Below are 72089 nucleotides of genomic sequence, written 5' to 3'. Positions count from 1 at the left end.
GTATGAGGAGTATTTTGATATGTAATCAAAAAATTAACCAATTTGTGATCCAATGACAACTGTCGTTTCCTTGGATTTGGATCTAACATTTGTTTTATGAGAGCACGTTTTACAATTTGTTCAGTGCGCTCTGCTGCACCATTCGAAGCAGGATGGTATGGTGGAACCTTGGTATGTTTCACACCATTTTTGCTCGTGAATTGTGCAAATTCTTCTGAACAAAATTGTGGTCCATTATCCGAAACAATTTCTTCAGTGAGGCCAAATGAAGAAAATCATTTTCGTAAAATGTCCAATGTTTTACTTGTTGTTATTTTCCATATTGGGAACACCGCAACCCATTTCGAATGGCTATCAATCTCAATGAACAATTGTTGTCCTTCTAACTCAGCAAAATCAATATGTAGCCTTTGCCACACCCTGGGAGGCCATTCCCATGGCTGTAATGGTACTGGTTGTGGTTGCTTGCTTACCGATTGACATGTCGTACACTGACTCACGATGTACTCTATATCTTTATCAAGAGCTGGCCACCATAAATAACTGCGTGCAAAACTCTTGGTCAAGCACATTCCCAGGTGCTGGTCATGGAGGCCTCCTAATAATTTGGACCTGAATTTATTGGTATAACCACTCGTTCACCCCACATGATACAATCTTTATCAACTGATAATTCATTCCGACGAATGAAGAATGGATGTGTATCTTTGTCTGTTACCTGGTTTGGCCATCCACTTACAATATATTCATACACCTTTGACATCACTGGGTCACGTTTGGTTGCTCTACCAATCTCTTCAGCTGTGACTGGCAGTTCATCAATGTATGAAAATTAAAACACTTCTTCCCTATTGGGTGTAACTTGTGATGGGGAAGGCAATCGAGACATTGCATCAGCATTACTGTGATCAGCTGATCATCTATATTCAATATCATGTATATGCTGACAAAATCAAAGCCCATCTCTGCATTTGGGCTGCAGCTAATGTTGGAACTGGGGACTTTGGATGGAGGATTGCTGTTCGGGGCTTATGGTCCGTAACGATGGTAAACTTATGACCATACAAGTATTTGTGAAACTTCTTGACCCCAAAAATTAATGCCAAAGCTTCCCTTTCAATTTGCGCATAATTACTCTCACTGGCACTGAGAGTGCGTGAAGCAATAGCAATTGGTCTCTCCTTCCCATTACTTAATACATGAGAGATTATTGCCCCAACTCCATACGGAGAGGCATCACATGCTAGCTTAATCTCCTTAGATATGTCATAGTGAACTAACATGGTGCTCTCTACCAATTTGCTTTTACACTCCTTGAATGCTGTATCGCATTCTTTTGACCACTTCCAATGGATCTGTTTTTTCAAAAGTTCATTCAGTGGATGTAATACTGTAGCCAAATTTGGTAGGAATTTCCCATAATAGTTGAAAAGACCCAAGAATGAACGAAGTTCAGTGACATTCCTGGGAGTGGGTGCATTTCTAATTGCATCCAATTTTTCCATAGTTGGATGTAAACCATCTTTGTCTACTCTGTACCCTAAGTACTCCACTGAGTTTTTAAATAACTCACACTTACAAGCAGACACTTGTACTCTGTGCTTCTCTAGCCATTTGAGGACTTCATTCAATATGTTATTATGAATTTGCCTATTTTGTGCTGAAATTAGTATGTCATCCAAATAACATACTACCCCTTCAATACCTTGCAAAATCTGGTTCATCACCCCTTGGAATATGGCAGGGGCGGAAGGCACTCCAAACGTAGCCTATTAAATTGATATAGGCCTAGATGAGTATTTATAGTCAAACATGACTTGGACTCCTCAGCTAGTTCAAGCTGTAAGTAGGCATTCGTAAGATCCAGTTTTGAGAAGATCTGACCACCTGTCAGTGCTGTGAACAAATCTTCTATATTCAACAATGTGTTGGGGACATGACCCTCCAGAACCTGGTTTATGGTTACTTTATAATCACCACACAATCTTACCTTACCATCGGACTTAGGTACAACAACAATGGGTGTAGCCCAATTACATCGATCTATCTTACAAATAATGTTCTCAGTCTCTAGTCTTTTGAGTTCTTGCTCAACTTTCTCCTTGAGTGCATATGGTACGGAACGTGGCTTGTAGTTAACCGATCTAGCATCCTTCTGTACCCTGACAGTCGCCTTGAAGCCTTGGATCGGACTGCCCGTTTCACAGAACACCTTCGGATACTTCTTGATAACCTCATCCGTTGTTGAAAATCTCGCTTCCATACAGAAAATCTTACTCCAATCCAGCTTCAGTGAGCTCAACCAATTTCTTCCTTGTAAGGCAGACTTGTCTCCTTTCACTACTATTAGAGGCAAGTTCTAAAAATTGATCTTTATATTTCACTGGTACGGTGATACGACCTACCACAAGAATTTTCTCTCCCGAGTAGCCTCGCAGCTCTATCTTGGATTTCTCCAGTTGGAAATCATGCAATTTGTCGAGGTACAGCGACTCCGTTACTACACTCACGGATGCACCCATGTCAATTTCCATTGGTATCTTGAATCCCGCAACATCTATGTGGATTTTGATGCTTTCTGAATCGCTGTCCGTTAACCTCGTGCTCCTGATGACGTGTAACTCTAACATCTCCTCGTCCTGTTGTTGTTCTTCCATGCTATGTACTCTCTTGGGATTTCTACTCATAGCTTTGAACGCTGGACTCCTAACTTTGAAAGCTGGTTTACCCTTCAGTCGGCATGCCTTCGCAAGATGTCCAGTCTTCCTGCAGAAGAAACACTCTGCCTTCACGTATGGACAACTTTGAGCAATGTGTTGTCCCAGGCACCTATAGCACGACTTCGACGCTCTGTTAGAATTTCCAGTTTCTGAGACTTTGGGCCCCTACTGCCTTTTACTTTGAACCTGCAGGTGATTTACCTCGGTTGACTGATGACTGTAATTATTGTTTAATTCTCGGGAATATTGTTCGACCATGCCCATCGACCTCGCTGTCTGACAAGCAATCTCAAAAGTCAAGTCATCCGTCGTCATTAACTTCCTTCTGATCGCATCATTTTTCACCCCACAAACAAAACAATCCCATAATGCTCGGTTTTGAAAGTTTCCAAAATTACAGTGCATCAATAGCTTTTTTAATGCAACGATTTAATCACCGATACATTCATCAGTCTTTTGATTCCGAATCCAGAAACAATAGCTTTCAGCAATTTCTAACGGTTTGGGGTTATAGTGCTGCTCCAGCTTCATTAAAATCTCTTTAAGCATTGTGTCCTTTGGCTCATTAGGCACAAGCAGATTGACAAGGGTTCCGCATAATGCCGGACCCACCTCCGATAAGAAGATCGCTTTCTTATGTTCCAACACAGCCCGGTTCTGGACTGCATTGTCTGGATCTTCGATTATGTTATTTGCAGTGAAATATATTTACGCTTTAAAACGTTCCCGGTCGTGTCTATATTCCCACAAATGTCCCAATACACCTGCCATTTTAATCTCTAGCTGTTCACGCCGTGTGCTGTATTTTACCTCGGATTTTTGCAGCTTTTTCCAAAGACAGAAACTTCCAAAGTCTCCCTGTTGGCTGGCTGAATCTTTCACCAACAAAATTTAAGCTTTAAATCATCCGAAAAATCCCATCTCAGTCGCCAAATGTGATATATTCACAGAGCACAGCACACACAGCTCCTAACATGGCAAGCCTCTGGAAATCTGCCTGGTTCTGTTTATTATTAACTATGCAGTTGCAGTACACAATACGTCCACATCCACAGTGTGGCGCTACGAATATTACAAGCTTACAGACATTACATAATGGTACCCTTTAAAAGTGAAGGCAAACTTGAAGTGTCCAGCACAGTAAATGTGGTTGCGGTTGCTGGAATACTCCCCATCAGATCAACTACGGCAGTGACAGTGGGCACGGAGGCTGGGATGTTTTTGTTGAGCAGCCGAGCAGTGGCTCTCCGTGACTGGTCCGGTTTCCTAACCGGCCAAAGTGGCGAGTTCACGTGGGTGGCTATGGGCCTCAACACTTCCTGGGCTACCAGGGATCCCAGTGCCATCTCCAAGTCAGCCTCTGCCTCTCTGGGGAAACTACTGCTTCTGTGGCCGTGACATGGGGTCCCCCTGTACTCGGACTTCCACCCCCGTCACCCTACCACTGACGTGCTTGTGTGTGGTGAACGATGCGAGGTTGTCCCGCACGTAAGCCTGGTACTTGGCCGGGGTAGTATTGACCAATTGCTCTCGGTCGTAACTCCCCTTCGGCTTCATGGTACACATGTTGCCTTTTCCTTCCCCTTTCCTTGGGATCACTGCAACTTCTTTCTGCTTATCGGCACCCACTGCTCCCCAAAGGCAGTGATTCCTCAAATCCACTACAATCCTGTGGGCTAACATAAAGTCAGCCCCAAGGACTCCTGACCCGGCTGTTCCCACTTTATTAGGACACACTCCCACCTATGGCTAACAGCCTGGACATCGCCCCCACCTGCTTGTTCCCGGTGAACCCCACCAGACTGAATGGAACCTTGCTGGACCAGAGTGTATCGGTCGGGTTATTCGCATGGATAACCGTGCTCGAAGCCCCGGTGTCCACCAAGTACTTCTCCTCTACCTTCTCCACTCCCATCCTCACGCATGGTCTGCTGCACTCATCGTACGTGAGTGAACACAGTTACTCAGGCTGGGTGCGTGCTAGTCAGGGTGGTGGGATTATCGGAGCGGTCGGGATTTCCCTGCTCACACCAGCGCCTACCCTTCCCTGCTCTGGCACAAAAACTGTCCGAAAGGCGGCCACCAGAACATCAAATTGTTCCGCGGTCAGTCCCTTCGCCTCGACAGGTTTTGTTTCGGGACTGGAGTATTGCCTTTGCCCTGCCCCCTCCTCGGGGCCGGGCAGTCTCTCCTCCAGTGTCCCGTCTTCCCACACCCGAAACACGTCCTAACCCTCTCTGAGCTACCTCCTTCCTGATGCCATTCCCTTTTACTACCCTCACTGGCCTTTAACTCGTGAACCTTCCATTTAACTGGTTTGACCTCCTCCTCCACGCCAGCCTTAAATGTCAGTCTCATGTGACGGAGCACGTCGGCCTCCGTGTTCCGGAGATTCTCAGGGTCAAACCAGTTCTCGGACTTTACCCTTATCCGGGGCAAACTCTTTGACACTCGGGTTCTGAGCCAATGGTTCCTTGGCTTCCCCTGCAACTGCGCTTGGTCCAGCACTCCATTACAGGCTTTATTATAGACCGGCTGGAGACGGTCCACAAAAGCCTGAGGTGCTTCCCCAGCTAGTTTCAGTATCCTTTCCATCCTGGAGAATGGACTACCTTGGGTGTGATCCATGGCTCTTAGGATTTCCTCCTTTAAGCCCTCTATGTTTCCCAGCTCCCTCTTGCTTTCGGCAGATATGGCCTGATACATCTTCCCCTCCGGGGAAAATAATAGCATCTTGTGAACCTTCGCTTCATTACACCAATTAATCCCTCCCACATGTTCCACCTCCGTGAAGTGAACCGATAGGTCTGCTTCGTTGGTAAACTTGGGCACCCCTGAAATCATATTTTGCAGCTGTGGGATTGTGAATGGGACTACAAAATCGCTTTGCAGCGCCCCCTGACCGTGGCTGTCTACGGGCGAACCGTACATCTGCTGCCGTATGGGCCACATCGGTCCCTTTGGCGCTTCAAGCAGTGGTCAGACGTCCCTACCCTGCCCCCAATCCTCGCTATCTTCTCCTTCCACTTCCCAGTCCACCCGGGCTCCCCCCGGGGCCATTAGGCAGACCATTCCTTTGGTCCTGGATAGAGCGTGGGTCAAGCTTTGGATTTTCTCTTGGCAGGGCCCGTGATTCCCACTCTCAAACCCTCTACTGCTGTTGATTCTGGATTCTTTTCCCTCAATCTGTTTCAGCGAATACACTTACCAAAGCAGCTTATAACCAAGCAGTCTTTATTAATTGTTTCACCGGCTGGGACTTATCAGAACGAAGGAACGCTCTCCCTCAGAGTGCGCCCACTTCCCTCGGACAAGCCCCGTTACAATGTAGGGTCGCAACGGTTATACACTTCCAGTACGTGATACAATTGAGAGACATTCAGTTCACCCTATCCTTTGTGATCCCTCCTTCCCTTTGTCCACTCATTAGCCGATACCTGGCCTTCCTTGCCCAATTAAATAAGGGCAAGTGGTTACAGCAACTGTTTTTCACAAAGAACTTTCTCACACATTGCACAAAGAACTTTCTCACACATTGCTTGTAAACGTTACAATTTTACTGGCGTGACTAGTAACTTAGACCTTGAGCAAGTCTGTTAATTGTGCTGATGTTGTAATATTTGCAGTCTGACATTCTTTTAGTTATTCTTCCATGATTTCTTTGTTCACTTCACTGTCTCTATGGCTTATACATTTTCAGACATTCACATTCCCCCCTTTTATCATTCCATGATAACCCTGGTGACTATTCCAGGAGTATCGCATTCATCCGTTCGCACTCTCTTTCCTGATCCTCCTTGTCGAGTAGGTCTTTAATTTGCTGGATCATAACCCGGGAGCCCCTGGCCACAAGAGGGTTTGCTAACCTTGCCATCATGACTTTACAACAAAGGTTAAAGCAACCAATAATCAAGCAACAGTAATTATTACTACGATGAGAATAATCACCCCATGCATTAGATACGATCCCCAGGATCCACCTAACAACCAATCAAACCAGCCTACTCCTCCTACAGGGGTGGATAACTGCTTTACCTCCCTTCTTATGTGATCAGCGAGATTGGTTATGTTTTCTGAATTATCGGGGATGTAAGTGCAACATTCAGATCCTATCAGGGCACACGGTCCCCCTTTCTCAGCTAACAGATAATCGAGGACCATTCGGTTTTGTAATGCCACGGTCCGTATCGCTACCATTTCGGCCGTGATGTCCTCCAGAGCTTCATCTGTATACTTAGCTATCTGTTCCAATACCCTCTCTAGGTTCTGTACTTCATCCATGGTGCGTGCTATCCCGAATGGGAACATCATGATCTCAAAGAACCTCTCTACGGGGGTGAGGGCTCCCCTGTGTCGGCTGGAGGCATGTACTTCCGCCAGAGTACGTGTTTGCCGCACAAATGGCACCACATATCCCAAATAGCAGGACCCTGTCCATCGCCTAGGCAACCAGGGATATGCCCTATGCCCGCACACAAAATACATGCCGTTATACGCTGCCTTTTTATATATTGTGTTGGGGTCCCAAGACTGGGCCCACAGACCTCCACTTGTGTTATTCGGAAGGTGAGAGAGGATAGTGACTCGTGCACCTGTTGTGATGTTGAGGTTGGGTGGGCAATCGCTATACCCTATGATATGTCCCTGTCTGCTGGTGTCATTTCGGGTTAAACATATGTTCCCGGTTGGCCTCCCGATCCCCGAGGTATTGGTCAGGACTAAGAATGGGGGTTCCTTTTTACGGTCATAGGGTGGTTGATACCATCCCTGGAACGTTTGACGAATGGGGTACCCAGCACTCTCCCACTTGGTGACGTCCCCGTGGTTGTCCACGCGGTAACGGTATTATGATCCTCCTGGCCTCCGTGATCCCTCTCTTGACCCGCCTTTCATCTTTCGTATTTGCGTTGGCCCTCCTCCGCTCATGCTAGTCTGGCTCAGAAGCCACTTGACAGTTTCAGTTAGGGTCAGTGGAACGGGGCGCAAAGGAATTCCCCCTTTGGAATGTGTTGGTATATGTGAACACACCCAGCAACTAGAAAAGTTCCCGTTTTGCGCATAAACATAAGACATATATAGGAACGTGTTTACATGGAGTTCCCTTCATTGTCTTGCCCCCTGTATGTTATAAGCTGCCAACGCCATTATACTAAAAAGAATCCACCACCCCATAGCTATGGGTTAAGTGAATATCATCCAACGTCCTCTGGGCCCGTCAGGTTCCAAGAGTCCCAAGGACCTGGTTTGTCCAACGGGGAATTGGAGGTACACAACCTTCAGCAGCTCGTCTTTGCTCGCCCGAATGTTCCACTTATTCAGCTATGGGATAGAGGAAGTCTGTAACATAAATATAGAGGATAGTTAAGGAGTGATAAGCTTGCAATGATGCAGGTGAACCCAGGCACTTCTCCCTTCAACCTTAGCTGCAGTGGGGCTGGTGAGTAACACCTGAAAAGGCCCCTCCCATCGTGGCTCTAATCCTTTTCGAATCCATTTCTTAATCAGGACATACCTCCCTGGTGCCACGAGAGACGATTCGGGCGAAACTGGGAGGTCGATGTGAGCATCTCGAACCTGGTTGTGGGCTATTCGCAGAGCCTGAGTCAGGGAAAGAACATACGTGGTTATTTCCTCAGTCATGTGGTGGAACTGGACAGTGGAGGGGACATTCTGATTCCATGGGGTCCTAAGGGGCCTACCATAAATGACCTCAGCAGGGGTCAGTCTAGCCTTACCAGTGGGAGTAGTTCGGATCTGGAATAGGGCTATGGGAAGGAGTTTAAGCCAATTGAGTCCGGTTGATGCTACCAGTTTTGCAAGCTTGGTTTTACGAGTTGATTAGCATGTTCAACTAATCCCACAGCTTGGGGTCGGTAGGCACAATGCAGCTGCTGGTTAATGCGCATCTGGGAACAGAATTCTTTGTTAACTTGGCCAATAAAGTGAGGGCCATTATCGGAACTCAGTCGAGCTGGGATACCATATCTAGGAATAATTTCCCTCATTGACACTTTAACAACAGTTTGAGCCTTATTGTCCAGGGTCGGGTAAGCTTTGATCCATTTGCTAAACACATCCACTATTACTAACACATATTTGTAACACTGAACTCTTTGCAACTCAATGTAGTCCAACTGCAAGGTCTCAAAGGGACCTTCTGGTAGGGGCGTCTTACCCCAATCACAGGGGACTCCCTTCCCTGGATTATGCTGTTGGCAAACAAGGCAGCGACTACTGATGTTCTGGGCCAGAGCCTGGAGTCTAGGGTGCCACCAAGTGGCCAAAAGCGTGTCACTTGTTGTCCTTGCTCCACAATGAGTAGCAAAGTGCATACATTCAATAACCCATAAGGCCAACTCGTCAGACATGCAAGTCTGTTCCGCGGGAGTGGTCCAGAGTTTAGAGACATTGTCATAAGTACATCCATAATTTTTCCACAACAGTTTATCTTTTTCAGGAGCATCCTGCTGTGCTTTAATGACATCTTGGATGGTTGGCATTGGTTTTTCCGAGGCGAACTTATCCTTTGTAGAATTTTTAGTTTAACTCATCATTCTGGGCACTACCATCTGTTGTCCCTCGTGGCACTATATCAACCGGGGATTTTCCGCTAGTGTGGGCAGTACATTTGACAATGGCAATGCGCTTGGGGAGCATGAGCGCCTGCAACAAGTCAGATACTAGCTGCTTATGGGATATCTCATTCCCATTTGAGGTTAGGAATCCCCTATTTTTCCATAATTGTCCGAAATCATGGGCTACCCCAAAGGCATACCCAGAGTCGGTATAGATATTGACCTTGAGGTCTTTAGCCAAGATACAGGCTCGGGTGAGGGCGAATAGTTCAGCTTGTTGGGCGGAATAGACGGTAATACAGTCAGGGTCCTCCATTGGTACATCAACTAAATCCTCCCTGACCGAGGTGGCTTCTTGAATTAAAGATAAACAGTCATGACTCGGTTCTTCCTCATCTTGGGGTGGCTCGGTAAGAAAACAGGCCGGATTAATGGCAGTACAGTGCCGAAAGGTCAGCCTAGGGTTATTTAGTAGGTGGATCTCATATCTACTCTGCCTGGCCATGGTAAGATGTTGAGTCTGCAGTTGACCCAAGAGGGCAGCTACAGAGTGAGAGGTGTATACAACAATATCCTGCTGGAGGGTAAGGTTGGCGGCAGATTGAAGGCTATTGTAGATGGCAGTTAATATTTGAGTACATACAGGGTGCCCCAAGGCAACGGGGTCTGTAGGCAACAGGCCTATGCTTATCCCCGTGTTTCTGAGTTAAGACAGCGGTAGCACAATCTTTCAAGATCGTACAATACAGTTGAAAGGGCCGGTCATAGAGGGGCTGGCCCAAAGCTGGAGCTTGCAGCAGGGCTGTCTTTAGTTCCTTAAAGGCTTGGACATATGCGGTTTCTATTTCAAAGCTGCCTTCCTTGGTGGTGTACGGTGTGAGTTGCTTGGTCATCAGAGCAGCATTCGGGATCCAGGATCTACAGTAATTGATCATCCCCAACCACTGCCGCATTTGTTTAGCCGTGCTAGGGACTGGAAACTGGCAAATTGTTTCGACTCGGCTAGCCTCCAAAGCTCGGTGGGTGCCTGATAAAATGATCCCAAGAAATTTGACTTGAGACTGGCCAATTTTGACCTTTGATGGGGAAACTATGTATCCCAGGGAGGACAAGTAATTCAGTAACTGATTAGCATCCTCCCTGTTACTTGGTTCATCTGCGCTGGCTACCAGTAAATCGTCCACATACTGAATTAAAGTGGATCCCTTAGTCAGCGTGAGGTACTGTAACTGTTTCTGCAGGCACCTTGAGAATAAGGTCGGGGAGTGGATGAACCCTTGGGGAACTCTAGTCCATGTATATTGCTGTCCCTGGTAAGTGAAGGCGAACAGGTATTGACTCGTCTGGGCTAGCGGCAAGGCGAAGAAGGCGTGTTGGAGGTCTATTATTGCGAAGATCTTGGCGTTTGCTGGGATTAACAACAGTATCTGTGCTGGGTTGGGAACCAGAGCGTGTAGGGGCTGGACGATAGCATTGATGGCTCGAAGGTCCTGGACCAAACGGAACTGATTTGTTTTGCCTGGCTTAGGGACTGCCAGTATTGGTGTATTACACGGGGACTGACATTGAACCAAAATCCCCTGTTCCACTAGTCCTTTGATCAATCGGTGGATACTTGGTATTGCCTGTGCTTTTAGTGGGTACTGACGGATGGAGTGCCAGTCCACATTGTCCTGTACTAGGATCTCAATCGGATCAATTGGAGTATAGCCCACTTGGGAGGGGTCCTCTGCCCATATATGAGAATCCACATAATCGGGTGTATTGATACCGATGTGGTGGCATAGTACCGTCAGAACCTTCTCGGGATCCCTGTGAAATTGGACCGTCCGGCCATGTCCCACAATCTGCAAATCCGGGCTGGTAGGGTCAGCCTCATCTATAGCTTGGCGCACCATAATTCCCAAATCTCTGGCATGGTGGGGAGGTAAAACTTCGCGAGTGACGTGGGGTGCTACCGTTGGGGGCTGCCGCCACAACTTTCTATTCATTTCCACAAAATCTGTTTTCCCCTCCGGTCCAGATACTCTGGCTCTTAGGAGGAATTCCCACTCCTCTCCACGTGATCCTGGTAGAGATTCTGGAGATCCTGATTCTTACCACGAGGATCATAGGCTAGGGTCACATGATAGGGCGCTTGGGGCAAATCCAGGGACCACCATTGAGGGGTCCGGGTAGTGTAGCACTGCCGTTTAAAGGTTCCTTGCTTTACAACGATCCCATCATCCCCGCATTCCAGATGCAACTGAAATTTACAGAGGAGATCCCCAGCCATCAAGTTACAGTCCAAACTGGTGGTAATAACAAACCGATGTTCTACAGATTCTTCCTTGTAATTTACTTTAACTGGTTCTGACACTGCGAATGTTGAGACTTGTCCCAGGAACCCTGACAGTCCCTGTGTCTCGGTGGAGGCGGGGAGTTTAAGCTTCGATTGCACAGAGGACATGGAAGCTCCCGTATCTATTAAGAAGGGTTGCCACTCATTTTGAATTTTTAGCGATATCATTGGTTCCTCATCCGAGGAAGGTCCTCGTACAGTCAAGCTGCGTAGTCAGTATTGATATTCGGGTGACAGATGGGCAAAGGGGTTGTTCTGGGAGAAGTTAGTATAAGATCCCCGTCCTCTCTCCCCTTGCCCCCCTCCTTTTCCTCCTCTTCCTTTTTCGTGCCGAGGGGAGGGGCATTCCCTGCTCCAATGTCCTTCCTGTCCACAATTAAAGCATCGTTCGCTCCTTCCCCAGCCCTGGCCGCCTTCCATACCCGATTGAGGGCCAGAAGGGGGTCCATAGTTTGCGGGGCCGGGACCGTTGGGGTGTTGGGTATTCCCATATCCTTGGTTATCCACCCATCCCCTTACACAGTGCTGTGGTTCCATTTGATATCCCCTTGGGGCAGGTTTCGCTCTTTCCCCTCGAGGAGGCTCTTCCTTTCTAGTCACGTATTCAGTCTTGACCCGGGTTGGGGCGCACCTCCCCCCTCTCCTTTCTTTTCCTGCCAATAATATTTCACTGCTTTCTCCATCTGGTCCTAACTGTTATCTGCCCAATTCATATTATTGGTCCAGATAGCGTGAGCAATCGAATGGGATAGGCACTGAAGTAGAATAGCGCAGAATTGAGGTGAATTATCCCCCGCTCGGAAGGCATTATCTCCAGATTGACCTCCGTATATTTCAATGAATCTTTCCATGAATTCATCGGCATTTTCGTCTCGCTTGGGTTTAATTTCTAATACTGCGGCCATACTGATGGGCTTCTGAAGGGTCGTGCTGAGGGCGGTGAAAACAGCGTTGAGGCGGTCCTGGGCGTTATTAGGGTGTGCAGCCAACAATGCGTCATGGGTTGCATATCTTAAGTGAACTAGAAATCGGGAGTGCTCAGTTGGGCTCAAGGACTGCTGTACCAGGGCCCACAGGTCCCTTGATTCTGCATTAGAAACTGCAATGGTAGTCCAGAGATAATCTATAAACTTGACAGGTTCCCTTTTTCGATCTGGCATGGTGGCCAGAATGGCCACAATTTCGCTCGGTTTCCAAGGCACATAGACATCTATGGTGGGGTGGTCTGCAGCTTGTTGTGCGTCAGGGTTTGGCATTGGTTGAACCGGGAGCTGCCGCCGGGGCTTAGGGGTGAGGGTGTCAATCTCGGAAGACGTTTCTGGGTCAGAGGGGGGCTTAGAGCCGTCTGACTGTACAGCACCTCCGCGTCCCGATCGGAAGGGTTTGTTTTGCCTTTCGCAACTGGCATTCTGACTAGCGGATTCACGGGACTGCTTATTCCTTTGAGATATAGATCTGCCCTTCCGGGTGTGAGATCTGGTCCTCTCGGCTACATGGCTCCTGAACTGGGTATTTGAGTCGCTATCAGAGGATGAGGGGTCCGTCTGGGCTTGTTGGTTCGTTGGTGTGGGGTTATGATTATCCTTACCTCCTACCGCCGGAGTGTAAGATGGAGGTTGGGAAGGGGACTGTGGTAAGGGGCTTGGGACTGCGGGAGGCGCCGTTGGGCGCCGAGTCAGTGACCATTCATCAATTTCATCATCAGCCTCGGTCAACGCAAAGCCAACCATTTGACTACGTAGTCAGTCAATACCTTTCTCATAGGTCCCAGTGGATCTCTTAGTACGTTTTTTTTGTGCGCATTCTTTTTTTAAGACGTCTACGGTTTTAACATGTCCTCCTTCTGTCAATGAGAGTCCTAATTCATTGGTGCTTTCCTGCCAACTTGACAGAAGTGATGCATCTTTTAATTTTTGACAATAATGTCGCCACATGGCAATTAAATTCTTGTCCCTTTTCCCTCGTCCCCTTCTCCAAATCAATCCCTGTGCCTTTTTTGCTACCTCCACGCTAGGGGCCATTGGTCATCTCCTAATAATTTGTTCAGGGCTCCAGATAACAGTCTAAATTGTTCAGCTCTTTCAGGGAATTCTTCACATAACTTTTGTAGTGGACTACCCGCATCCGTAGTTTTATCTAACTGATTACCCGTTCTCACGTCGCCCCGCGTATTGTAACTTTTGTAATTAGTCCTGATTGTCCCCGTGTCGCCCCGCAGTGGTTTAGGTTACCTTATCCAGAGCCTAGGCGGACCAAGTGATATACAAGATCGACGCCACACCTGGCATAAGTACAATTTTAAATTTACACAGTCCCGCGTCGCCCTGCGGTTTTTTCCCTCCGCGTCGCCGCGCGGTTCGCGTCGCCGCGAGATTTAATCTCGCCCTATCTAACCTAGCCCTATCCTCCACGTCACCACGCGGATCGCGCCGCCCCGCGATTTGATCTAGCTCTATCTAACCGAGCCCTATCCTCCACGTCGCCGCGCAGATCGCGTCGCCCCGCGATTTATTCTAGCCCTATCTAACCTAGCCCTATCCTCCGCATCGCCGCGCGGATCGCGTCGCCCCACGATTTGAATCCAATCAGTGCCTAGATGGGCCAAGTGATATACAAGGTCGACATCACACCTGACTTGGACACTTATTTCCTATCCTCCGCGTCGCCGCGCGGTACACGTCGCCGCGCGATTGGCTATATCTCCGCGTCGCCGCGCGGTTTCCCTGTTCATGTCGCCGTGCGATTAGCCTTACTTAATTTGTTCTAGGTTCCAGATTTCCCTATCCTTTCGCGTCGCCGCGCGGTTTAAATCCAATCAGTGCCTAGACGGGCCAAGTGATATACAAGGTCGATGTCACACCTGACTTGGACACTTATTTCCTAAGTTTAGACGGTATTCGCCAGATTGACCTGGATCTTGTTCAGACACTACCTGAGAACCAGCGAGTGGCCAAACTTTCCTCAGACTTTTGAAACTGAAGGAAACTGCAGTGGTATTTTAAAATATACTCACTCCAGTGGCCACTTTCCTCCCATCTCGTCCAAGGCTAGTCTGGCTCTTAATTCGCAAGTTTTCGGCAGTCGTCCGTTGAGATCCCACTTCTGACACCAAATGTTGATTCTGGATTCTTTTTCCTTCAATCTGTTTCAGCGAATACACTGAGGCTTCTAACCAAGCAGTCTTTATTAATTGTTTCACCGGCCGGGACTTATCAGAACGAAAGAACGCTCTCCCTCAGAGTGCGCCCACTTCCCTCGGACAAGCCCCGTTACAATGTAGGGTCGCAACGGTTATATACTTCCTGTACGTGATACAATCGAGAGACATTCAGTTCACCCTATCCTTTGTGATCCATCCTTCCCTTTGTCCACTCATTAGCCGATACCTGGCCTTCCTTGCCCAATTAAATAAGGGCAAGTGGTTACAGCAACTGTTTTTCACAAAGAACTTTCTCACACATTGCACAAAGAACTTTCTCACACATTGCTTGTAAACGTTACAATTTTACTGGCGTGACTAGTAACTTAGACCTTGAGCAAGTCTGTTAATTGTGCTGATGTTGTAATATTTGCAGTCTGACATTCTTTTAGTTATTCTTCCATGATTTCTTTGTTCACTTCACTGTCTCTATGGCTTATACATTTTCAGACATTCACACTGCGAGCTATCCGAAACGCTGTCTTAATATCCTTCAGTTGCCCCTCCAGCCCGCTTACTTTCCCCGGTAAACGAGTGGTCTCCTCCCATGCAACCTGCTCCTTGAGCTTGGTCTCTGTTACCTGACACTGCAGGTACTCCCTTTTGTTACAGGAGGTTTCCTCCTGAATGTGCCTCTCCTGCTTTTCTTCGCTCAACTCATCTAAAAGCCTCGTTCCTACCTTGTGGCTGGCTCCTCGGACTCTTTGAGCTCTGCCTTAAGTGTCCCAACCTGCTCCCTAAGCAGTTGGACTTGCTTCTGCAGCCACAGGAGCCAAATGGCCTTTTCTTTTGCCTTTCTATGCTCCTTACTCACTGTCCACTCAGCAGCTTTGTCTTCCGGACTCTCAGCCCACAAAAGGTCGAGTACCCACTGCTATGTTACATTAACTTTCCCAAAGATATATAAGGAAATCTTAGCCCTCATTGCCGATCTCTTGGCCTTAATATCTTCCATAACTCTCTGTTCAGCACACCCAGGTCCTGCTGTAGTCACCAGATTCTGTAAGTGGTTTCCGTTTACCAGAATATTTCCTGGACACTTTCTGTTAGCAACAAATGTGGGTGAGCTTCCGCCCTGTGTTGTGATTCCGCCAATGATTGGGCCTTTGCTTGGGCCCGCTGTCATTTTCGACGCTGACGCTACATCATACACAGCATCATTGCCCAACATAAAACCAAGAACAATTGAATGAAAACTAACATGTGAGATATAATTCTAATCCAAGGGTGAATGTTTACATTCATTCCCCAATCCCACAGACTACGGTACCAAGGGATCGTATCTAGGTGTTTCTCATTGTCCTCTGTTAGTCTTGTGAGGTTCCTTTTGATGAGATGATATCATTTGATACTGGTAGCAAGTGAGTCCTTAAGCTGGTTGAAGTGTTCCGGCAGGTGTGGAATTGGCGGAGCAAAATCACTTGCATATTGGTCCATCTCATCCCGCAAACTGTCCTTTATATTCAGTATAACAGCCTCCCGCGCATGTATACAGACCATTCGAGCGCACCCCACGCTTACTGAGACCCTTGGGGTGAAACAGACATTTGGGTTAATGATGTTACATACAGTTCCACCATACATATATTTCAGGAGGGTCGTTGCCACACAGTATTCTCCCTTCCCTCGATAAGTGGAATGAGTGGCCTCCGTGTCTGCCAGACTTTCAACCAAACACAGTTTTCAGTTTGATTATAGCCACATTGGTCTCGCTCTCCACATCCCACCGGGTGAGGACATATGGATAATCGACCCCTCTGTCTACACCCCTCCAAGGATATTCCCACCATTGCCTTGTTGCGTCTTATGGCATATCCGTCAGTAGGATAGAATTGTAAATATTTGTCCCGTCGGAATACCCCAATGTTATCTACTTCGAACTGGGGGTACGGGCCTCCTGCCTCGTCAGTCAGTACTGGAATGCTGAGAACTAGCCCCACCAGTCCTGAACACTCCCCTACGCAGCCCGCAGCTGCTGGGTATGCCCGGATCATTCGCTTCAGGGTGCAGTTATCCAGGGGACCCGGATGTTGCGCCATCCGGAGCAATTGTGTCGCATGAATCCAATCTGGCACTTCCCCCGAGGAATGAGGGACAGGTCGTGCCTTAGCTGTCTGACCATCCATCCTCCATACTCATGGCACAGGTCCCTACTAACTTCTGTTTCTTCATTCTCGAATTCTCGGTCGATTAAATGGTTTATGATGGCGACGTGGCCTTCCAGGACTGTTATCCCTTTTACTCAGCTCCCCGCTGTCCCTATACCTTCATTTGCCAGATGGATTGCTTCCTTCGCCTGCCTTGCCAGTAACCCCTGCACGACCCCTTTGAAGTGATCTTGGGCCTGTATGACTTGTATGTCTAGGGCGTTTACTACGGATGTACCATTATTTACCCCCGTTAAGACATCATTTACGAGGCTTCGAATCTTCCTATATATCGGCTCGAGGTCCCTGTTGTCTTGGCCCTGTTCTTCTATGATACTCTGTTAATACCATATGTGTTAGTCGAGCATACAGTGCTTTTATCTTTGGGTCGCATTTGGCGTTGAGGCCTAGGCCGGTGAGATTTATCAGTGTAATATTTTATGCAGTACATTCTCATACAAGGTTATCCCATCTGATCTCCACACCAATCCGCTCGGGGGCCCCTTTGTTGTCTGAGGACATTCCAATGAGTCCCAAAGCTGTAATTCGAAGGGCCCATCCCCCCTACAGGTCGCTTTCGACTTCCCTGTCCATTGTTCTTTACACCATATCTTTAGGGAACCGTTTTATTCCCGATCCCACTTTTACCCATATGAACCTTTCCGGGTTTAGCGAGTCTCCCGGCCTAGTTCGATTAGAGACGGTATACCCCCCTTGTGACCTTACTTCCCCCAGATCAGAAATGCAATGTTTTGTTTGTAGGCTTCCTTTGTTGGTGAGGTGTGAATTCCAAGCCCTCATTTTCTTTCAGCTGGTTCTTCCCGTTCGTGCATTTGAGATCGGATATCAGGCGGACTCGTTCCCTTCGCTCTGCCCCGACGAGGCCGATAATTAAGAGTAGTAGAATCATCATTCTTAGTCAGCTATAACCCCAAGTATTAATTTTCATGCTTGTTGTATCACTTGGATACCTGGTCCAGGGTTCTGTCTGCGGCTTCTAAGGATATAGATCAACAATATTAACATAACACACATCCCTATTAACAATATCGTGCTTATCCACTCATGGTAATCTTGAGCGTATTGCTCACTCTCGTCAAATGGTATCATTTCTGGTTTATATTGTCCCTTTCATATAATTTTAACTGAGTCCACTGTTTCCACCTTCCTTTACCTACTCTGGATCCGTCTATGCAAGCGCAGGTGTCACTGTTCATTAGCACCTCATCCAGTCTTTCCTGTCGTGTATTTAGGAGGTCTTAGACGACAGTGAGCGGGACCACCCACTAACTCTGGACAAGCTGACAAAGGCCGTCCGGTCCCTCGCGACGAGTAAAACTCCCGGAAGCGACGGCTTACCGGGCGAGTTGTATTGGGCTCTGTGGGACTGGATGGGCCCAGACCTGCTGGAAGTGTACGGGGGTATGCTTCTGGCCGGTAGTATGTCAGCATCAATGAGGAAAGGCATCATCACCCTCATCTACAAGCAGAAGTGGGAGAGGGAGGAAATCAAAAACTGGCGGCCCATTTCGCTGCTCAATGTGGATTACAAGATCCTGTCAAAGGTCATCGCCAACAGGGTCAAGTCTGCAGGACCAGACCTCCGTTGTCCCGGCAGGAAGATCTCTGATAGCCTCGCGCTACTCAGGGATACGATCGCCTACGTGCGGGACAGGACGGTGGACACCTGTTTAATCAGCTTGGACCAGGAGAAGGCCTTTGACAGGATATCGCACACGTACCTGATGGACGTGCTCTCCAAGATGGGCTTTGGGAGGGTATCCACAATTGGATCCAACTGCTCTACACAGACATCAGTAGCACAGTTCTAATCAATGGGTGGGAAACTGAAAGCTTTCCGATCAGGTCTGGAGTCAGGCAAGGCTGTCCCCTCTCCTCTGTCTTGTTTGTGTGTTGTATCGAACCCTTTACCGAGTCCATCAGAAAGGATGCGATCATTAGAGGGGTGACAATCCCAGGCAGCGGAGGTGCTCAGGTCCAGACCTCCCTGTACATGGACGACGTCACCGTCTTTTGCTCGGATCCGCAGTCGGTCCGCAGATTGTGAGCAATCTGCGACCAGTTTGAACTGGCCTCGGGGACGAAGGTTAATTGCAGCAAAAGCGAGGCCCTGTTCTTTGGAAGGTGGGCTGATCGATCCTTTATTCCCTTCACTGTTAAGTCAGATTACCTGAAGGTGTTGGGAATATGGTTCAAGCAGAAGGGGCAGCGCCAAAAACTGGAAGGAGCGTATCACTAAAGCCAAACATAAACTGGGATGGTGGAAGCTACGCAACCTCTCCTTTGCAGGAAAGAACCTGGTCTTGTGTGGAGTGAACGAGGGAGTGAGCGTGTGTGGGGTGAGCACCTGGGGAGTGAGCGAGGGAGTGAACATGAGTGGAGCGAATGTGTGTGGAATGAGCGTGTGTGGAGTGAGCGAGGGAGTGTGTGTGTGGGGTGAGCGTGTGTCGAGTGAGCGTGTGTCGAGTGAGCGTGTGTGGAGTGAGCGTGTGTGGAGTGAGCGCGTGGGGTGAGCGTGTGTGGAGTGAGCGAGGGAGTGAGCCTGTATGGAGTGAGCGTGTGTCGAGTGAGCGTGTGTGGAGTGAGCGTGTGTGGAGTGAGCGTGTGTGGAGTCAGCGCGTGGGGTGAGCGTGTGTGGAGTGAGCGTGCGTGGAGTGAGCGTGCGTGGAGTGAGCGTGCGTGGAGTGAGCGTGTGTGGAGTGAGCGGTGTGGAGTGAGCGTGTGTGGAGTGAGCGTGTGTGGAGTGAGCGTGTGTGGAGTGAGCGCGTGGGGTGAGCGTGTGTGGAGTGAGCATGTGTGGAGTGAGCGTGTGCGGAGTGACCACGTGGGGTGAGCGTATGTGGAGTGAGCGTGTGTGGAGTGAGCGTGTGTGGAGTGATCTTGTGTGGAGTGAGCGTGTTGGGTGAGCGTGTGTGGAGTGAGCGTGTTGGGTGAGCGTGTGTGGAGTGAGCGTGTGTGGAGTGAGCGTGTGTGGAGTGAGCGCGTGTGGAGTGAGCGTGTGTGGAGTGAGTGTGTTGGGTGAGCGTGTGTGGAGTGAGCGTGTGTGGTGTGAGCGAGGGAGTGAGCCTGGATGGAGTGAGCGTGTGTGGAGTGAGCGTGTGGAGTGAGCGTGTGTGGAGTGAGCGTGTTGGGTGAGCGTGTGTGGAGTGAGCGTGTTGGGTGAGCGTGTGTGGAGTGAGCGTGTGTGGTGTGAGCGAGGGAGTGAGCCTGTATGGAGTGAGCGTGTGTGGAGTGAGCGTGTGTGGAGTGAGCGTGTGTGGAGTGAGCGTGTGTGGAGTGAGCGTGTGAGGAGTGAGCGTGTTGGGTGAGCGAGTGTGGAGTGAGCGTGTTGGGTGAGCGTGTGTGGAGTGAGCGTGTGTGGAGTGAGCGTGTGTGGAGTGAGCGCGTGTGGAGTGAGCGTGTGTGGAGTGAGTGTGTTGGGTGAACGTGTGTGGAGTGAGCGTGTTGGGTGAGCGTGTGTGGAGTGAGCGTGTTGGGTGAGCGTGTGTGGAGTGAGCGTGTGTGGTGTGAGCGAGGGAGTGAGCCTGTGTGGAGTGAGCGTGTGTGGAGTGAGCGTGTGTGGAGTGAGCGTGTGTGGGCTGAGCGTGTGGAGTGAGCGTGCGTGGAGTGAGCGCGTGTGGAGTGAACGTGTGTGGAGTGAGCGCGTGGGGTGTGAGCGAGGGAGTGAGCGTGTGTGGAGTGAGCGCGTGGGGTGAGCGTGTGTGGAGTGAGCGTGTTGGGTGAGCGTGTGTGGAGTGAGCGTGTTGGGTGAGCGTGTGTGGAGTGAGCGTGTGTGGTGTGAGCGAGGGAGTGAGCCTGTATGGAGTGAGCGTGTGTGGAGTGAGTGTGTGGAGTGAGTGTGTGTGGAGTGAGCATGTTTGGAGTGAGCACGTGTGGAGTGAGCACGTTTGGAGTGAGCGTGTGTGGAGTGAGCGTGTGTGGAGTGAGCGCGTGGGGTGAGCGTGTGTGGAGTGAGCGTGTGTGGAGTGAGCGTGTGTGGTGTGAGCGAGGGAGTGAGCCTGTATGGAGTGAGCGTGTGTGGAGTGAGTGTGTGGAGTGAGCGTGTGTGGAGTGAGCACGTTTGGAGTGAGCGCGTGTGGAGTGAGCACGTGTGGAGTTAGCGAGGGAGTGAGCGTGTGTGGAGTGAGCGTGTGTGGAGTGAGCGCGTGGGGTGAGCGTGTGTGGAGTGAGCGTGTGTGGAGTGAGCGTGTGTGGAGTGAGCGCGTGTGGAGTGAGCGCGTGTGGAGTGAGCGTGTGTGGGGTGAGCGTGTGTGGAGTGAGCGCGTGTGGAGTGAGCGTGTGTGGGGTGAGCGTGTGTGGAGTGAGCGTGTGTGGAGTGAGCGTGTGTGGAGTGAGCGTGTTGGGTGAGCGTGTGTGGAGTGAGCGTGTGTGGTGTGAGAGTGTGTGGTGTGAGCGAGGGAGTGAGTGAGCGTGTGTGGAGTGAGCGCGTGGGGTGAGCGTGTGTGGAGTGAGCGTGTTGGGTGAGCGTGTGTGGAGTGAGCGTGTTAGGTGAGCGTGTGTGGAGTGAGCGTGTGTGGAGTGAGCGTGTGTGGAGTGAGCGCGTGGGGTGAGCGTGTGTGGAGTGAGCGTGTGTGGTGTGAGCGAGGGAGTGAGCCTGTATGGAGTGAGCGTGTGTGGAGTGAGTGTGTGGAGTGAGCGTGTGTGGAGTGAGCATGTTTGGAGTGAGCACGTGTGGAGTGAGCACGTTTGGAGTGAGCGTGTGTGGAGTGAGCGTGTGTGGAGTGAGCGCGTGGGGTGAGCGTGTGTGGAGTGAGCGTGTGTGGAGTGAGCGTGTGTGGTGTGAGCGAGGGAGTGAGCCTGTATGGAGTGAGCGTGTGTGGAGTGAGTGTGTGGAGTGAGCGTGTGTGGAGTGAGCACGTTTGGAGTGAGCGCGTGTGGAGTGAGCACGTTTGGAGTGAGCGTGTGTGGAGTGAGCACGTGTGGAGTTAGCGAGGGAGTGAGCGTGTGTGGAGTGAGCGTGTGTGGACTGAGCGCGTGGGGTGAGCGTGTGTGGAGTGAGCGTGTGTGGAGTGAGCGCGTGTGGAGTGAGCGCGTGTGGAGTGAGCGTGTGTGGGGTGAGCGCTGAGCGCGTGTGGAGTGAGCGTGTGTGGAGTGAGCGTGTGTGGAGTGAGCGTGTGTGGAGTGAGCGTGTGTGGAGTGAGCGTGTTGGGTGAGCGTGTGTGGAGTGAGCGTGTGTGGTGTGAGAGTGTGTGGTGTGAGCGAGGGAGTGAGTGAGCGTGTGTGGAGTGAGCGCGTGGGGTGAGCGTGTGTGGAGTGAGCGTGTTGGGTGAGCGTGTTAGGTGAGCGTGTGTGGAGTGAGCGTGTGTGGAGTGAGCGTGTGTGGAGTGAGCGCGTGGGGTGAGCGTGTGTGGAGTGAGCATGTGTGGAGTGAACGTGTTGGGTGAGCGTGTGTGGAGTGAGCGTGTTAGGTGAGCGTGTGTGGAGTGAGCGTGTGTGGTGTGAGCGAGGGAGTGAGCCTGTATGGAGTGAGCGTGTGTGGAGTGAGTGTGTGGAGTGAGCGTGTGTGGAGTGAGCACGTTTGGAGTGAGAGCGTGTGGAGTGAGCACGTTTGGAGTGAGCGTGTGTGGAGTGAGCGCGTGGGGTGAGCGTGTGTGGAGTGAGCGTGTGGGGTGAGCGTGTGTGGAGTGAGCGTGTGTGGTGTGAGCGAGGGAGTGAGTGAGCGTGTGTGGAGTGAGCGTGTGTGGTGTGAGCGAGGGAGTGAGCCTGTATGGAGTGAGCGTGTGTGGAGTGAGTGTGTGGAGTGAGCGTGTGTGGAGTGAGCACATTTGGAGTGAGCGCGTGTGGAGTGAGCACGTTTGGAGTGAGCGTGTGTGGAGTGAGCACGTGTGGAGTTAGCGAGGGAGTGAGCGTGTGTGGAGTGAGCGTGTGTGGAGTGAGCGCGTGGGGTGAGCGTGTGTGGAGTGAGCGTGGGTGGAGTGAGCACCTTTGGAGTGAGCGCGTGTGGAGTGAGCACGTTTGGAGTGAGCGTGTGTGGAGTGAGCGTGTGTGGTGTGAGCGAGGGAGTGAGTGAGCGTGTGTGGAGTGAGCGTGTGTGGTGTGAGCGAGGGAGTGAGCCTGTATGGAGTGAGCGTGTGTGGAGTGAGCGTGTGTGGGGTGAGTGTGTGGAGTGAGTGTGTGTGGAGTGAGCACGTTTGGACTGAGCGCGTGTGGAGTGAGCACGTTTGGAGTGAGCACGTGTGGAGTGAGCGAGGGAGTCTGCGTGTGTGGTGTGAGCGAGGGAGTGAGCATGTGTGGAGTGAGCGTGTGTGGAGTGAGCGTGTGTGGAGTGAGCGCGTGTGGAGTGAGCGTGTGTGGAGTGAGCACGTTTGGAGTGAGCGCGTGTGGAGTGAGCGAGGGAGTCTGCGTGTGTGGTGTGAGCGAGGGAGTGAGCATGTGTGGAGTGAACGTGTGTGGAGTGAGCACAAGCAGAGCCTAGACGCGGGAGGGGCGGCATTTGGGGTGGGCTGCAAAGCCACCCACAGGCGAATAGTTCACCTGCCAAATCTTAATACCCAATGTGAGGCTCGTCGCCTTGACAAGAGGAAACGGTGTCTGGGCGTTACTAGAGAACAGCTTGGAGGAAGAAATTGATTGCTGACTCCTCTGTGATGCCCCTCTTGTGGATATCTGAACGGAATATATGGAATTAAGGACAGTAAAGTAAACGGGATATATGAAAATGTATAAGCCATGGAAGAATAGCTGGGAGAATGTCAGATTGCAAATAGTGCAACATCAGCATAGCTAACAGTCTGTCTCAAGGTTTCAAGTCACTAATCCTGCCAATAATATATAATTGTAACATGAAATACATCTGCAGAATTGCAAGGTCTCAGTAAATAGTCACACCATTAGATTGAAACATTTGGAGGCAATACTTAAGCTTTCAAGAAGAACATCTCATATAGATTGACTAATGAGTGACTGAGTTAGACTGTCAATCCATTTGTATTTTGTTATCTGATTTCAAAACTGTATAACTGTTAACGCTTTACGATGTAACTTCACCTATCCGTAGGGAGTGTGTACGCTCTATCCAGAGAGTATATCTTCTGTCTGATAGGTCTTACTGGCCGGTAATAAAGACTGCTTTGTTCAAAGCACAAGAGGTATTCGACTCAGTAATTTTACTGAACCAGATTGAGGTAAAAGAATCCAGGAATTAACATTTGGTGTCAGAAGTGGGATCTCAACGGACGACTGCCGAAAACTTGCGAATTAAGAGCCAGACTAGCCTTGGACGAGACGAGGGGAAAGTGGCCACTGGAGTGAGTATGATTTCAATACTGCTCCAGTTTCCCCCGGTTTCAAAAGTCTGAGGAAAGTTTAGCCACTCGCTGGTTCTCAGGTAGTGTCTGAACGAGATCCAGGACAATCTGGTGAATACCTTTCAAACTTAGAATAGGGATAGAGATAGGGAAATTGCGCGATGACGCAAACCAAGCGGCGACTTGGAAAGATAGTTAGAGCTAGATAGGGATAGATGATCAATCATGGATCCAAAAAAAAAAAAATTAATAGGAAAGAAAAGAGACTCTTGTGAATGTCTGTTTAAATGAGAAATGCTTCTGTGACTTTTACTGTAAAAAAAAAAGCCGGGGAGTTGTGGTTTGTTTTATCTCAAACAGAATGAAAGTTTGTTTTAACCCTTCGTCGTGTTGTCCTGTATGTGGGAAGTTTAAGAGTGTGAACCTTATTGAATTACGTATATTCGGATGATAAGTTGCGGAGCCAGGAAATGCCCAGAGGATCGATTTGTTAAAAAAATATAAATTACATGGTCCCGGTGGTTAAAAAGTTCAGAAAAACTTGTTGAAAGCAAACATTCAGTGAAGGCACAGCAAAACAACTGAGATGGATTCAAAAGGATTTAAAAAAAATTATATTAAATAACACGACCTTGAGGCTGGAACAATTGAGATAACGAAAAGCAGTCCACAGCCTACGTGCCAGACTTCTCTCTAGTTGTAAAAAAAAAGTAACGTACTAAATAGGTGCTGAAAGAAAAAAAAATGTTCTGAGATTTTAAATTATGAAAAATATAAAATCACTCCTGTCCAGTTGGCAGAAAAACTCCATTAAATTAGGGCTTTCATTGACTGATTGGATTTAAACTGCGCAGTAACGCGAAAGGATAGGGAAATTTGGAGACTAAAAGAAATTAATTGAGGCTCATAAGAAATCAAAATTAGAAAATTAGGCTCACAGGGAATAAAATGGGGATTTAAATAGAGGATAGGTGTTCAACTCAGGTACGACGAAGGGACCTTGAATATCACTTGGCCCGTCTAGGCTCTGATTGAATTTAAAAAAAAAACCCGCAGCAACTCAGAAGGTAGGGCCGACGCGAACGCGCGGCCGAGAGAAGGGCCGAAGCGAACGCGCAGTGACGTAAACGCGCAGTGAAGCGAACGCGCAGTGACGTCAACGCGCAGTGATGTAGACGCGCGGTGACGTAAACGCGCAGTGACGCCGACGCGTAGTGACGCAGAGGCGCAGCAACGCGAATCGCGAAAGTCAGTGCTAATGGCAGTAAGTCTGTAAGTCTTAAAGTGTTTAGAGTTTTAAGTAAAGTTTTAATTGAGATCGCGCGGCGACGCGGACCGTGCGGCGACGCGGGTAAGTGTTAGAAGTCTTTGTCTATTTTGTAGATCGCGCGGCGATGCGGACCGTGCGGCGACGCGGGTAAGTGTTAGAAGTCCTTGTTTACCTTTTAAAGTTAAAGTATCTTAACTCGCGCGGCGACGCGAGCCACGGGTCGACGCGGATTGCGCGGCGACATGAACTGCGAGGCAACGCGGATTGCGCGGCGACGTGAACTGCGAGGCGACGTGGTAGTTTAGTATTGAGATCGCGCGGCGACGTGGACCGTGCGGCGATGCGGGTAAGTGTTAGCATTAGTAAAGTTTGGTTATTTGGAGTTAGTTAAAGTCCGTGTTAGTTCTGTAAAGTCTGTGTCTATTTTTAAGTTTGTTTAAATTGCATGACGACACGAACGCGTAGCGACACAGTAATTAATACGAGGGGCAGTGTGAAAATGGGTAATCAGTTAGATAAAACCACGGATGCGGATAATCCGCTACAAAAGCTATGTGAGGAATTCCCTGAAAGAGCTGAAGACTTTAGAAAATTATCAGGAGCCCTGAACAAATTATTAGGGGATGACCAGTGGCCTCTAAGTGACACTAGAAGCGTAGAGGTAAAAAAAAAGCACAGGGATTAATTTGGAGAAGGGGACGAGGAAAAGGGGATAAAAAATTTAATTGCAACCTGGCGACATTATTGTCAGAAATTAAAAGATGCATCACTTCTATCGAGTTGGCAAACAATGCTATTAAATTAGGACTTGCATTGACAGAGGGAACACATGTTAAAACTGTAGACGTCTTTAAAAAAAAAGAATGAATGTGCGCACGAGAAACTTGCTAAGAGATCCTCTGGGACCTCTGAGAAAGGTATTGATCAACTACAAGTTAAAATGGCTGGCTTTGTGTTAACCGAGGCTGATGATGAAATTGATGAGTGGCCACTGACTCAGCGCTCAACGGCGCCTCCCGCACCCCCTGGCCTCTTGCTCCAGTCCTCTTCCCAACACCCTCCACCTAACACTCCGGTAAAAAGAGTTAGGAACAACCACATATCACCAAAGCAACAAACCCAAACTGACTCCTCATCCTTTGATAGCGATTCGGATCCCCAGTTTACAAGCAATACAGCCGAAAGGACCAGATCTCACACTCGAAAGGGCAGAACTATATCTCAACATCACAAACAGTCCCGTAAATCTTCTAGTCAACCTACCAGTCCAAGTTGTGAAAGACATAGCAAACACCCCCGCCGATCGAGACGCAGAACTGTCAAGCAGTCAGACAGCTCTGAAACATCCACCGGCCTAAAAATGATTTCCAAGATCCCAAAGTCCCGACACCAATTCCCTGTCAGACCAATGCCAAACCCTGATGCACAACAAGCTGCAGACCACCTCTCTATAGATGTCTGTGATCTTCAAACAACTATTTGATTGCTCACGCTATCCGGACAGATGGAAAGGGCAGTTAGATATTATTGGCAGAAAAAGAAAGGGGAGGGGGGAGGTGCGCCCCCAACCCGGGTCAAGACTGAATACGTGACTAGAAAGGAAGAGCCATCTCGGGAGGAAGGATCAATAGAACCGCAGTGTTGCATACAGGATTGGATGGATAAGCAAGGATACGGTTATACTAAACAACCAAACGGCCCGAGCCCTGCTAATAAACCTCCCTATTGTCCCCGGCATGGTATGGGAAGAGGCCGGGACTGGGTAAGAGGAATTGACTGTTTTAATTGTGGGCAGGAAGGACATTGGAATAAAAATTGCCCCTACCGTCAGCATGGAAAAGGAAGAGGAGGATGAGGAGGGGGACAAGGGGGGAGAGGAGGATCTTACACTAACTTCTCCCAGAACAACTCCTTTGGTCAATTGTCCCCCAATTGACTACGCAGCTTGATTGTGCAGGGATCCTCCCCGGACGACGAACCCATTCTGAATGAGTGGCAACCCTTTTTGATAGATACGGGAGCCTTCATGTCTTCTGTACAATCAAAGCTTAAACTCCCTGCCTCTACTGAAACACAGGAACTTTCAGGATTCTTGGTACAAATCTCGACATTCCCAGTGTCAGAACCGGTTAAAATGGGTTACCAGGAAGAATCGGTGGAACATCGAGTTGTTATCACAACCAATCTGGACTGTAACTTGATGGCTAGAGACCTCCTTTGCAAATTCCAGTTGCATTTGGAGTGTGGAGATAATGGGATTATTGTAAAACAGGAAACCCTTAAGCGGCAGTATTATACCACTAGAACCCCTCAGTGGTGGTCTCTGGACCTGCCGCAGGCACCCTATCACGTGACCCTAGCATACGATCCCAGTGGAAAGAATCAGGACCTGCAGAACTTTTATCAGGATCACGAAGGGGAAGTGAAGGGAATTCTATTCAGGGCTAGAGTGACTGGACTGGAAAGAGAGGCAGATTTTGTGGAAGTGGATAAGAATCTGTGGAAACAGCCCCTAACAATGGCACCGCATATTGCTCGTGAAGTATTAGCCCCTCACCATGCTAAGGATTTGGGAGTTATGGTACGCAAGGCCATAGATGAGGCTGACCCTACCAGCCGGGATGTGCAAATAAAACATGGCCGAACAGTCCAATTTCATGGGGACCCCGAGAAGGTCTTAAGGACTCTACAGCATCATACTGGCTCCGGCATACCTGACTATGTGGATCTTCATGTGTGGGCAGAGGACCCCTCCCAAGTGGGTTATACTCCCATTAATTGAGATCCCAGTGCAGGGCAATGTGGACTGGCCCTCTATCCGACAGAACCCACTGAAATCACAGGCAATCCTAAACTGACTTTTCGGCACTGTACTGCAAATAATCCAGCCTGTTTTCTTACTGAGCCACCCCAAGATGAGGAAGAACCCAGTCATGATTGCTTATCTTTAATTTAAGAGGCCATATCAGTCAGGGAAGATTTAGTTGATGGAAGATCCAGACTGTATTCTTACTGAGCCACCCCAAGATGAGGAAGAACCCAGTCATGATTGTTTATGTATGTTGACGGAAGTACTTCTATTAATCAAGAAGATACACGAATCTCAGGATACGCCATAGTAAACCAGGAGAATCAGGTCTTGGAATCTGCTGCTTTGAAACCGCCTATTCTGCTCAACAAGCTGAACAATTCGCCCTCACCCAAGCCTGTATCTTGGCCAAAGATCTCAAAGTCAATATCTATACCGACTCTAGGTATGCCTTTGGGGTGGCCTATGATTTCGGACAATTATGGAAAAATAGGGGATTCCTAACCTCACAGGGGAATGAGATATCTCAAACAGTTAGTATCTGATTTGTTGCAAGCCCTCATGTTCCCCAAACGCATTGCCATTGTCAAATGTACCGCCCATACTACCGGAAATTCTCTGGTTGATATACGGAATCGTTGTCCTGACCAAGAGGCCAAACAGGCCTCTCGTGACCAACAGATGGTAGTGCCCAAAATTATGAGTCAGATTAAAAATCCTTCGAAGGATAAGTTAGCCTCGGAAAAAAACCAATGCCAACCATCCAAGATGTTATAAAAGCACAGGGGGACGCTCCTGAAAAAGATAAACTGTTGTGGAAATATTATGCATGTACTTATGACAATGTTTCTAAACTCTGGACCACTCCCGCGGAACAGACTTGCATGTCTGACGAGTTGGCCTCATGGGTTATAGAATGTCTGCATATTGCTACTCATTGTGGAGCAAGGACCACGAGTGACACACTTTTGGCTACTTGGTGGCACCCTAAACTCCAGGCGCTCACCCAGAACATCAGTAGTCGTTGCCTGGTTGGCCAGCAACATAATCCAGGGAAGGGAGTCCCCTGTGATTGGGGTAAAACGCCCCTACCCGAAGGTCCCTTTGAGACATTTCAGTTGAACTACATTGAGTTGCAAAAAGTTCAGTGTTACAGGTATGTGTTAGTAATAGTAGATGTGTTTAGCAGATGGATTGAAGCCTACCCTAACCTGGACGATAAGACTCAGACTGTTGTTAAGGTGTTAATGAGGGAAATTGTTCCTAGATATGAGATCTCAGCTAGACTGATGACCACCTATGTTCTTTCTCTGACTCAGGCTCTGCGACTAGTTCACAACCAGGTTCAAGATGCTCACCTCGACCTCCCAGTTTTACCCGAATTGTCCCTCGTGGCACCAGGGAAGTATGGATTCGGAAGGGATTAGAGCCACAATGGGAGGGGCCTTTTTAGGTGTCACTCACTACCCCCACTGCAGCCAAGGTTGAGGGGAAAAGTGCCTGGGTTCACCTGCACCACTGCAAGCTCATCACCATTTAAACAAATTTTGCTGGTTAGTCTAATTCCTGTTTCTGTTCCAGATCTCCTCCTCCCTATAGCTGAACAAGGCAGTTGAAGGAGGATCAGTTTGAACTCTTACCTGTCAAACAGCCAAACACACTGACGGAAACCTGAAGGGAAACGTGAAAACAGAACTCTTTTTATCAGCTAAATAATTGGACTATTTATAAGATGAGACTGTGTCTGTATGCTACTGTCTGCATAATAGTGTTGATATATGACAGTTTTGGTGCACGGGAAGGAAGACAAAGGCGAGAGCTCCATGTAAACACCTTTTTGTATATGTCTTACGTTTATGCGGAAAAAGGGCACTTCACTAGATGCTGGGTGTGTTCACATATCCCTATACATTCTAAAGGGGGAATTCCTTTGCGCACCGTTCCCCTGACCCTAACTGAGACTGTTAGATGGATTCAAAGAAACGATATTGGAACAGGTAGCTAACCGCACTGCTGAGGCTCTGGAGGGCATCACAGCTGAAATGGTAGCGATAAGGACCGTAGCATTACAAAACCGAATGGCCCTCGATTACCTGTTAGCTGAGAAAGGGGGAACGTGTGCCCTGATAGGATCTGAATGTTGCACTTACATTCCTGATAGTTCAGAAAACATAACCCACCTTGCCGATCACATAAGGAGGGAGGTGAAAAAGTTATCCACACCAGCAAAAGAACTTAGCAGGTTTGATTGGTTTCTGGGTGGATCTTGGAGATCCTATCTAATACATGGCGCAATTGTTCTCATCATAATAATTACCTGCTGTTTGATTGTTGGTTGCCTTAACCTCTGCTGTAAAGCAATGACAAGGTTAGCAGACCCTCTTGTGGTCAAGGGTTCCCGGGTTATGATCCAACAAACTAGAGAACTACTCAACAATGCAATACTCATAGAATGATCCTAAATGTTATCATAGAATGATAAAAGGGGGGATGTGGATATCTGAACGGAATATATGGAATTAAGGACAGTAAAGTAAACGGGATATATGAAAATGTATAAGCCATGGAAGAATAGCTGGGAGAATGTCAGATTGCAAATAGTGCAACATCAGCATAGCTAACAGTCTGTCTCAAGGTTTCAAGTCACTAATCCTGCCAATAATATATAATTGTAACATGAAATACATCTGCAGAATTGCAAGGTCTCAGTTAATAGTCACACCATTAGATTGAAACATTTGGAGGCAATACTTAAGCTTTCAAGAAGAACATCTCATATAGATTGACTAATGAGTGACTGAGTTAGACTGTCAATCCATTTGTATTTTGTTATCTGATTTCAAAACTGTATAACTGTTAACGCTTTACGATGTAACTTCACCTATCCGTAGGGAGTGTGTACGCTCTATCCAGAGAGTATATCTTCTGTCTGATAGGTCTTACTGGCCGGTAATAAAGACTGCTTTGTTCAAAGCACAAGAGGTATTCGACTCAGTAATTTTACTGAACCAGATTGAGGTAAAAGAATCCAGGAATTAACATTCTCATGTCCGATCTTTTGCAGATGTTGCGCTCGATGTCACCCCCGTGTCCTCGGGGCTCCAGCCCGGGCTCACACCAGCAGAGGGTTCCCCAACATCTGGGGCATGTTTACCTCAGTGACCGAGTAAGTATATAGTGATACACTATGGGGCTCCTTGTAAATACTGACACACTCCCGAGGACCTCCTGTAAATATTGACACCTCCGGGAACCCCCTGTAAATACTGACACATTCCCGGGGACCCCCTGTAAATACTAACACACTCCAGAGCACCCCCTGTAAATACTGACACATTCCCGGGGACTCCCTGTAAATACTGACACACTCCCAGGGACCCCTGTAAATACCTACACACTTCCAGGGACCCCCTGTAAATACTGACACACTCCGGGGGACCCCCTGTGAATACTGACACACTCCCGAGCACCCCCTGTAAATACTGACACACTCCCGAGCACCCCCTGTAATTACTGACATACTCCCAGGGACCTCCTGTAAATAATGACGCACTCCCGGGGACCCCCTATAAATACTGACACACTCCCGGGGACACCCTGTAAATACTGACACACTCCCGGGAACCCAATGGAAATACTGACACACTCCCGGGGACACCCTGTAAATACTGACACACTCCCGGGAACCCAATGGAAATACTGACGCACTCATGGGGACCCACTGTAGATACTAACATACTCCCAGGGACCGCCTGTAAATACTGACACACTCCTGGGGACCTCCTGTAAATACTGACACATTCCCGGGGACCCCGTGTAAATACTGACACACTCCCGCGGACCCCCTGTAAATACTGACACACTCCCAGGGACCCCCTATAAATACTGACACACTCCCAGGGACCCCCTATAAATATTGACACACTCCCAGGGACCCCCTGTAAATACTGACACACTCCCGGGGACCTCGTGTAAACACTGACACACTCCCGAGCACACCCTGTAATTACTGACATACTCCCAGGGACCTCCTGTAAATACTGACACACTCCCAGGGACCCAATGGAAATACTGACACACTCCCAGGGACCCCCTATAAATATTGACACACTCCCGGGAACCCAATGGAAATACTGACGCACTCATGGGGACCCCCTGTAAATACTGACACACTCCCAGGGACCCCCTGTAGATACTAACATACTCCCAGGGACCGCCTGTAAATACTGACACACTCCCGCGGACCCCCTGTAAATACTGACACACCCCCGGGGACCCCCTGTAAATACTGACACACTCCCAGGGACCCCCTATAAATACTGACACACTCCCAGGGACCCCCTATAAATACTGACACACTCCCAGGGACCCCCTATAAATACTGATACACTCCCGGGGACACAATGGAAATACTGACATACTCCCGGGCACTTACTGTAAATACGGACACACTCCCAGGGACCCCCTGTAAATACTGACGCACTCCTGGGGACCCCGTGTAAATACTGACAATCTCCTGGGGTCCCCTGTAAATACGGACACACTCCCAGGGACCTCCTGTAAATACTGACGCATTCCTGGGGACCTCCTGTAAATACTGACGCACTCCTGGGGACCCCGTGTAAATACTGACAATCTCCTGGGGTCCCCTGTAAATACTGGCACACTCCCGGGATGAAGGGATTGTCTTATGAGGAAAGGTTGAGCAGTTGGGCCTGTACACATTGGAATTTCGAAGAATGAGAGGTGATCTTATTGAAATGTATAAGATACTGAGGGAGCCCGACAGGGTAAATGCTGAGAGGATATTTCTCATCGTTGGTGAATCCAGAACTCGGGGACATCGTTTCTGAATAAGAGGCCGCCCATTTATGACGGAGAAAAGGAGGAATTTCTTCTGTCAGAGGGTCGTGAATCTTTGGAATTCTCTGCCGCAGAGAGCTGTGGAGGCTGGGTCATTGAATATATTCAAGGTGGAGATAGACAGATTCTTGCACTGTAGGGGAGTGAAGGGTTAAGGGGAGCGGGCGGGGAAGTGGAGCTGAGTCCATGATCGGATCAGCCATGATCGTATTGAATTACGGAGCAGGCTCGAGGGGCCGTGTGGCCTACTCCTGTTCCTATTTCTTATGTTCTTATGGGGCATAACCTCAAAAATGTGAGCTAGGCCGATCAGGGATGATGTGAGGAAAAACTTCTTCACGCAAAGGGTAGTGTAAATCTGGGATTCTATCCCCACAGAAACCTGTTGAGGCTGGGGGTTAATGACAGATGTCAATACTGAGCCTTTTGTTGGGTAAGGGTACCAAGGGATATGGGACCAAGGCAGGTAGACAGAGTTAAGGTACAGATCAGCCATGATCTCATTGAGTGGGGGAACAGGCTCGAGGGACTGAACCACCTACTCCTGTCCCCATGTCCCTGTGTGAGCCATTTTGAGTGAGATGGATTAGCCAAGGTGAGCAGAATACAATGGGGGAGGGGGCACACTGGGTGCTGGAGATGGACAGATCCCACCCACCGGTTACAGTGACATCCCATCTGACCCCCCAGCCTCTCTCCACCAATCATTGGACAGCGAGTGTTCCTTACCGGGAGAAAAACACCGGCTTTTCCTGATCAGGTGATCTCGCCATTCCTCCAAGATCAATAAGCTTCTTGACACGTGCAGGTTAAGTGTTGGTTGATTTATTGAGCAGTACAGATCATGCAGTAGCACTTAAACACACACTAAATCGATGGGGCTTACAGACACAGCCGATGGTCAGGAGCTCAAAGGGCCTTACAGTTCTGAGCTCAGTATTCAGGCCCTACACACCCTTGCAGTACAAATCCCCATTTCCGTCCACCACTTTATTGCTCCTTTCTAAGCTCCAGTTTCCCCCTTGTCCAAATATCCATCAATGGAAGCTACAACTGTCCTGACCATGTCTGGCTCACATCTGCAGCTTTCCACCGTCACACCACAGAATGGGGACCAACCACTGGGTCATTTCCACAACACGCCTGTTCACTGACGTGGGTCAAGATGCAAACCTTTGGCTTTCCACTTCCTCAGGAATAAATCTCCGTGTCGGGAGAATCTCACTGGACCCGCCCATTACCAGTAACTTCGGTTAATAAAACTGGCACCCTTACCTATTTTACACTGGACTCATGAGCTCGGTTTACTCCATTCCTCCCTCATCTTATCAAAACGGTTAGCTTTTCTCTCATATAATTGCTGTTCTACCAAAGAATATCTTTACTTATAAGTCTATAATGAATTCTGTAAGGACCACAACCAGCTACTTGCCCCCACTCTAGGGAAACCCCAATGACAATGCTGATATCCACCCAGAGGTTCTCCTTTGGCCAGGACTACCTCCCGCCCGCCCGTTATCAGCGCTGACTGACAGCTCCCTGAAGCTCAGGAGCCTCTGCACAATGCTGGCTGGCTGGGTCTTTGCTGAGATTCCCTCACTGAGCAGGAGGTCCCCTCAGCCTGAAACAGGCCCGAGCTGGAGGCTCAGTCTCGGCCCAGTGGTTACTACTTAAACATGGGATGGTATTTCCCACCGCTAACGCTCAAAGCTCCCACACCCTCGCAGTATGAAGAGGAATCAATAGTGATACAAGAATAGCACGCGTCTCGTTGAAGGTTAACCTTTTGTAGAGAGTTTCCTTGGGTTAAACAAGACAACGGTCGGTCAGGCAGAGCCGGAATCGAGGCAGGCTGTCACACACACACACACGGAGACGGCATCACGGGCTCTGGCTGACCCGCTTGCTCCGTCAATTCCCATCCGAGCACTCAACGTCCTCCAGTTTGAAACGGAACTCCTCGTTTGGGCATTGTTCCTTTATCATCTGATTAATCTGCATCACAGACAGGAGAAAGTGTGGGTGTTACAGCAAGGGGGGAGTGCAGGGGGAGAGGGGGATAGAGAGAGAGAGAGAGAGAGAGAGACAGGAGAAAGGGTGAGTGTTACAGTAAGGGTGGAGTGCAGGAGGAGAGAGGGGGATAGAGAGAGAGAGAGAGACAGGAGAAAGGGTGAGTGTAGGGGGAGAGAGAGAGAGAGAGACAGGAGAAAGGGTGAGTGTTACAGCAAGAGGGGAGTGCAGGGGGAGAGGGGGATAGAGACAGGAGAAAGGGTGAGTGCAGGGGGAGAGAGGGGGATAGATAGAGAGAGAGAGAGAGAGAGACAGGAGAAAGGGTGAGTGTTACAGTAAGGGTGGAGTGCAGGAGGAGAGAGGGGGATAGAGAGACAGGAGAAAGGGTGAGAGTAGGGAGAGAGGGGGGGTAGAGAGAGAGAGAGAGAGAGAGAGACAGGAGAAAGGGTGAGTGTTACAGCAAGGGGGGAGTGCAGGGGGAGAGAGGGGGATAGAGACAGGAGAAAGAGTGAGTGCAAGGGGAGAGAGGGGGATAGATAGAGAGAGAGAGAGAGAGAGAGAGACAGGAGAAAGGGTGAGTGTTACAGTAAGGGTGGAGTGCAGGAGGAGAGAGGGGGATAGAGAGAGAGAGAGAGACAGGAGAAAGGGTGAGTGTAGGGGGAGAGAGAGAGAGAGAGACAGGAGAAAGGGTGAGTGCAGGGGGAGAGAGGGGGATAGAGAGAGAGACAGGAGAAAGGGTGAGTGTAGGGGGAGAGAGGGGGATAGAGAGAGAGAGAGGAGAAAGGCTGAGTGCAGGGGGAGAGAGGGGGATAGAGAGACAGGAGAAAGGGTGGGTGTAGGGGAGAGAGGGGGACAGAGAGAGAGAGGAGAAAGGGGGAGTATAAGGGGAGAGAGGGAGATCGAGAGAGCAACAGTATCCGTAATAAGGTGGATGAATTAACTGTGCAAATAGATGTTAACAAATATGATGTGATTGGGATTACAGAGACATGGCTCCAGGATGATCAGGGCTGGGAACTCAACATCCAGGGGTATTCAACGTTCAGGAAGGATAGAATAAAAGGAAAAGCAGGTGGGGTAGCATTGCTGGTTAAAGAGGAGATTAATGCAATAGTTAGGAAGGACATTAGCTTGGATGATGTGGAATCTATATGGGTAGAGCTGCAGAACACCAAAGGGCAAAAGACGTTAGTGGGAGTTGTATACAGACCTCCAAACAGCAGTAGTGATGTTGGGGAGGGCATCAAACAGGAAATTAGGGGTGCATGCAATAAAGGTGCAGCAGTTATCATGGGTGACTTTAATATGCAGATAGATTGGGCTAACCAAACTGGAAGCAATACGGTGGAGGAGGATTTCCTGGAGTGCATAAGGGATGGTTTTCTAGACCAATATGTCGAGAAACCAACTAGTGGGGAGGCCATCTTAGACTGGGTGTTGTGTAATGAGAGAGGATTAATTAGCAATCGCGTTGTGCGAGGCCCTTTGGGGAAGAGTGACCATAATATGGTGGAATTCTACATTAGGATGGAGAATGAAACAGTTAATTCAGAGACCATGGTCCAGAACTTAAAGAAGGGTAACTTTGAAGGTATGAGGCGTGAATTGGCTAGGATAGATTGGCGAATGATACTGAAGGGGTTGACTGTGGATGGGCAATGGCAGACATTTAGAGACCGCATGGATGAACTACAACAATTGTACATCCCTGTCTGGCGTAAAAATAAAAAAGGGAAGGTGGCTCAACCGTGGCTATCAAGGAAAATCAGGGATAGTACTAAAGCCAAGGAAGTGGCATACAAATTGGCCCGAAATAGCAGCGAACCCGGGGACAGGGAGAAATTTAGAACTCAGCAGAGGAGGACAAAGGGTTTGATTCGGGCAGGGAAAATAGAGTACGAGAGGAAGCTTGCAGGGGACATTAAGACGGACTGCAAAAGCATCTATAGATATGTAAAGAGAAAAAGGTTAGTAAAGACAAACGTAGGTCCCCTGCAGTCAGAATCAGGGGAAGTCATAACGGGGAACAAAGAAATGGCAGACCAATTGAACAAGTACTTTGGTTCGGTATTCACGAAGGAGGACATAAACAACCTTCCGGATATAAAATGGGTCAAAGGGTCTAGTAAGGAGGAGGAACTGAGGGAAATCCTTATTAGTCGGGAAATTGTGTTGGGGAAATTGATGGGATTGAAGGGCGATAAATCCCCAGGGCCTGATGGTCTGCATCCCAGAGTCCCCACTTTTTAAAAAAGGAGGGAGAGAGAAAACAGGGAATTATAGACCGGTCAGCCTGACATCGGTAGTGGGTAAAATGATGGAATCAATTATTAAGGATGTCATAGCAGTGCATTTGGAAAGAGGTGACATGATAGGTCCAAGTCAGCATGGATTTGTGAAAGGGAAATCATGCTTGACAAATCTTCTGGAATTTTTTGAGGATGTTTCCAGTAGAGTGGATAAGGGAGAACCAGTTGATGTGGTATATTTGGACTTTCAGAAGGCGTTCGACAAGGTCCCATACAAGAGATTGATGTGCAAAGTTAGAGCACATGGGATTGGGGGTAGTGTACTGACATGGATTGAGAACTGGTTGTCAGACAGGAAGCAAAGAGTAGGAGTAAATGGGTACTTTTCAGAATGGCAGGCAGTGACTAGTGGGGTACCGCAAGGTTCTGTGCTGGGGCCCCAGCTGTTTACACTGTACATTAATGATTTAGATGAGGGGATTAAATGTAGTATCTCCAAATTTGCGGATGACACTAAGTTGGGTGGCAGTGTGAGCTGCGAGGAGGATGCTGTGAGGCTGCAGAGCGACTTGGATAGGTTAGGTGAGTGGGCAAATGCATGGCAGATGAAGTATAATGTGGATAAATGTGAGGTTATCCACTTTGGTGGTAAAAACAGAGAGACAGACTATTATCTGAATGGTGACAGATTAGGAAAAGGGGAGGTGCAAAGAGACCTGGGTGTCATGGTACATGAGTCATTGAAGGTTGGCATGCAGGTGCAGCAGGCGGTTAAGAAAGCAAATGGCATGTTGGCCTTCATAGCAAGGGGATTTGAGTACAGGGGCAGGGAGGTGTTGCTACAGTTGTACAGGGCATTGGTGAGGCCACACCTGGAGTATTGTGTACAGTTTTGGTCTCCTAACCTGAGGAAGGACATTCTTGCTATTGAGGGAGTGCAGCGAAGGTTCACCAGACTGATTCCCGGGATGGCGGGACTGACCTATCAAGAAAGACTGGATCAACTGGGCTTGTATTCACTGGAGTTCAGAAGAATGAGAGGGGACCTCATAGAAACATATAAAATTATGACGGGGTTAGACAGGTTAGATGCAGGAAGAATGTTCCCAATGTTGGGGAAGTCCAGAACCAGGGGTCACAGTCTAAGGATAAGGGGTAAGCCATTTAGGACCGAGATGCGGAGGAACTTCTTCACCCAGAGAGTGGTGAACCTGTGGAATTCTCTACCACAGAAAGTTGTTGAGGCCAATTCACTAAATATATTCAAAAAGGAGTTAGATGAGGTCCTTACTGCTAGGGGGATCAAGGGGTATGGCGAGAAAGCAGGAATGGGGTACTGAAGTTGAATGTTCAGCCATGAACTCATTGAATGGCGGTGCAGGCTAGAAGGGCCGAATGGCCTACTCCTGCACCTATTTTCTATGTTTCTATGTTTCAATGTTAAGGAGGTGGCCTTGGAAATAGCGGATGCATTGACAGTCATTTTCCAACATTCCCTCGACTCTGGATCAGTTCCTATGGAGTGGAGGGTAGCCAATGTAACCCCACTTTTTAAAAAAGGAGGGAGAGAGAAAACAGGGAATTATAGACCGGTCAGCCTGACATCAGAAGTGGGTAAAATGATGGAATCAATTATTAAGGATGTCATAGCGCACATTTGGAAAAAGGTGACATGATAGGTCCAAGTCAGCATGGATTTGTGAAAGGGAAATCATGCTTGACAAATCTTCTGGAATTTTTTGGGGATGTTTCCAGTAGAATGGACAAGGGACAACCAGTTGATGTGGTGTATTTGGACTTTTAGAAGACTTTCGACAAGGTCCCACACAAGAGATTAATGTGCAAAGTTAAAGCACATGGGATTGGGGGTAGTGTGCTGACGTGGATTGAGAACTGGTTGTCAGACAGGAAGCAAAGAGTAGGAGTAAATGGGTACTTTTCAGAATGGCAGGCAGTGACTAGTGGGGTACCGCAAGGTTCTGTGCTGGGGCCCCAGCTGTTTACATTGTACATTAATGATTTCGACGAGGGGATTAAATGTAGTATCTCCAATTTGTGGATGACACTAAGTTGGGTGGCAGTGTGAGCTGCGAGGAGGATGCTATGAGGCTGCAGAGTGACTTGGATAGGTTCGGTGAGTGGGCAAATGCATGGCAGATGAAGTATAATGTGAATTAATGTGAGGTTATCCACTTTGGTGGTAAAAACAGAGAGACAGACTATTATCTGAATGGTGACAGATTAGGAAAAGGGGAGGTGCAACGAGACCTGGGTGTCATGCTACATCAGTCATTGAAGGTTGGCATGCAGGTACAGCAGGCGGTTAAGAAAGCAAATGGCATATTGGCCTTCATAGCGAGGGGATTTGAGTACAGGGGCAGGGAGGTGTTACTACAGTTGTACAGGGCCTTGGTGAGGCCACACCTGGAGTATTGTGTACAGTTTTGGTCTCCTAACTTGAGGAAGGACATTCTTGCTATTGAGGGAGTGCAGCGAAGGTTCACCAGACTGATTCCCGGGATGGCAGGACTGACCTATCAAGAAAGACTGGATCAACTGGGCCTGTATTCAAGAGTTCAGAAGAATGAGAGGGGATCTCATAGAAACGTTTAAAATTCTGACGGGTTTAGACAGGTTAGATGCAGGAAGAGTGTTCCCAATGTTGGGGAAGTCCAGAACCAGGGGTCACAGTCTAAGGATAAGGGGTAAGCCATTTAGGACCGAGATGAGGAGAAACTTCTTCACCCAGAGAGTGGTGAACCTGTGGAATTCTCTACCACAGGAAGTTGTTGAGGCCAATTCACTAAATATATTCAAACGGAGTTAGATGTGGTCCTTACTACTAGGGGGATCAAGGGCTATGGCGAGAAAGCAGGCTTGGCGTACTGAAGTTGCATGTTCAGCCATGAACTCATTGAATGGTGGTGCAGGCTCGAAGGGCCGAATGGCCTACTCCTGCACCTATTTTCTATGTTTTTATGACAGGAGAAAGGGTGAGTGTCGGGGGAGAGAGGGGGATAGAGAGAGAGAGAGAGACAGGAGAAAGGGTGAGTGCAGGGGAAGATGGGAGATAGAGAGAGCGACAGGAGAAAGGGTGAGTTTAGGGGGAGAGAGGGGGATAGAGAGAGAGAGAGAGAGACAGGAGAAAGGGTGAGTGTCGGGGGAGAGAGGGGGATAGAGAGAGAGAGACAGGAGAAAGGGTGCGTGTAGGGGGAGAGGAGGGGATAGAGAGAGAGGAGAAAGGATGAGTGTCGGGGGAGAGAGCGGGATAGAGAGAGCAACAGTGATAGTGATAGAGAGAGACAGAGAGAGTGAAAGTGAGAGAGAAAGAGGGAGAAAGTGACAGAGAGATAAACAGTGACAGAGAAAGAGGGGGATAGAGTGAGAGATAGAGAGGAGGATAGAGCGTGACAGTGAGAGAGAGAGAGAGGGAGAGATATAGATAAACATTGACAGAGAGCGAAAGAGGGGAATAGAGAGACAGAGACAGTGGCAGAGAGTGATAGAGAGACACAGAATGAGACAGTGTTTGAGAGAGAGAGCGACAGAGAGAAAGAGAAACAGTGACACTGAGAGAGGGGAGAAAGTGATAAAGGGACAGTTAGCGAGAGACAGTGTGTGAGAGAAAGACGTGAGGCAGTGGCAGAGAGAGATAGACAGAGGGCGAGAGAGAGAGAAAGAGATTGTGGCTGAGAAACAGAAAGAGAGAGACTGACAGTGAGAGATAGAATGGGAGAGAAACAGAGAAAGAGACATGGAGGGGGAGAGAGAGTGAACGAGAGAGATGGAGAAAGAGAGAGAGAGACAGAGAGCGATAGCAATAGAGATAGAGACCGTGACAGAGAGAGAGAGAGAGAGAAAAGAATGACAAAGCAACAAAGAGAAGTGATCCTAACATCATCAAGTCATTCAGCCCCTGGAGCCTGTTACATAGGAACAGGAGGAGGCCATTCAGCCCCTGGAACCTGTTACACAGGAACAGGAGGAGGCCCATTCAGCCCCTCGAGCCTGTTACACAGGAACAGGAGGAGGCCCATTCAGCCCCTGGAGCCTGTTACACAGGAACAGGAGGAGGCCATTCAGCCCCTGGAGCCTGTTACACAGGAACAGGAGGAGGCCCATTCAGTCCCTGAAGCCTGTTACACAGGAACAGGAGAAGGCCCATTCAGCCCCTGGAGCCTGTTACACAGGAACAGGAGGAGGCCCATTCAGCCCCTGGAGCTTGTTACATAGGAACAGGAGGAGGCCATTCAGCCCCTCGAGCCTGTTACACAGGAACAGGAGGAGGCCCATTCAGCCCCTGGAGCCTGTTACACAGGAACAGGAGGAGGCCCATTCAGCCCCTGGAGCCTGTTACACAGGAACAGGAGGAGGCCATTCAGCCCCTGGAGCCTGTTACATAGGAACAGGAGGAGGCCCATTCAGCCCCTGGAGCCTGTTACATAGGAACAGGAGGAGGCCCATTCAGGCCCTGGAGCCTGTTACACAGGGACAGGAGGTGGCCATTCAGCCCCTGGAGCCTGTTACACAGGAACAGGAGGAGGCCATTCAGCCCGTGGAGCCTGTTACACAGGAACAGGAGGAGGCCATTCAGCCCCTGGAGCCTGTGACATAGGAACAGGAGGAGGCCCATTCAGCCCCTGGAGCCTGTGACATAGGAACAGGAGGAGACCCATTCAGCTCCTGGAGCCTGTTACATAGGAACAGGAGGAGGCCCAGTCAGCCCCTCGAGCTGCCCGTGACCACAGCTCCATGAATGGGGTGTTGCGGGGGACAGGACGATACCCAGAGGGGGAAGTGGAGCTGGTGAATTCAGACGGCGAGAGGGAGGATGTGGTGTGGTGTGGCCCTGTGTTTGCCCTCAGTGCCGTGCTGTCTCTCACCCTCTCCGCAATGATCTTCTTCGTCGTGTCAGGATGGAGCTTGGTCGTCGAAGTAAGCTGCACATTAATCCACCGCTCCTTGGGATCTAAAAACAACAGTCACAACTTCAAAAGCCTAAACAGAGCGAGAGTTCAGCACAGGTCAAAGGGACCGAGTTAGAATTCTTGCTCCCCTCTATTTCATGCTCTCCTGCCTCTGTTTTTGCATTCACTCTCTCCTTCCCCTCCCTTTTATTCACTTTTTATCTCAGCCCCTCTTGCCTCCATTCTACTCTCTCTGTGTTTGCATTCTCGACCTTCCTTTCTCTCGCCCCCTTTTGTCTCCTCCTGTCCCCTGTTCCGATATGATTTCTATTCTCCCTTTGTGACGTTCTCAAGAACATCAGAAATAGGAGCAGGAGTCGGCCATTCAGCCCCTCGAGCCTGCTCCGCCATTCAGCAGGATCATGGCCGATCATCCACCTCAACTCCACCTTCCCGCACTGTCCCCATATCCCTTCGTTCCCCGAAATTATCCACCTCTGTCTTGGACATACTCAATGACTGAGCTCTCTCACATTTGCCCCATCTCTCAGTGAGAGAGAAAGATGGAGAGAGAGAGAGTTAGAGAGACAGAGGGAGAGCGAGACAGATAGAGAGTCAGAGAGAAAAATAGAGATAGAGACGAGAGGCAGAGCGAGAGGCAGAGAGAGAGATAGGCACAGAGATAGAGAGTCTTGGAGAGAGATAGAGAGGGAGGCAGAGATAGAGAGACAAAGAGAAATGGAAGGACGGAGAGAGCGAGAGAGACAAAGCCATGGAGAGAAATAGAGAGTGAGAGAATCAGAAAAATATAGAGAGACAAACAGAAAGAAAGGGAGATAAACAGAGAGATTACATCAGTGAGAATGAGGAGGAGTGGAGATGGAAGCCGAGAGAAGATTAGTGAAGCACACATTATATATTCCCGTGTTTGCCCCAATGATTGTACACAGCGAATACAAGAGACAGTAACTTGTGTTGTGACAGCACCGACCGGGCAAAGCTAGTGACCGACAGTGATGGCTCTTGGTGCACAGACTGATGGCACACCTGCTTTGGGAGACTCGGGCCCGATATATTTGCGCCTGACTAAGACAGAGAGAGGGATTTAATTTCCCTGAATTGTTGAGAACCTGAGATGTTCTCACCCTCAACAAAATCCTCCTGAAAGGTGGGAGATTCCTCAGGTGTAGACAGAGGGTCATCTGATGCCAAAACAGTCCCAGAATCTGAGGGTCAAATATAGACAGCCTGAATTTCACTGGGACTCTGAGTGGTTGATGGAATGGAGAGAGGACAGGAGGGAGAGACAGAGAGAGAGAGAGATACAGGCAGGGGCACAGAGAGAGACATGGTGATAAAGACAGGGACACAGAGAGAAAGAGAGAGGGACAGAGAGAGATACAGGTAGGGGCACAGAGAGAGAGAGGGACAGAGAGAGATACAGGCAGGGGCACAGAGAGAAAGAGAGAGGGACAGAGAGAGATACAGGCAGGGGCACAGAGAGAAAGAGAGATACAGGCAGGGACACAGAGAGAAAGAGACATAGTGATAGAGATAGGGACAGAGAGAGATACAGGTAGGCGCACAGAGAGAGAGAGACAGAGAGGGACAGAGAGATACAGGCAGGGGCACAGAGAGAAAGAGTCATAGTGATAGAGACAGGGACACAGAGAGAAAGTGAGAGATAAAGACAGAGAGAGGGAACACAAGAGTAAGAGAGAGAGAGAGACAGATACAGAGAGAGAGGGAGACGGATGATTTCGGCAGTTATTATGATGAACAGTCTGTAGAATGGACCCCACAAGGCAGATACCTGAGGTGAATGTCAGATACCAGTCTTTATATAACCCAAAATCATCCAAACCCATTCCCCTTGTCACTGCATTTTTAAATTGGGTCCTGGGATGTGGGTGTCACTGGCAAGGCCGGCATTTATTGCCCATCCCTAATCGCCCTGGAGAAGGTGGTGAGCCGCCTTCCTGCATACGACTGAGTGGATCGCTGGGTATTTCAGGGGGCAGTTAATTTTCCAACACATTGTTGTGGGGCTGGATCCATACATAAGCCAGACCGGTAAGGGCGGCAGATTTCCTTCCCTGAAGGGCATTAGTCTTTATATAACCAGTAATCATCCCATTCTACTCCCCTCAGTCACTGCATCCCACTCCCCTCAGTCACTGCATCCCACTCCCCTCAGTCACTGCATCCCACTCCCCTCAGTCACTGCATCCCACTCCCCTCAGCCACTGCATCCCACTCCCCTCAGTCACTGCATCCCACTCCCCTCAGTCACTGCATCCCCACTCCCCTCAGTCACTGCATCCCACTCCCCTCAGTCACTGCATCCCACTCCCCTCAGTCACTGCATCCCACTCCCCTCAGTAAGAGACCGGAATTGATCTGAGGGACTGAATATTTCTGTAGTTACACTGGGAGAAAGGAACATTTAGAATGGACCCCACAAGGCAGATACCTGAGGTTGAAGACCCCTCTGGGATAATGGATGGACGGTCAGTAGTTTCACGGGTCGATTGATCCTCAGGCCCCTGAGTTGGGGATGTCTCTGTATCTGTAATAAAGGAAGAGAGATATGGGAGCGTGGAGAATGACAGAACAGGCCATCAGGCTGATGCTAGATCCGGAGAATATCAGATACCAGTCTTTATATAACCAGAATATTACAATCCCTCACCCCTCAGTCACTACAACCCACTCCCCTCAGTAACAGATGGATGAATCTCTGGGATTGAGGATTTCAGCAGTTACATTAGGTGAACAGCCTGTGTAGAATGGACCCCACAAGGCAGATACCTGAGGCTGTAGAGCCCGCTGGGATAGTGGATGGACGGTCAGTGGTTTCACGGGTCGATTGATCCTCGGGCCCCTGAGTTGGGGATGTCTCTGGGTCTGTAATAAAGGAAGAGAGACATGGGAGAGTGCAGAGTGGAGAACCCGAACAGTTCATCAGGCTGGTACTAGAGTCCGGAGAATGTCAGATACCAGTCTTTATATAAAATCCAGAATCTTCCAGGCCCCTCATTCACTACATTTTTAAATTGGGTCCTGGGATGTGGGCGTCACTGGCAAGGCCGGCATTTATTGCCCATCCCTGATTGCCCTGGAGAAGGTGGTGGTGAGCCGCCTTCCTACATACCACTGAGTGGATCGTTGGGCTATTTCAGAGGGCAATTAAGTGTCCAACAAATTGTTGTGGGTCTGGACCCATATATAGGCCAGACCGGTAAGGACGGCAGATTTCCTTCTCTGAAGGACATTAGTCTTTATAAGAACATAAGAAATAGGAGCAGGAGTAAGCCATATGGCCCCTCGAGCCTGCTCCACCATTTAATAAGATCATGGGCTGATCCAATCATGGACTCAGCTCCACTTCCCCGCCAACTCCCCATAACCCCTTATTCCCTTATCGTTTAATAAACTGTCTATTTCTGTCTTAAATTTATTCAATGTCCCAGCTTCCACAGCTCTCGAAGGCAGCGAATTCCATTGATTTACAACCTTCTGAGAGAATAAATTTCTCTTCATCTCTGTTTTAAATGGGTGGCCCCTTATTCTAAGATCATGTCCCCTAGTTCTAGTCTCTCCTATCAATGGATACATCTTCTCTGCATCCACCTTGTCAAGCCCCCTCATAATCTTATATGTTTCGATAACATCACCTCTCATTCTTCTGAATTCCAATGAGTAGAGGCCCAACCTACTCAACCTTTCCACAAAAGTCAACCCCCTCATCTCCGTAATCAACCTAGTGAACCTTCTCTGAACTGCCTCCAAAGCAAGTATATCCTTTCGTAAATATGGAAACCAAAACTGCATTCAGTATTCCAGTGTGGCCTCACCAATACCCTGTATAACTGTAGCAAGACTTCCCTGCTTTTGTACTCCATTCCCTTTGCAATAAAGGCCAAGATTCCATTGGCCTTCCTGATCACATGCTGTACCTGCATTCTATCCTTTTGTGTTTCATGCACAAGTACCCCCAGGTCCCGCTGTACTGCAGCACTTTGCAATGTTTCTCCATTTAAATAATAACTTGCTCTTCCATTTTTTCTGACAAAGTGCATGACCTCTCACTTTCCAACATTATACTCCATCTGCTAATTTTTTGCCAACTAACTTAGCTGTCTATGGCCTTTTGCAGGTTTTTTGTGTCCTCCTCACACATTGCTTTTCTTCCCATCTTTGTATCATGAGAAAACTTGGCTACGTTACACTCAGTCCCTTCTTCCAAGCCGTTAAGATAGATTGTAAATAGCTGGGGTCCCAGCACTGATCCCTGCGGCACCCCACTAGTTACTGATTGCCAACCCAAGAACCAACCATTTATCCTGACTCTCTGTTCTCTGTTAGTTAGCCAATCCTCGATCCATGCTAATATATAACCCCCAAACCAGTGCAGTAACCTTTTATGTGGCACCTTGTCAAATGCCTTCTGAAAGTCCAAATACACCACATCCACTGGTTCCCCTTTATCCACGCTGTTCATTACATCCTCAAAGAACTCCAGCAAATTCGTCAAACATGACTTTCCCTTCGTAAGTCCATGCTGACTCTGCCTGACCGAATTTTGCTTTTCCAAATATCCTGCTACTGCTTCTTTAATAATGGACTCCAACATTTTCCCAACTACAGTTGTTAGGCTAACTGGTTTATCGTTTCCTGCTTTTTGTCTGTCTCCTTTTTTAAATAGGGGCATTACATTTGCAGTTTTCCAATCTTAAGGGGCCTCCCCAGAATCCAGGGAATTTTGGTAAATTACAACCAATGCATCCACAATCGCTGCTGCTACTTCTCTTAAGATCCCAGGATACAAGCCATCAGGTCCGGGGGATTTATCTGCCTTTAGTCCCATTATCTTACTGAGTCGCACCACCTTAGTGATTGTGATTGTGTTAAGTTCCTCCCCCCCATAGCTCCTTGACTATCCACTGTTTCAATATTGTTAGTGTCCTCTACCATGGACCGATACAAAATATTTGTTCAGAGTTTCTGCCATCTCCATGTTCCCCATTACTAATTCCCCGGTCTCGTCCTCTAAGGGATCAACATTTACTTTAGCCACTCTTTTCCTTTTTATATAACCATTAATCATCCCATCCCACTCCCCTCAGTCACTGAATCTCACTCCCCTCAGTAAGAGACCGGAATTAATCTGAGGGACTGAATATTTCTGTAGTTACACTGGGAGAAAGGAACATTTAGAATGGACCCCACAAGGCAGATACCTGAGGTTGAAGACCCCTCTGGGATAGTGGATGGATGGTCAGTGGTTTCACGGGTCGATTGTTCCTCGGGCCCCTGAGTTGGGGATGTCTCTGGGTCTGTAATAAAGGAAGAGAGACATGGGAGCGTGGAGAATGACAGAACAGGCCATCAGGCTGACGCTAGATCCGGAGAATGTCAGATACCAGTCTTAATATAACCAGAATATTACAATCCCTCGCCTCTCAGTCTCCTTGCCCCACTCCCCTCAGTAACAGATGGATGAATCTCTGGGATTGAGGATTTCTGTAGTTACATTGGGTGAACAGCCTGTGTAGAATGGACCCCACAAGGCAGATACCTGAGGCTGTAGACCCCACTGGGATAGTGGATGGACGGTCAGTGGTTTCACGGGTCGATTGATCCTTGGGCCCCTGAGTTGGGGATGTCTCTGGGTCTGTAATAAAGGAAGAGAGACGTGGGAGAGTGCAGAGTGGAGAATCCAAACAGATCATCAGGCTGGTACTAGAGTCCAGAGAATGTCATAACACCAGTCTTCATATAACCCAGAATCTTCCAATCCCACAACATTAAATCACTTTTTCCCACTCCTGTCAGTCCCTGCATCCCCCAACCCTCAGTCTTCTCATCCTATTCCCCTCCATCTCCCCATCCCACTCCCCTCAGTCTCCTCATCCCACTCCCCTCAGTCTCATCTCACTGCGCTCAGTCTCCTCATCCCACTCCCCTCATCGCACTGCCCTTAGTCTCCTCATCCCGCGCCCCTCATCCCGCGCCCCTCATCCCACTCCCCTCAGTCTCCTCATCCCACTCCCCTCAGTCTCATCTCACTGCGCTCAGTCTCCTCATCCCACTCCCCTCATCGCACTGCCCTCAGTCTCCTCATCCCGCGCCCCTCATCCCGCGCCCCTCATCCCACTCACCTCAGTCTCCTCATCCCACTCACCTCAGTCTCCTCATCCCACTCACCTCAGTCTCCTCATCCCACTTGCCTCAGTAGCTTCTACCCCCTGAAGCACCAATAACCTCAGTCTCACTCTCCGCCCTGGTAGAAAATCCCCCAAATTAAAGCTGGATCTGTTCCTCCTTCTTTAAACCAGGTTTCCAACTGTCTCCCAGCTCAGTCTCCTCTCCAACTCACTGCTCACAGACAGACCTCATTGGGTATCTCAGTCCGCAGGTGAACACTGAGTGCAGATGGTGGGGACACTCGATGGTCAGTGACAGATATCATAAGAATATAACAACATAAGGAATAGGAGCAGGAGTTGGCCATACGGCCCCTCGAGCCTGCTCTGGTATTTAATACGATCATGACTGATCCGATCATGGACTCAGGTCCACTTCCCTGCCTGCTCCCCATAACCCCTTATTTCCTTATCGGTTAAGAATCTGTCTCTGTCTTAAATGTATTCAATGTCGCAGCTTCAACAGCTCTCTGAGGCAGTGAATTCCACAGATTTACAACTCTTTGAGAAAAGAAATTCTTCCTCATCTCGGTTTTAAATGGGCGGCCCCTTATTCTAAGATCATGCCCCCTAGTTCTCGTCTCCCCTATCAGTGGAAACATCCTCTCTGCATCCAACTAATCAAGCCCCCTCATAATTTTATACGTTTCGATAAGATCACCTCTCATTCTTCTGAATTCCAATGAGTAGAGGCCCAACCTACTCAACCTTTCCTCATAAGTCAACCCCCTCATCTCCGGAATCAACCTCGTGAACCTTCTCTGAACTGCCTCCAAAGCAAGTATATCTTTTCTTAAATATGGAAACCAAAACTGCATTCAGTATTCCATTGTGGCCTCACCAATACCCTGTATAACTGCAGCAAGACTTCCCTGCTTTTATACTCCATCCCCTTTGCAATAAAGGCCAAGATTCCATTGGCCTTCCTGATCACTTGCTGTACCTGCATACTATCCTTTTGTGTTTCATGCACAAATACCCCCAGGTCCCGCTGTACTGCAGCACTTTGCAATGTTTCTACATTTAAATAATAATTTGCGCTTCCATTTTTTCTGCCAAAGTGCATGACCTCACACTTTCCAACATTATACTCCATCTGCTAATTTTTTGCCAACTAACTTAGCCTGTCTATGGCTTTTTGCAGGTTTTTTGTGTCCTCCTCACACATTTCTTTTCCTTCCAGCTTTGTATCATCAGCAAACTTGGCTACATTATACTCGGTCCCTTCATCCAAGTCGTTAATATAGATTGTAAATAGTTGGGGTCCCAGCACTGATCCCTGCGGCACTACACTAGTTACTGATTGCCAACCTGAGAATGAACCGTTTATCCCGACTCTGTTTTCTGTTAGTTAGCCAATCCTCTATCCATGTTAATATATTACCCGCAGTCCCGTGAAATTTTATCTTGTACAGTAACATTTTATGTAGCACCTTGTCTGGAAATCCAAATACGCCACATCCACTGGTTCCCCCTTATCCACCCTGCTCGTAACATCTTCAAAGAATTCCAGCAAATTTGTCAAACATGACTTCCCCTGCATAAATCCATTCTGACTCTGCCTGACTGAATTTTGCTTTTCCAAATGTCCTGCTACTGCTTCTTTAATAATGGACTCCAACATTTTCCCAACCACAGATGTTAGGCTAACTGGTCTATAGTTTCCTGCTTTTTGTCTGCCTCCTTTTTTAAATAGGGGCGTTACATTTGCAGTTTTCCAATCTTCCGGGACCTCCCTAGAATCCAGGGAATTTTGGTAAATTACAACCAATGCATCCACTATCCCTGCCGTTACTTCTCATGGGGTATCTCAGTCCCCGGGTGATCATTATCATAGGCAGTCCTTCGGAATCGAAGACGACTTGTTTCCACTCTTAGAATGAGTCATTCGGTGGCTGAACAGTGCAATACAAGAACCACAGTCCCTGCCACAGGTGGGACAGTCGTTGAGGGTAAGGGTGTGTGGGACTGGTTTGCCGCACGTTCTTTCCGCTGCCTCCGCTTGTTTTATGCATTCATTTGGCGATGTGACTCGAGGTGCTCAGCGCCCTCCCGGATGCACTTCCTCCACTTAGGGCGGCCTTTGGCCAGGGACTCCCAGGTGTCGGTGAGGATGTTGCACTTTATCAGGGAGGTTTTGAGGGTGTCCTTGTAACGTTTCCTCTGCTCACCTTTGGCTCGTTTGCCATGAAGGGGTTCCGAGTAGAGCGCTTGTTTTGAGAGTATCGTGTCTGGCATGCAGCCAATGTGACCTGCCCAGCAATGGTCAGTGCTTTAATGCTGGGGATGTTGGCCTGGTTGAGGACACTAATGTTGATGCGTCTGTCTCTCAGGGGATTTGTAGGATCTTGCGGAGGCATCGTTGGTGCCAACGACTTGAGGTGTCTACTGTACATGGTCCATGTCTCTGAGTCATACGGGAGGGCAGGTATTACTACGGCCCTGTAGACCATGAGCTTGGTGGTAGATTTCAGGGCCTGGTCTTCGAACACTCTTTTCCTCAGGCAGCCGAAGGCTGCGCTGGCGCACTGGAGGCGGTGTTAAATCTCCTCAAATGTCTGCTTTTGTTCTTAAGAGGCTCCCGAGGGAGAGGAAATGGTCCACATTGTCCACGGCCGCACCGTGAATCTTGATAACTATGGGGCAGTGCTGCGCGACGAGGACAGGCTGGTGGAGGACCTTTGTCTTACGGATGTTTAGCGTAAGGCCCATGCTTTCGAACGCCTCAGTAAATACGTCCACTCGATGCTCAGTGGGAGCTACCATGGGGTATCTCAGTCCCCGGGTGAACACTGAGTGTAGATGGTGGGGACACTCGATGGTCAGTGGGAGATACCATGGGGTATCTCAGTCCCCAGGTGAACACTGAGTGTAGATGGTGAGTGACACTCGATGGTCAGTGAGAGATACCATGGGGTATCTCAGTCCCCGGGTGAACACTGAGTGTAGATGATGGGGACACTCGATGGTCAGTGGGAGATACCATGGGGTATCTCAGTCCCCGGGTGAACACTGAGTGTAGATGGTGGGACACTCGATGGTCAGTGGGAGATACCATGGGGTATCTCAGTCCCCGGGTGAACACTGAGTGTCGATGGTGGGGACACTGGATGGTCAGTGGGAGATACCATGGGGTATCTCAGTCCCCGGGTGAACACTGAGTGTAAATGGTGGGGACACTCGATGGTCAGTGTCTCAGTCTTGGGGTGAAATTAGATTAGAAATAATTTGCTGTTCTTGATTCTTCATTGATAAATATAGAAACATAGAAAATAGGTGCAGGAGTAGGTCATTTGGATCAATAAGATCATGGTTGATCATTCATCTCAGTACCCCTTTCCTGCTTTCTCTCTTGAACCCTTTTGCCGTAAGGGCCATATCTAACTCCCTCTTGAATATATCCAATCAACTGGCATCAACAACTCTCTGAGGTAGGGAATTCCACAGGTTAACAACTCTCTGAGTGAAGAAGTTTCTCCTAATCTCAGTCCTAAATGGCTTACCACTTGTCCTTAGACTGTGTCCTCTGGTTCTGGACTTCCCCAACATCGGGAACATTCTTCCTGCATCTAACCTGTCCAGTCCCTTCAGAATTTAATATGTTCCTATGAGATCCCCTCGCATCCTTCGAAACTCCAGTGAATACAGGTCCAGTCGATCCAGTCTCTCCCATCCTCCTTAATGTCAGTCCTCCCATCCCGGGAATCAATCTAGTGAACCTTCGCTGCTCTCCCTCTATAACAAGAACGTCCTTCCTCAGATTAGGAGACCAAAACTGAACACAGTATTCCAAGTGAGGCCTCACCAAGGCCCTGTACAACTGCAGTAGGAACTCCCTGCTCCTATACCCAAATCTCCTAGCTATGAAGTCCAACATACCATTTGCCTTCTTCACTGCCTGCTGTATCTGAATGCCAACTTTCAGTGACTAATGTACCATGACACCCAGGTCTCGTTGCACCTCCCCTTTTCCTCATCTGCCGCCATTCAGATAATATTCTGCCTTTGTGTTTTTGCCCCCAAACCGGATAACCTCACATTTATCGACATTATACTGCATCTGCCATGCACTTGCCCACTCACCTAAACTGTGCAAATCACCCTGCAGCCTCGTAGCATCCTCCTCACAGTTCACACCGCCACCAATTTAGTGTCATCTGCAAACTTGGAGTTATTACACTCAATTCCTTCCTTCGTGAAGACAGAACCAAAGTATTTGTTCAACTGGTCTGCCATTTTGTTCCCCATTATAAATTCACCTGATTCTGACTGCAAGGGACCTACGTTTGTCTTCACTAATCTTTTTCTCTTCACATATCTACAGAAGCTTTTGCAGTCAGTGTTTATGTTCCCTGCAAGCTTCCTCTCATACTCTATTTTCCCCCTCCTAAGTAAACCCTTTGTCCTCCTCTGCTGAATTCTAAATTTCTTCCAGTCCTCAGGTTTGCTGCTTTTTTTGGCCAATTTATATGCTTCTTCCTTGGATTTAACACTATCCTTAATTTCCCTTGTTAGCCATGGTTGAGCCACCTTCCCCGTTTTATTTTTACTCCAGACAGGGATGTACAATTGTTGAAGTTCATCCATGTGATCTTTAAATGTTTGCCATTGCCTATCCACCGTCAACCCTTTAAGTATTATTTGCTAGTCAATTCTAGCCAATCCACGTCTCATACCATCAAAGTTACCTTTCCTTAAGTTCAGGACCCTAGTTTCTGAATTAACTGTGTCACTCTCCATCTTAATAAAGAATTCTACGATATTATGGTGACTCTTCCCCAAGGGGCCTCGCGCAACAAGATTGCTAATTAGTCCCTTCTCATTACACATCACCCAGTCTAGGATGGCCAGCCCTCGAGTTGGTTCCTCGACATATTGGTCGAGAAAACCATCCCTAATACACTCCAGGAAATCTTCCTCCACCGTATTGCTACCAGTTTGGTTAGCCCAATCTATATGTAGATTAAAGTCGTCCATGATAACTGCTGTACCTTTATTGAACGCATCCCTAATTTCTTGTTTGATGCTGTCCCCAACCTCACTACTACTGTTTGGTGGTCTGTGCACAACTCCCACTAGCATTTTCTGCCCTTTGATTTTCCGCAGCTCCACCCATACAGATTCCACATCCTCCAAGCTAATGTCCTTCCTTACTATTGCGTTAATTTCCTCTTTAACCAGCATCGCTACTCCACCTCCTTTTCCTTTCTGTCTATCCTTCCTGAATGTTGAATACCCCTGGATGTTGAGTTCCCAGCCTTGGAGGAACGACACGTGGTTCCACGCAAGGAAAACGATTGGGATAAAATAAGCAAGGCCATTTTAAAGCAGGCCAACAACCCGCCATTTTTGAATGAACTGCTTGAAATTGGTAACCAACGTAAAAGTCCAGCTGTAACGAGCAAAATGTTGTTGAGCGATGTCAGGTGCAAATTGCAATCTGCCAATGTAGCGGGCGAACACCTAACGGTCGTATACAGGTCCAGCGAGCAACCCAATGCTGTCGCCTGCGTCCCTGGGACCAGAACGATGTATCATAAAGTGTCCCAACAGCTGACAGAAGTAGAGAATCGCAGAGTAAACGACCGCCGAAAAGCAGAGCCACCGGTAGCGATACCCTGCCTCAGATCAGTTTAACATTGCAGGCACCCGATGGCATGAACCGCCATGGGCCAGAAACAATAAATTGCACCTATGTTCGCAGTTGGCTACTGTCGCCCACCACCTGGGTGGAAAAAGCGCAGCCCACAAACCCACTGGCAATGCTCAAGAGCGAAGGGTCACCTGCAACTGCTCCTCCGAACAGGACCTGGACCAGCCAGGATCCCAAACTAGAGAGTGCTCACAACGGTGCCCTCAAGGAAAGCGAGTCAGCAGTCCCCTGTGAACTACTAGACAAGACGAGGCAGTCCCACCGTCACTGAGACAAAACGCTCACTCGCTCAGACCGCTTCCCAGGGACCAGCAGCAACTGTGCAAACGAAAAGGACAGGGAGGTCACAGACACATCAGCTGTCTTTGGGCCTACCCGACACTAGGAGTAACGGCAAGAGCCCTGAGCTCCGGCAACTCGAGCAAAATGAGCTCACCTCGCCCACAGACTCACTAGCATGGGTCGCTACTCCACCACCAGACGACCCGGATCTTATCCGGCCGTGCTGGAACTAGACTGTCCTTGTGTACCTGTACTGATATACCTGTACTGATCATGTAAATGTACCACACAAAAAGAAACCCAACAAATGTACCAAGCTGTAAATGTAAAACCCATGTGATGAACTTGAATGCAACTTACATGTAATGGGCCATCAGCATGATCTGTGTGTGTGGGGCGGGGGGGTGGGGAGAATGGAGTAGTCATGGATTCACAACCAGAAACCACGGGGACCTCCACTGGCAACAAATCTCACTACCAACCCACCCAAGCTAGAAACGACCCTCCAATGGTCAACCAGGAAGAGCAAAGCCCAGGTCACCGTCAATGTACGAGTCAATTTGCATTAAAGACTTGGGGGGAAGTGATGTCATGTATGTAGACCATGTATACTAACTGTATAGTCACATCAGGTGTGCCACCAGAGGGCACTGCGGTGGGAGACCTGAGGATCACCTGTACAGGTGTGCAGGGCCCAGTATAAAAGGCTGCCCACCATGCTTGTGTCTCACTCTGGAGTTACAATAAATGGGACTAAGGTCACAACAGCTCAAGTACAATACTAGACCTCATGGAGTCAGTCATAAGAGTATTAAAGATGTAATACATACAAAATGGCCAAAACTAGTGGGAGGACAGAAGATTGGGAAGCTTTTAAAAGGCAGCAAAGACAGACTTAGAGGGCACTAACAATATTCCGACAGTGGATAGTCAAGGGCTATGGGGGGGAGGAACTTGACACAATCACAATCACTAAGGAGGTGGTACTCAGTAAGATGATGGGACTAAAGACAGATAAATTGCCTGGACCTGATGGCTTGCATCCTCGGGTCTGAAGAGAAGTAGCAGCAGGGATAGTGGAGGCATTGGTTGTAATTTACTAAAATTCCATGGATTCTGGGGAGGTCCCAGCAGATTGGAAAACTGCAAATGTAACACCCCTATTTAAAAAAGGAGGCAGACAAAAAGCAGGAAATTATAGACATCTGTGGTTGGGAAATTGTTGGAGTCCATTATTAAAGAAGCAGCAGCAGGACATTTGGAAAAGCATAATTCAGTCAGGCAGAGTCAGCATGGATTTATGAGGGGGAAGTCATGTTTGACAAACTTGCTGGATTCTTTGAGGATGTAACGATAAAGGGGTAACCAGCGGATGTGGTGTATTTAGACTTCCAGAAGGCATTTGACAAGGTGCGACATAAGAGGTTACTGCACAAGGGGCTGGGGGTAATATATTAGCATTGATAGAGGATTGGCTAACTAACAGAAAACAGAGTGTTGGGATAAATGGTTCATTCTCAGGTTGGAAATCAGTAATGGTGGGGTGCCGCAGGGATCAGTGCTGGGACCCCAACTATTTACGACTTGGATGAAGGGACCGAGTGTAATGTAGCCAAGTTTTCTGACGATACAAAGATGGGAGGAAAAGCAATGCGTGAGGAGGACACAAAAAATCTGCAAAAGGACATAGACAGGCTAAGTGAGTGGGCAAAAAATTGGCAGATGGAGTTTTATGTTGGAAAGTGTGAGGTCATGCACGTTGGTAGAAAAAAATCAATCAAAGAGCAAGTTATTATTTAAATGGAGAAAGATTGCAAAGTGCTGCAGTACAGCGGGACCTGGGGGTACTTGTGCATGGAACACAAAAGGATAGTATGCAGGTACAGCAAGTGATCAGGAAGGCCAATGGAATCTTGGCTTTTATTGCAAACGGGATGGAGTATAAAAGCAGGGAAGTCTTGCTACAGTTATACAGAGTATTGTTGAGGCCACACCTGGAATACTGTGTACAGTTTTAGTTTCCATACTTATGAAAGGATACACTTGCTTTGGAGGCAGTTCAGAGAAGGTTCACTAGGTTGATTACGGAGATGAGGGGGTTGACTTATGAGGAAAGGTTGAGGAGGTTGGGCCTCTATTCATTGGAATTCAGGAGAATGAGAGGTGATCTTTTCAAAACGTATAAGATTATGAGGAGGCTTGACAAGGTAGATGCAGATTGGCCAGGAGTTGCTCTGTTTTTTTTGGAGCAACTTGAATTTTCTGGAGTATCTTAAAAATCCCCATTTTGCACATTCAATTTGCGACAGTGTCAGTGAGTTAGCAAGGATTTTTTTTAGTTTAGTTTAGTTTTTCTCAAAAGGGGGTGTTACCAGCCACCGACGCCAATTTTAGCCATTTAGGCCACTTTGGCCAGCTAATACTTACTCTAAATCTACTTAGGCCAGCGTATGTGGCCACTTCAGAAAACCCCTGCGGAGCGTTAACAAATCAGCGCAGGTAGGTATATCGGAGGCCAGCAGAACTTAATGACTGGACTAAAGAATGTGAATAGGATTAAACAGCTATACAGGACATAGAAACATAGAAAATAGGCGCAGGAGCAGGTCATTCTGCCTTTGAGACTGCACCACCATTCAATATGATCATGGCTGATCATGCAACTTCAGTACCCCATTCCTGCTTTCTCTCCATACCCCCTGATCCCTTTAGCCGTAAGGGCCACATCTAACTCCCTTTTGAATATATCTAACAGAGAATTCCACAGGTTCAGAATTCTCTGAGTGAAGAAGTTTCTCCTCATCTCGGTCCTAAATGGCTCACCCCTTATCCTTAGACTGTGACCCCTGGTTCTGGACTTCCCCAACATCGGGAACATTCTTCCTGTATCTAACCTGTCCAGTCCCATCAGAATTTTACATGTTTCTATGAGATCCCCTCTCATCCTTCTAAACTCCAGTGAATACAGGCCCAGTCGATCCAGTCTCTCCTCATATGTCAGTCTTGCCATGAGGGTATCAGTCTGGTGAACCTTCGCTGCACTCCCTCAATAGCAAGAACATCCTTCCTCAGATTAGAAGACCAAAACTGAACACAATATTCCAGGTGAGGCCTCACCAAGGCCCTGTACGACCACCCAGCTTAGTATCATGTGCAAACTTGGAGATATTACATTCAATTCCTTCGTTTAAATCATTAATGTATATTATAAATAGCTGGGGTTCCAGTACTGAACCCTGCGGCACCCCACTTGTCACTGCCTGCCATTCTGAAAAGGACTCGTTTATTCCCACTTTTTGCTTCCTGTCTGCCAACCAGTTGTCTATCCACGTCAGTACATTACCCCCACTACCATGTGCCTTAATTTTGCACACTAATCTCTCGTGTGGGACCTTGTCAAAAGCCTTGTGAAAGTCCAAATGCACCACATCCACTGGTTCTCCCCTGTCCACTCTACTCGTTACATCCTCAAAAAACTCTAAAAGATTTGTCAATGATGATTTCCCCTTCATAATTCCATGCTGAATTGGACCGATCCTGTCACTGCTTTCCAAATGCGCTGCTATTACATCTTTAATAATTGATTTCAGCATTTTCTCCAATACTGATGTCAGGCTAACCGGTCTATAATTCCGTGTTTTCTCTCTCCCTCCTTTTTTAAAAAGTGGGGTTACATTAGCTACCCTCCAATCCATAGGAACTGAACCAAAGTCCATGGAATGTTGGAAAATGACCACCAATGCATCTACTATTTCTAGGGCCACTTCTTTAAGTACTCTGGGATGCAGACTATCAGGCCCTGAAGATTTATCGGCCTTCAGTCCCTTCAATTTCCCCAACACCATTTCCTGACTAGTAAGGATTTCCCTCAGTTCCCCCTTCTCGCCAGAACCTCGGTCCCCTAGTATTTTTGGGAGGTTATTCGGACAGAACCAAAGTATTTGTTCATCATATGACAAACTTCGCAAAGTTAATTTACTATACAACAGAAGCATTGATGGAAGCTTAAACTACAAAAATAGAAGTAAAGGATAGTTGAATTAAATTGCCCTAATCTCACAACTATTTTAAACAACTATTTCTTTGCAATAATTATACTGAGCCAAAGTTGAGCCCATATTATCTAAATAAAGTCTACTTCAATAAATAAGATATTCTCTCAGTGTTCCTCCGTCGCTTATGTTCTTCTGTCACAATAGCCCTGCCCACCCGCCCCGAGCCCTGGCCGAGTGACCAATCAATGCGATTTCTAGATAATTAAAGCTGAAAATCAAATACCCCTCGTCACAGCAACATTTGCCGGTATCAGGTCCCACACTCACAGCAACACACTGAGAGGCTGGGGATTCCAGCAGTCAGTATGATGATGATGATCAGGTCCCACACTGCAGCAACACACTGAGAGGCTGGGGATTCCAGCAGTCGGTATGATGATGATGATCATGTCTCACACTGCAGCAACACACTGAGAGGCTGGGGATTCCAGCAGTCGGTATGATGATGATGATGATCAGGTCCCACACTGCAGCAACACACTGAGAGGCTGGGGATTCCAGCAGTCGGTATGATGATGATGATCAGGTCCCACACTGCAGCAACACACTGAGAGGCTGGGGATTCCAGCAGTCGGTGTGATGATGATGATGATCAGGTCCCACACTGCAGCAACACACTGAGAGGCTGGGGATTCCAGCAGTCAGTATGATGATGATGATCAGGTCGCACACTGCAGCAACACACTGAGAGGCTGGGGATTCCAGCAGTCGGTATGATGATGATGATCAGGTCCCACACTGCAGCAACACACTGAGAGGCTGGGGATTCCAGCAGTCGGTATGATGATGATGATGATCAGGTCCCACACTGCAGCAACACACTGAGAGGCTGGGGATTCCAGCAGTCGGTATGATGATGATGATGATCAGGTCCCACACTGCAGCAACACACTGAGAGGCTGGGGATTCCAGCAGTCGGTATGATGATGATGATGATCAGGTCTCACACTGCAGCAACACACTGAGAGGCTGGGGATTCCAGCAGTCGGTATGATGATGATGATGATCAGGTCCCACACTGCAGCAACACACTGAGAGGCTGGCAGTGTGAGCTGCGAGGAGGATGCTATTAGGCTGCAGAGTGACTTGGATAGGTTAGGTGAGTGGGCAAATGCATGGCAGATGAAGTATAATGTGGATAAATGTGAGGTTATCCACTTTGGTGGTAAAAACAGAGAGACAGACTATTATCTGAATGGTGACAGATTAGGAAAAGGGAAGGTGCAACGAGACCTGGGTGTCATGGTACATCAGTCATTGAAGGTTGGCATGCAGGTACAGCAGGCGGTTAAGAAAGCAAATGGCATGTTGGCCTTCATAGCGAGGGGATTTGAATACAGGGGCAGGGAGGTGTTGCTACAGTTGTACAGGGCCTTGGTGAGGCCACACCTGGAGTATTGTGTACAGTTTTGGTCTCCTAACTTGAGGAAGGACATTCTTGCTATTGAGGGAGTGCAGCGAAGGTTCACCAGACTGATTCCCGGGATGGCGGGACTGACCTATCAAGAAAGATTGGATCAACTGGGCTTGTATTCACTGGAGTTCAGAAGAATGAGAGGGGACCTCATAGAAACGTTTAAAATTCTGACGGGTTTAGACAGGTTAGATGCAGAAAGAATGTTCCCAATGTTGGGGAAGTCCAGAACCAGGGGTCACAGTCTGAGGATAAGGGGTAAGCCATTTAGGACCGAGATGAGGAGAAACTTCTTCACCCAGAGAGTGGTGAACCTGTGGAATTCTCTACCACAGAAAGTAGTTGAGGCCAATTCACTAAATATATTCAAAAGGGAGTTAGATGAAGTCCTTACTACTCGGGGGATCAAGGGTTATGGCGAGAAAGCAGGAAGGGGGTACTGAAGTTTCATGTTCAGCCATGAACTCATTGAATGGCGGTGCAGGCTAGAAGGGCTGAATGGCCTGCTCCTGCACCTATTTTCTATGTTTCTATGTTTCTATTCCAGCAGTCGGTATGATGATGATGATCGGGTCCCACATTGCAGCAACACACTGAGATGCTGGGGGCGAGGATCCACTGTGCATATGCAGACAGTGTTTTCAGCGCGGGACGCTGGCTTCGCCCCTGACTCAACTGGCCAAGCTGCGCGAAGACCCTGGAGAGGCCAGACAGCGGCCAAAGTGGGGAGCAATTTTGTCGGAGCATGTTTCAACGTAGAAAAACGGCACATCTCCGGTGAATGCGTCAAAAAAAGGGGTGGGCCAATTTTGAGCCCAATGTTTCTACTGATAGGGGAGACTAGAACTAGGGGGTATAATCTTAGAATATGGGGCCGCCCATTTAAAACTGAGATGAGTTGTAAATCTGTGGAATCCGCTGCTTCAGAGAGCTGTGGAAGCTGTGTCGTTGAATAAATTTAAGACAGAGATCGACAGTTTCTTAACCGATAAGGGGATAAGGGGTTATGGGGAGTGGGTGGGGAAATAGACCTGAGTTCATGATCGGATCAGCCATGATCATATTAAATGGCAGAGCAGGTTCGAAGGGTCAAATGGCGTACTCCTGCTCCTATTCCTTATGTTCTTATCTCTGACTGTACATCACATTATAAATACAACAATTCCAGAAAATTTGGATGAGGAGAAGTTACTTACATAACTGTACATCTGGGAAGGTTTTCTATAACAGAAGATTTGTTTCTAATCACTAAGTTAGACAGTCTGAGCTAAACTCAATGCTGTTTACACTCTTTCACTTTCTCTGTCCAATGGGAAAATGCCACTCCAGTGATGGGAAATCATCCTGGCAAGTACGGTATCCCTAAAAGGACAATAAGACTCCAAACGGAAAACTCCAACCATTACAACTGGAGCCCGAATACCAGACACCAGTCTTTCTATAACCCCGAATATCCCAATCCCACTCCCCGTGACCTGTAAACCCTGGAGAGGGAGGATGGGGTACCCAGTGCTACACTGGGGGTCTATCGCCATCAGTGGGTCCCGCAGGGAACAGAGTGTCCGACACACACAGAGAACAGCGTCTGATTCAGCTCCCTGGAGCTTTGGTGAAAAGACCACTTTGTGTTTCAGGTCCTTTACCCGTTGTGTCCCTTACAACAGGAGGGGCCCGCCCCGTGTAACTTTCTTATTGTTGTGGGTGGGTGACACGGGACATCCCAGAGTCACCCTTCTGGGTCATTCACAATGCGCAATGTACCTGTGCAATAAACATCGCAACCGGTGGGGTTTGTCGGCTTCAACTGGTAAACGGAGTAACTGGTGCAGTTTTTGATCTTTATCTCCCGGGTCAGGTAGCAGTTATCTCCATCCCAGCTAAAACAAACTGTCCTTGTCACTTCTCCCTGGCCCACGGTGGGATGAGTTCCTGAAATGAGGATTATAAATATTGCAGAATGTAACCAAGGTGAACAGTGCTGGAGAGTGAATGTAAATCTGAGATTATAAAGTCTGAAAGTACCGTTTAACCAGCCTGAGCCAAGTGTGGAGCAGTGATATTCTGGGACCACAGTCTCCGGAATCTTCTTTCCGCCAGAACTGAAACAACAATCACACAGTCAGCCCCTGAACTGGTGGCAACGATCAACTGATAGAAGCTGTTCCCCTTTCCCTGTATCCACTCCCTGCCCCATTGCTCTGACTGATAATCCCGCTCTCTCTACACAACCGCTTCCTAATCTCACACTTCGCTCTCAGTTCGACATTTACTCCTGGTTTATTGACTAGTTTATCTGCCATTTCCCCTCACGTTACCTTTTAAATCTGTACCATCCTTGGACAAGATCCTGATCACACCGATAGTTTCCGATGCACTCAGTCCCACCACAATCCGTGCTCCTCCAGGGCTGGTCCAGGACTGTGTGATTTTCACACGGGTCAGTGAGTGCGGAGTCTGCGACTGAGTGACAGAAAGATGTTTAATGTTAATATAGAGCACAGTTAATGTTACACAGCGACTTGTACCCCCCGAAGCACCAATAACATCAGTCTCACTCTCCGCCCTGGTACAAAACCCCCAAATGAAAGCTGGATCCTTTTCTCCTTCTCTAAATCAGGTTTCCATCTGTCTCCCAGCTCAGCCTCCCCTCCAACTCACTGCTCACAGACAGATCTCATGGGGTATCTCAGTCCCTGGGTGAACACTGAGTGTAGAGGGTGGGGACACTGGATGTCAGTGGGAGATACCATGGGGTATCTCAGTCCCCTGGGTGAACACTGAGTGTAGAGGGTGAAGACACTCGATGGTCAGTGAGAGATACAATGGGGTTTCTCAGTCCCTGGGTGAACACTGAGTGTAGATGGTGGGGACACTGGATGGTCAGTGGGAGATACCATGGGGTAGCGAGTTGGTCTTACCGCAGGTGAAGGGTCCACAGCCAGCTAGGGAATGGAAGACCAGCAGGAAGAGCAGTGCAAGGAAGGCAGTGCAGGGGTCCCCTGCGGTCATCCCCCTGCAAAACAGATACACTGCTTTGAGTACTGTTGAGGGGGATGACTCATCAGGGGAGGGCAGCAGCAGCCAAGTTCATGGCACCGTGGCTGGCTCTGTTGCACAGGACGGCAGGAAAAAGAGTGGGAGAGCGCTAGTGATAGGGGATTCAATTGTAAGGGGAATAGATAGGCGTTTCTGCGGCCGCAACCGAGACTCTAGGATGGTATGTTGCCTCCCTGGTGCAAGAGTCAAGGATATTTTGCAGTGGGTGCAGGACATTCTGAAAAGGGAGGGTGAACAGCCAGTTGTCATGGTGCACATTGGTACTAACGACATAGGTAAAAAAAGGGATGAGATCCTACGAGACAAATTTAAGGAGCTAGGAGCTAAATTAAAAAGTAGGACCTCAAAAGTAGTAATCTCGGGATTGCTACCAGTGCCACGTGCTAGTCAGAGTAGGAATCGCAGAATAGCGCAGATGAATACGTGGCTTGAGCAGTGGTGCAGCAGCGAGGGATTCAAATTCTTGGGGCATTGGAACCGGTTCTGCGGGAGGTGGGACAAGTATAAACCGGATGGTCTGCACCTGGGCAGGACCGGAACCAATGTCCCAGGGGGAGTGTTTGCTAGTGCTGTTGGGAAGGAGTTAAACTAATATGGCAGGGGGATGGGAACCAATGCAGGGAGACAGAGGGAAACAAAATGGAGACAGAAGCAAAAGACAGAAAGGAGATGAGTAAAAGTGGAGGGCAGAGAAACCCAAGGCAAAAAACAAAAAGAGCCAATGTACAGCAAAATTGTAAAGGGTCAAAGTGTAATAAAAAGGCAAGCCTGAAAGCTCGGTGCCTCAATGCAAGGAGTATTCTGAGCTAGTTAGAGTGGGTGAGAGCTCAGATGAACAGGACCCCAAGAAAGAATGCAAAAGGCAGGAGGCAACAGAGCAGACTAGCACTGGGGTAAGTGTAAACCACAAGGTGATAAGAAGGGACAATATGTATGAATATATAGGGCTGCAGGAGGGGTCAAAACTAAAAATCATGGTTTAAAAACTAGGATTAAAACACTTTACCTAAACGCACGCAGCATTCGAAATAAAGTAAATGAGTTGACGGCACAAATCATTACAAATGGGTATGATTTGGTGGCCATTACAGAAATGTGGTTGCAGGGTGGCCAAGACTGGGAATTAAACATACACGGGTATCTGACAATTCGGAAGGATAGACAAGAAGGGAAAGGAGGTGGGGTAGCTCTGTTAATAAAGGATGATATCAGAGCAGTTGTGAGAGATGATATTGGCTCCAATGAACAAAATGTTGAATCATTGTGGGTGGAGATTAGAGATAGTAAGGGGAAAAAGTCACTGGTGAGCATAGTTTATAGGCCCCCAAATAATAACTTCACGGTGGGGCGGACAATAATCAAGGGAATAATAGAGGCATGTGAAAAAGGAACGGCAGTAAACATGGGGGATTTTAACCTACATATCGATTGGTCAAGTCAAATCGCACGGGGTAGCCTGGAGGAGGAATTCATAGAATGCATACGGGATTGTTTCTTAGAACAGTATGTTACAGAACCTACAAGGGAGCAAGCTATCTTAGATCTGGTCCTGTGTAATGAGACGGGAATAATAAATGATCCCCTAGTAAAAGATCCTCTCGGAATGAGTGATCACAGTATGGTTGAATTTGTAATACAGATTGAGGGTGAGGAAGTAGTGTCTCAAACGAGCATACTATGCTTAAACAAAGGGGACTACAGTGGGATGAGGGCAGAGTTAGTTAAAGTAGACTGGGAACATAGACTAAACGGTGGCACAATTGAGGAACAGTGGAGGACTTTAAGGAGCTCTTTCATAGGGCTCAACAAAAATATATTCCAGTGAAAAAGAAGGGCGGTAAGAGAAGGGATAACCAGCTGTGGATAACCAAGGAAATAAAGGAGAGTATCAAATTAAAAACCAATTCATATAAGGTGGCCAAGGTTAGTGGGAAACGAGCAGATTGGGAAAATTTTAAACGACAGCAAAGAATGACTAAGAAAGCAATAAAGAAAGGAAAGATAGATTACGAAAGTAAACTTGCGCAAAACATAAAAACAGATAGTAAAAGCTTTTACCGATATATAAAGCGGAAGAGAGTGACTAAAGTAAATGTTGGTCCCTTAGAAGATGAGAAGGGGGATTTAATAATGGGAAATGTGGAAATGGCTGAGACCTGAAACAACTATTTTGCTTCGGTCTTCACAGTGGAAGACACAAAAACCATGCCAAAAATTGCTGGTCACGGGAATGTGGGAAGGGAGGACCTTGAGACAATCACTATCACTAGGGAGGTAGTGCTGGACAGGCCAATGGGACTCAAGGTAGACAAGTCCCCTGGTCCTGATGAAATGCATCCCAGGGTATTAAAAGAGATGGTGGAAGTTATAGCAGATGTATTCGTTATAATCGACCAAAATCTCTGGACTCTGGGGAGGTACCAGCGGAATGGAAAGCAGCTAATATAACGCCTCTGTTTAAAAAAGGGGGCAGACAAAAGGCAGGTAACTATAGGCCGGTTAGTTTAACATCTGTAGTGGGGAAAATGCTTGAAGCTATCATTAAGGAAGAAATAGCGGGACATCTAGATAGGAATAGTGCAATCAAGCAAACGCAACATGGATTCATGAAGGGGAAATCGTGTTTAACTAATTTACTGGAATTCTTTGAGGATATAACGAGCATGGTGGATAGAGGTGTACCGATGGATGTGGTGTATTTAGATTTCCAAAAGGCATTCGATAAGGTGCCACACAAAAGGTTACTGCAGAAGATAAAGGTACGTGGAGTCAGAGGAAATGTATTAGCATGGATCGAGAATTGGCTGGCGAACAGAAAGCAGAGAGTCGGGATAAATGGCTCCCTTTCGGGTTGGAAATCGGTGGTTAGTGGTGTGCCACAGGGATCGGTGCTGGGACCACAACTGTATACAATATGCATAGATGACCTGGAAGAGGGGACAGAGTGTAGTGCAACAAAATTTTCATATAACACAAAGAGTTGTGGGAAAGCGGGTAGTGTAGAGGACACAGAGAGGCTGCAAAGAGATTTAAATAGGTTAAGCGAATGGGCTAAGGTTTGGCAGATGGAATAGAATGTCGGAAAATGTGAATTTATCCACCTTGGGAAAAAAAAACAGTAAAAGGGAATATTATTTGAATGGGGAGAAATTACAACATGCTGCGGTGCAGAGGGACCTGGGAGTCCTTGTGCATGAAACTCTTTTTGGGAGTAAACAAAAAACATTAAACCGCGCCCCCCCGATCTGGGGGAAAACACCAACCATTTACAAGGCCCTTTTTTTTATTTTTTGGGGGGTTTTTTTGGGCACAGAATTGAATTTTTTCCAAGTGCCCCCTATAAAAGGGGAGGGGGGACACTAAAAGCACCGGCAATTAAAACAAATTAACTTAAAAACATAAAATCAAATTAAAATTTGGTTGCCGGGCGTGATGATGCACTCCAGTCCCTCCGGTGCCCACCTCTCGTGAATCCCAAAAAGTTAGTTTGCAGGTGAAGCAGGTAATCAGGAAGGCGAATGGAATGTTGGCCTTCATTGCGAGAGGGATGGAGTACAAAAGCAGGGAGGTCCTGCTGCAACTGTATAGGGTATTGGTGAGGCCACACCTGGAGTACTGCGTGCAGTTTTGGTCACCTTACTTAAGGAAGGATGTACTGGCTTTGGAGGGGGTACAGAGACGATTCACTAGGCTGATTCCGGAGATGAGGGGGTTACCTTATGATGATAGATTGAGTAGACTGGGTCTTTACTCGTTGGAGTTCAGAAGGATGAGGGGTGATCTTGTCGAAACATTTAAAATAATGAAAGGGATAGACAAGATAGAGACAGAGAGGTTGTTTCCACTGGTCGGGGAGACTAGAACTAGGGGGCACAGCCTCAAAATACGGGGGAGCCAATTTAAAACCGAGTTGAGAAGGAATTTCTTCTCCCTGAGGGTTGTGAATCTGTGGAATTCTCTGCCCAAGGAAGCAGTTGAGGCTGGCTCATTGAATGTATTCAAGTCACAGAAAGATAGATTTTTAACCAATAAAGGAATTAAGGGTTATGGGGAGCGGGCGGGTAAGTGGAGCTGAGTCCACGGTCAGTTCAGCCATGATCTTTTTGAATGGCGGAGCAGGCTCGAGGGGCTAGATGGCCTACTCCTGTTCCTAATTCTTATGTTCTTATGTTCTTATGTATCTCAGTCCCCAGGTGAACACAGTGTAGATGGTGGGGGCACTCGATGGTCAGTGGGAGATACCATGGGGTATCTCAGTCCCTGGGTGAACATTGAGTGTAGATGGTGGGACACTGGATGGTCAGTGTCTCAGTCCTGGGGTGAAATTAGATTAGTATTAATTTGCTGTTCCTGGTTCTTCATTGATAAAACTAGATAATTTTATATATATGTCAATCATGTATATATTAATACTGAATATATTAATCAATTGGAGGCTGATTATCAAAAGTATTTTCACAATATATTATACAAATTGCCTGATAAATATTCTGATAGAATTGCTGAGCATATGAATATCACAGAATCATAGAATAGTACAGCACAGGAGACCATTCGGCCCATCGAGTCTGTGCTTGCTCTTTTAAACAGAAATCCAGTTAGTCCCGATCCCCTGTTCTTTCCCCACATCACTGCAGTTTTTTTTCCTTCCATTATTCATCCAATTGCCATTTGAAGGTTACTAGTGAATCTGTTTCCACCATCCTATTGGGCAGTGTATTCCAACTTTTCTTTTATTCGTTCCTGGGATCTGGGCGTCACTGCCCAGGCCAGCATTTATTGCCCATCCCTAATTGCCCCTTGAGAAGGTGGTGGTGAGCCGCCTTCCTGAACTGCTGCAGTCCGTGTGGTGAAGGTGCTCCCACAGTGCTGTTAGGGAGGGAGTTCCAGGATTTTGACCCAGCGACGATGAAGGAACGGCGATATATTTCCAAGTCAGGATGGTGTGTGACAGGGAGGGGAACTTGGAGGTGATGGTGTTCCCATGCACCTGCTGCCCTTATCCTTCTAGGTGGTAGAGGTTGTGGGTTTGGGAGGTGCTGCCGAAGAAGCCTTGGTGAGTTGCTTCAGTGCATCGTATAAATAATACACACTGCAGCCACGGTGCGTCGGTGGTGGAGGGAGTGAATGTTTAAATCCTTCTATCTGAATCCTTCATGATTGTAAGCACCTCTCTCAAATATCCTCTTCGCTTTCTCTACTCTGAGAAGAACTACCCCACTTTCTCCAGTCTATCAACGTAACGGCAATCCCACATCTCTGTACCCATTCTAGTAAATCTCTTCTGCACCCTCTCCAAAGCCTTCACCTGCTTCCTAAAGTCTGCTGCCCAGAATTGGACACAATTCTGCTGCTGGGCCCCAGCTCGTGAATTTAAATCAAATGTTTAAGATAAATTTAAGAACTAAATGTAAAGATGACAAATTAATGACAATGGGAAATATAAACAAACATACGGATATAAATGAGAATTTAAACGTACAAATACTTAAGTATCTGTATTACATTTAAACACCAAATACATCTGGCTAAATATTAGAAAGAATTGTGTAAATATAACGATAATTTTTACAGTAAATATCCGTTTCTGTCTAAATAAAGATCAGAGATCACAAATACCTAATAAACAATACAAATCAGTATTGTAAATGTTAAAAATCCATCACAAATGCATAATAAATTATATGAATCGATAATTTAAATATTAAATGTCTATTACAAATGCATAATAATATGAATCAATAATCAAATATAAATATCTATTACAGATACATAATAAATATATCAATCATGGGGGAATCTGGAACTAGGGGGCATAGTTTCACAATAAAGGGTCGCCCATTTAGGACGGAAATGAGGAGGAATTTCTTCTGTGGAATTCTCTGCCACAGAGAGCTGTGGAGGCTGGGTCATTGAATATATTTAAGGTGGAGATAGACAGATTTTTCAATAATAAGGGAGTCAAGACTTATGGGGAGCGGGCAGGGAAGAGGAGCTGAGGCCAAGATCAGATCGGCCATGATCTTACTGAATGGGGGAGGAGGCTCGAGGGGCCAAATGGCCAACTCCTGCTCCTGTTTCTTATGTTCTTATGCTCTATTACAATGCATAATAAATAATATGAATTGATAATGCAAATATTAATGATATATTACAATGCATAATAAATAAAATAAATCAGCAATGCAAACATTAAATATGATAACAAATGCATAATAATTAATATTAATCAAAGATGCATATGTGGAACATCTATCACAAATGCATTATAAATAATATGAAACAATAATGAAAATATTCAAGAATCATTACAAATTCATAATAAATAATATAAATCCATAATGCAAATAATGAGGATCTATTATAAAGGAATAATACATTATATCAGTCAGTGATGCAAAAATTAATGATATAATTTATTATGCATTTGTAATTTATGAATCAACAATGCAATATTTCAGTTTTATGAATAATATCAATCAGAATTGCAACTAATAAATATATATGACAAATGCATAATAATTAATATTAATCAAAGATACAAATGTGAAATATCTATCACAAATTTATAATAATAAATATGAATCAATAATGCAAATATTCAAGATCTATTACAAAGGAATAAGTTATATCAATCAGTAATGGAAAAATTAAAGATATATTACAAATGCATAATAAATAATATCAATCACAGATGCAAATGTGAAATAGCTATCACAAATACATTATAAAGAATATAAATCCATAATAAAAATATTAAATACTATACCAAATGCATAATAATTAATATTAATCACAGGTGCAAATGTGAAATAGCTATCACAAATACATTATAAATAACATGAATCAACAATGAAAATATTCAAGAATCATTACAAATGCATAATATGAATTAGTAATGAACACAATAAAGATACAGGGTATATATCAAATGCGTAATACATTGTATCAATCTGAAATGCAAAAATTAAAGAGTTTCAAAGGCATAATAATTAATATTAATCAGTAATGCAAATCTTAATCACTATTACAAATGCACAATCATTAATATAAATCAACAATGCAAGTGTAAAATATCTATCACATAATAAATAAATAATATAAATGAATAATACAAATATTTAAGATATATTAAAAATGCATATTGTATAATATGAACAATAATGCAAGTATTAAAGTCTCTTACAAATGTATAATAAATATCAATCAGTAATGCCAATATTAAAAATCTATTACAAATGAATAATAAATATCAACAACAACAACTTGTATTTATATAGCGCCTTTAATGGAGTAAAATGTCCCAAGATGCTTCACAAGTGTGTTATAAGACAACAATTTGACACCGAGTCAAATAACCAGATGACCAAAAGCTTGGTCAGAGAGGTAGGTTTTAAGGAGCTTTTTAAAGAAGGAGAGGGAGGCACAGAGACGGAGAGGGGATTTTAGAGGTTGGGGCCCATCAACTGAAGGCAAGGCCACCAATGGTGGAGCGATTATAATCAGGGATCCACAAGAGGGCAGAATTAGGGGAGCGCAGACATCTCGGGTGTTGTGAGGCTGGAGGAGATTACAGAGATCAGGAGGGGCGAGGGCCATGGAGGGATTTTAAAATAAGGATGAGAATTTTGAAATTGAGCCGTTCCTTAACTGGGAGTCAATGTAGGTCAGCGAGCACAGGGGGTGATGGGTGAACGAGACTTGGTGCGAGTTAGGACTCGGGCAGCCGAGCTTTGGATGATCTCAAGTTTACGTGGGGTAGAATGTGGGAGGACAGCCAGGAGTGCTTTGGAGTAGTCAGGTCTAGATGTAACAAAGGCCTGGATGAGGGTTTCAGCAGCAGATGAGCTGAGGCAGGCGATATTACAAAGGTGGAAATAGGGGGTTTTAGTTACGCTGCGAATATGTGGTCAAAAGCTCATTTCAGGGTCAAAAATAACACCAAGGTTGTGGACTGTGTTGTTCAGCCTCAGACAGATGTTAGGGAGAGAGGTGGAGTCAGTGACGAGGGAACGCAGTTTGTGGCGGGGCTAAAGACAATGGCTTCGGTCTTCCCAATATATAATTGGAGAAAATTTCTGCTCATCCAGTACTGGATGTCGGACAAGCAGTCTGACAATCAATTATGCAGCTATTAAATATCTATCACAAATGCATAATAAATAATATCAATCAATAATTCAAAAATTAGATATATTACAAATACATAATAAATATGAATCGATATTACAAATATTAAAGATATATTATAAATACATAATGAACTGAAAATTGCGGCCTCTCCAGGTGAGTACGACGTGCACACACAAAGAGACTTCGCCAACGCTGGTTCTCAGCTTGCAACGCATCCCCGGGAGAAGGACATCCGCGGAGCAGAGATGGGAGCTATTTGCCCAACTCTTGCCCAGCGAATGTCCTTCAAACTCTTACACCTGGTAAAAGCAGACGTACAGCTTACTTTTACCAGCGTAAGAGTTTTAAGACAGAGAAAATAATATATGTCATTCCTTGTAAGGGCATAAGGCAGTCAAGGGTTACGGGGAGCAGGCAGGGAAGCCAAGATCAGATCAGCCATGACCTTATTGAATGGCGGAGCAGACTCGAGGAGCCAGACGGCCTACTCCTGCTCCTATTTCTTCTGTTCTTATTTTTATATTTAAAAACCTGTCTATGAAGGGAAGTTTATTTTGAACACTATTAAAACATTTTTTTTAATTCACAAAACTAAAGTTTTCTCTCAAACATTTAATTTAATGCAATTTATATTAACTTAAAAAATGAAGTGTTTTCTTTATTTATGTCGGAGTTTCATTTGATTTTTATGATATTCTCACTGACAGTAACTGAGCTCGGAGCTCCCATTACTATGCACGAGAATACGACATTGCGGTTGGTGGTCCAGGCCCGCGTGATCCCAGGATACACATACGATCCTGAAAGGCATGTTCCCGTACGCTGGACTGAGCACAAGTCTATGTTCCTCCGGGACCACCAGGTATTTTCATAAAAAGAATTTCAGTCGGAGGCGTCCGCCCGTGAGAAGCCTCCATCCGCAATTTTC

The 72089-nt window shown here is 47.4% G+C and overlaps 1 protein-coding gene across 1 annotated transcript; it reads right to left on the bottom strand.

Moving 5' to 3' along the window:
- Positions 1 to 35103: 35103 nt before the first annotated feature.
- LOC139247609 (uncharacterized) lies at positions 35104 to 71603 on the bottom strand. The gene is made up of 10 exons (XM_070871681.1): positions 71567 to 71603; positions 62287 to 62431; positions 61994 to 62070; positions 61733 to 61900; positions 47940 to 48035; positions 47602 to 47697; positions 45170 to 45265; positions 44832 to 44927; positions 42335 to 42420; positions 35104 to 35187 (listed from the first exon to the last, which is right to left on the bottom strand). The coding sequence occupies exons 1-10, from the start codon at positions 71601 to 71603 to the stop codon at positions 35104 to 35106; spliced, it is 981 nt and encodes a 326-aa protein (XP_070727782.1).
- Between the last annotated feature and the right edge of the window lie 486 nt (positions 71604 to 72089).

This window comes from Pristiophorus japonicus, unplaced genomic scaffold, assembly GCF_044704955.1.
Source record: "Pristiophorus japonicus isolate sPriJap1 unplaced genomic scaffold, sPriJap1.hap1 HAP1_SCAFFOLD_275, whole genome shotgun sequence".
In the NCBI taxonomy this organism is placed as follows: Eukaryota; Metazoa; Chordata; class Chondrichthyes; family Pristiophoridae; genus Pristiophorus; species Pristiophorus japonicus.
This window is presented reverse-complemented; position numbering and strand designations above follow the sequence as displayed.

Bases quoted from the DNA above. Each gene is read 5' to 3' on its own strand.
- LOC139247609 (XM_070871681.1), bottom strand. From the start codon at position 71,603: ATGGCTGATCTGATCTTGGCTTCCCTGCCTGCTCCCC. The intron at 62,071-62,286 runs GTAACGTGAGGG...TTGTTGTTTCAG, and splicing joins GGATGGTACAGATTTAAAAG to TTCTGGCGGAAAGAAGATTC. The intron at 35,188-42,334 runs GTGAGAGACAGC...TCTGTGATGCAG, and splicing joins AGAAGATCATTGCGGAGAGG to ATTAATCAGATGATAAAGGA.